The 71093-nt window shown below is 37.7% G+C and overlaps 7 protein-coding genes and 1 pseudogene across 7 annotated transcripts in view; 4 read left to right on the plus strand and 4 right to left on the minus strand.

Annotated features, from left to right (window-relative positions):
- The first annotated feature begins 6655 nt into the window (after positions 1 to 6655).
- Positions 6656 to 8753, plus strand: LOC126597079 (uncharacterized GPI-anchored protein At3g06035-like). The gene is made up of 2 exons (XM_050263840.1): positions 6656 to 7001; positions 7909 to 8753. The coding sequence occupies exons 1-2, from the start codon at positions 6917 to 6919 to the stop codon at positions 8436 to 8438; spliced, it is 615 nt and encodes a 204-aa protein (XP_050119797.1). The 5' UTR covers positions 6656 to 6916; the 3' UTR covers positions 8439 to 8753.
- A 439-nt stretch (positions 8754 to 9192) lies between these two features.
- LOC126595277 (peroxisomal adenine nucleotide carrier 1-like) lies at positions 9193 to 11799 on the minus strand (annotated as a pseudogene).
- Positions 11800 to 12386: 587 nt separating this feature from the next.
- LOC126597078 (mitogen-activated protein kinase kinase kinase NPK1-like) lies at positions 12387 to 17325 on the plus strand. Its single transcript, XM_050263839.1, has 17 exons — positions 12387 to 12945; positions 13029 to 13070; positions 13346 to 13411; positions 13497 to 13607; positions 13690 to 13770; positions 13863 to 13940; positions 14028 to 14110; positions 14601 to 14682; positions 14811 to 14911; positions 15066 to 15105; positions 15356 to 15415; positions 15532 to 15578; positions 15647 to 15878; positions 15962 to 16198; positions 16326 to 16639; positions 16723 to 16790; positions 16895 to 17325. Exons 1-17 carry the CDS (start codon positions 12598 to 12600, stop codon positions 16993 to 16995), a joined length of 2091 nt encoding a protein of 696 aa, XP_050119796.1. The 5' UTR covers positions 12387 to 12597; the 3' UTR covers positions 16996 to 17325.
- Positions 17326 to 27951: 10626 nt separating this feature from the next.
- Positions 27952 to 29455, minus strand: LOC126595157 (protein FANTASTIC FOUR 1-like). Its single transcript, XM_050261538.1, has one exon. It carries the CDS (start codon positions 29149 to 29151, stop codon positions 28084 to 28086), a length of 1068 nt encoding a protein of 355 aa, XP_050117495.1. The 5' UTR covers positions 29152 to 29455; the 3' UTR covers positions 27952 to 28083.
- Positions 29456 to 37773: 8318 nt separating this feature from the next.
- On the minus strand, positions 37774 to 42630 carry LOC126597773 (protein phosphatase 2C 70-like). Its single transcript, XM_050264602.1, has 13 exons — positions 42418 to 42630; positions 41243 to 41432; positions 40961 to 41134; positions 40680 to 40855; positions 40426 to 40584; positions 39404 to 39547; positions 39250 to 39311; positions 39031 to 39166; positions 38756 to 38850; positions 38532 to 38647; positions 38325 to 38454; positions 38149 to 38203; positions 37774 to 38036 (listed from the first exon to the last, which is right to left on the minus strand). The coding sequence occupies exons 1-13, from the start codon at positions 42547 to 42549 to the stop codon at positions 37881 to 37883; spliced, it is 1725 nt and encodes a 574-aa protein (XP_050120559.1). The 5' UTR covers positions 42550 to 42630; the 3' UTR covers positions 37774 to 37880.
- Positions 42631 to 46100: 3470 nt separating this feature from the next.
- On the plus strand, positions 46101 to 58637 carry LOC126597775 (uncharacterized). Its single transcript, XM_050264604.1, has 11 exons — positions 46101 to 46405; positions 46505 to 46552; positions 46947 to 47111; positions 47192 to 47258; positions 47529 to 47593; positions 47706 to 47784; positions 47911 to 48029; positions 48162 to 48241; positions 57523 to 57592; positions 57889 to 57966; positions 58066 to 58637. Exons 1-11 carry the CDS (start codon positions 46199 to 46201, stop codon positions 58129 to 58131), a joined length of 1044 nt encoding a protein of 347 aa, XP_050120561.1. The 5' UTR covers positions 46101 to 46198; the 3' UTR covers positions 58132 to 58637.
- A 992-nt stretch (positions 58638 to 59629) lies between these two features.
- Positions 59630 to 69557, plus strand: LOC126597772 (probable ATP-dependent DNA helicase CHR12). Its single transcript, XM_050264601.1, is given in 13 exon segments — positions 59630 to 60034; positions 60356 to 60515; positions 61170 to 61234; positions 61448 to 61477; positions 61479 to 61652; positions 62277 to 62426; positions 63043 to 63399; positions 63957 to 64216; positions 64374 to 64589; positions 66708 to 66915; positions 67003 to 67156; positions 67381 to 67983; positions 68411 to 69557. Coding segments are annotated over 13 exon segments (3276 nt in total). The 5' UTR covers positions 59630 to 59848; the 3' UTR covers positions 69124 to 69557.
- A 591-nt stretch (positions 69558 to 70148) lies between these two features.
- LOC126597774 (RAN GTPase-activating protein 2-like) overlaps positions 70149 to 71093 on the minus strand; it is a 3599-nt gene continuing 2654 nt past the window's right edge. Inside the window, exon 2 of the mRNA XM_050264603.1 lies at positions 70149 to 71093. This exon is cut by the window's right edge and continues 1110 nt beyond it. Coding sequence (XP_050120560.1) covers positions 70561 to 71093 — 533 coding nt within the window. The 3' untranslated portion in view covers positions 70149 to 70560.

A 71093-nucleotide genomic window follows, 5' to 3' on the forward strand; every position in this document is an offset into this window, starting at 1 on the left:
CAACTGGAATTACTCCAAAATTCGTCCATTTGATCCTATTTTTCTTCAGAGGAACTCGAGAGTCCTATATTGAAAATACAATTCAAAGTATCAAAATTCTTCCAATATATTAACCAAAATATACTAAGATTAGGGTAAAATATATAATATAAAATCTACTCATCAGTATGCAAGTCGCAAAATAGAATTTTATTGGCCAAATTTTGTTCGTGATTTTTGTGGTGATACTCTACTTTTGAATAGACCCATGCGGTGAAAAAGCTATTAATTGTAATCATGTGGTGAAATTCGTTATCAATCATAGTCCAAATTGGATTTTTCCTCATTCTTCTGTCATTTGTAGGGGCAAAATTGTTCTTTTCGTTTTTATGGATTCCATCAATCAATCATAAAGCGCCATATGGACATGATTTTTTTTATTTTTAAAACTTTTAGAGCTACAATAAAAGAATAAATAAACAATAAAATTATAAGATTCATATTATCAGACTTTCTCATTTCAAGAGAGTCAGGAGTCCAAATTCATGATTTAAAAAATCACAAAGTACCTCGCCGCGTTTAGGTTAGAATATAAGTTATTATGCAAACATTGAATATAGTTTCATTTTAAGAACAATGGTGGACATGATGGCTAGGGTGGGAAGGTAGTGGGTGGTCTCTATGGCTATGGCTGACAAGGGTAGGGATTGGGGAGGGATTTCCTTCTTTTTTTTTTCCTTCTATGTTTGTTGATTATAAAAATGTGGAATTACCAAAAGAATGGAATGACCTTTTTACCCCTGCATGCAGATGAGATTTTGATAGAAATTTCAATTTGGATTACGATTAATAACAAACTTCACCACAGGGTTAAGATTAACATTTTTTTCACCACAAGGGTCGATAGCAGCTCTAAAATCCTTTTTGTAAGGATTTTAAAGATCAGCTTATCAGTCATATTGTGATTAAAATTTATTTTAAATTTTTTATTTAAAATTGAACACAAACATTACTTAATAAAAGTTGATCGCATAGATGATGAATGGCGAAGATAGAGAATCCTCGTTCGAACATCACAACCCTTAACCAGTATGAAAGCCGTTTGTTTGACCAGATTAGAGGGGACTCAACTAGACTAGACTAATTGCTAGTGTAGCCTCATGTTTGGTTTGCACAAGGATTAGGTTTAATGGGATTAGGGGGACTCGCTCGGATTAATGGCTTCGCTAGGAGTTCTTAGCGAAGAACCCCAAATTTGACCTGACTCGTAAGACCTTTACGAGAGAGAACCTCGCTCATCCTGCGAGAGAAAATCGTTGCACATCGCTCCCTGCTTGCCCTGCTCCCTCATCCTTGTCCTCCTCACCCTTATCTCTGCGTCCTGTTTGCCCTCATCTACATCATGCTCGCCCTCATCTGCTCCTCTTGCCTGGTAAACTTCGAATCTTCGATTTGTTTTGTAGATCGTGATATTACTGAGCTTTATTTGATTTAGTTGTTTTGGGTTTGAGAAATTTTCAATAATAGACCTATGTACTTGAACAAATTAGGATTTTGCTTTTTAATAGACCTCTGCACTTAAACAAATTAGGATTTTGCTTTTTAGGGTCAAATTGCAGATTGAGATTGGACAGTTTGGAATTAGTTGATGTCTAATTTTTTATGTTTGAGATTCTTCCATTTGGTTTTGTTTTCTCACTTGGGTTGTAGATCGTGATTCGTACTAGATAAGATGTAGAAGTTATGCCTTTACCTTTGTTGTAGTTCTACTCTTTTCGGGTAATTTATCCAAAAACTAGGAATCCATTCATTCTGCTTTTGAGTTTTCTTCTTTGGGAGTAACTAATTCTTTTGATCCTAATTTTTGAAATTATTAGATTGGAACCAAAGGCTTAAATCTTGATGCCTTTTTTTTTCTGGGTTTTAATTCCCTTGGAACCCATTCCAGTTACATTTATTTGTGTGGGAGCAAAGTGGGTTTGTAACTGTTTGAAGTAAGTTGCTTAATTAGCATGTGGCCAGTGGAGGATCCAAAATTTCAAGATTGGGGGGTCTCAAGATAAAAGTTCAAAAAAAATATATTAGACTAGTTTGGTTCCATATCACTATTTTTTATTGAATTTGGTTCATTGAATAATCAAAATTAATCAACCACATCAAGTGGCCCAGTAGTAAGGGCACGGATTTCAGCTCTCAAAATACAAAAAACAGGGAGGTCCCAGGTTCGAGGCTCCAAGTTGTGAGTCTACTTGACTATGGTCAGGAGAAAGCTGAAATGCCTCTGTAAGTCTTCCAGACCCCTAGAAGGGGTGGATAACCGTGACTTGCCACTAGTTGTCCTGCTTTAAAAGAAATAATAATAATAATCAAGATTAATCTCAAAGGTAATAAAACCAACAAATTCTCCTCAGCAACATAACGCATCAATTAATGACTCTACAAAGATGAAATTTATATATTACAATTGGGAGTTGAGACTAGAGTCTAGGATTGAAAAACTTAAATGAATTGGGAAGAAATAAAATTAGGTAGCTAGAGGTGGTGGAACGGCAAATGGTGCTGGGGGATGGGGTAACTTGAGTTTAAAGTTGGGAGGTTGCGGCGATTTGGGGTTGGGAATTCTTAAATATAATTTGGGGATACTAGAAATGACCGGGGTTCTCGGGCTCTGTATAAAGAAACAAAGATATTTTAGTTTTTAAATCTTTTATAATTACCTGGCCAAAAAACGTTGTCGTTTCGGCTAGGTCTTTTAAAACAAAAATTAGAAACCTCTTCTTCTTTGTTATAAGCAATGCTACATGCACATCCATGGAGGCAAAAAGGCTCTCCACTGCACCTGCCCAAATTGTTGGAGGGTCTCGAATGTCGATCACAAGTGTTTCTTCGGGCTTCCAGAGGGTCCCGGGACCTCCCGAGTCCCTATATGGATCCGCCCATGCATGTGGCTGCTTAATTATCATGTAGCTCCATGCATCAAATAATTTGTATTTTTGTATGTATACTAAGTTTGTGGCGTGCAATTTAACTTTCTTTGCTACCTGGAGGAGGGAGGAGCTTATAGGAGGTTAAATGGGTTCCTGTTATGGGGTTATGCAGTTATAGCTTCCTTTGTGCCTTCACATCACATGTTATGGTTGTATGCCGTAAGGAGTTTAATTGTTGAAGTATGTTTTTATCTTAATCAGGATAATGCTATTTTACAAATATGAGCATCTTGAGATGAGATTAGGTTGCACTTATCTATACTGGACCAAACATGTCAATAGCATTGATAAAAAGTACAAAGCCAATTAATCATCTGGTGGAAAGGAGATTCTTTGCATGCATTTGAGCACAATAACGATGATCTTTGCATGCTATTTGCATCCGGTGGAAAGGAGATTCTTTGCATGCTAGTTGTTTTGGTATGCAATCACGTTAAAATGCATGAAGAATCTTATAATGATGATGATCTTTGCAATGTAGGATTGAGCATAATCATGCGCATACACATAAGCACGCACAGATCACACACAATTGCTTTGTAATGACGATGATCTCTAGTTCTAAAAATTGAGAGCAAGTAACTTGTATCTTTGTGATCTAGTTGCTTTGTATCATGAATTCTTTTGATCTAGTTCATTTGGTATCATAATCACTTCATTTCCATCACCCTTAATAATAGTAATATTACATATATCATGTCCTCAAATTTTTTCCTTTTTTTTTTAGTTTGGATAGATATGGATCAAAGGAAGCTATTATTGATCTTATTGTTAGAGATGTCTCATTTAGAGACAATTTGCATTTGTACGATTCTTGTGTTGCTATGCTAAGGGTCAAACAGAGACATGTTGAACGATGCACTTTGACTAACAGTTCACTTGTTAGATGACAGATTAGTTTGTGTTATCTGAATGGTATAATAGGGAATACTGATATTGAATGTGTCAACGAATTGAGAATGGATAGAAGGACTTTTGGCATATTATTTGACTTACTTCGTCAAGATAGGAGGGTAAAAGATGATGGTTTGGTGTCTCTGGAGGAGCAGGTGTGTGACTTTACAAATACTAGCATATCATACTAAGAATCGTAGTATTGGTGCTAGATTTTATAGGTCGGGAGAGACTATAAGTAGGTATTTCAATAGTGTATTGCAAGGAATTTTGCGATTACAAGGTATCCTACTAAAAGTCCCACATCATGTGCCTATTGATTCTACAGATCATAGGTGGCGGTGTTTTAAGGTATGTTGATAATTTTTTCAATTTTCTCTAAGCTTTAACTAGATATTCCCTTTGTATAAATTAACAAAAGCTTTTTTTTTCTTTTAGAATTGCTTGGGAGCATTAGATGGAATGCGCATTGATGTGCATGTACCTGAAATTGACAAACCTAGATACCGAACAAGAAAGGGTTGAGTCACAACTAATGTGTTAGGTGTGTGTTCAGGGGATATGCAATTCATATATGTGTTTCCGGGGTGAGAGGGCTCCACATCAGACTCTAGAGTGTTACATGATGCAATTACTAGGCCAAATAATTTAAAGGTACCAGCATGTAAGACTATTAGTTTGTCTCAAATTTGTAAGTTAGGTCTAATTTTGTTTGTGAACTACAAATACTAATAGGTCTTATTATTATTATTATTATTATTATTATTATTATTATTACCTTGTAGATGGTGGTTATACAAATGGTGAAGGATTCCTTGCACCCTATAGAAGAATACCTTATCATTTATCTGAATGGGAGGGACGAACACCGTCCATTAAGGAGGAATATTTTAACATGAAGCATTCTAAGGCAAGAAATGTAATTGAACGCTGTTTTGACTTGCTAAAAGGAAGGTGGGCGATACTAAGGAGTTCATCTTTCTATCCAATAAGGACACAAAGTCGAATAATTACCGCTTGTTGCCTACTACACAATCTTATTAGGCAAGAGATGTCTTTAGATCCAATGGAGAATTTGCCAATAATAGAAGATGGACAAAATACGAAAGAATGTGAATATGTTGGTGGTGTTGGAACATCTGACCAATAGACTATAACACGGAATGCCATGGCTCAGGAAATGAATAATGAGTGGAGAGCAATTAGGAACCAACAACTGAACTAGTTATATGCGTTAATGATAACATTTTGTTTCAGTTTTCCTATTTTAGTTTTCCTTTTTATCATGCATATGTTGGACATTAGCAAAATGATTGGATTGCTCATCATTGATTGTAATTCAATTTATTGATTGGATAGTATGCAAATTGATTGGATATTATGCAAATTGATTCTTTGTATTGTACTTTAGTACATTCAAATATTTTTTGTTTAGGTATGGATAACGACAATAATTTGAATGCTGCTCAAGTGCCAAAAGGAAGGAGGTGCAAATGGGAAGCATTTGAGAAAGAAGCATTACTATCTGTTCTTGAGGATTTTGTTGCTCGAAGGCAACGGTGTGACATAGGTGCTTTCAAATAAGGTACTTTGATTGAAGTAGCGAAAGCTATCAATGTGTTATGTCCCAATTCAAATATAAAGGCAATGTGTCAATGTGGTGCCTTTTGACATGAGATGTATTTTGTTAATCATACAATATTAATTACGATTTTGTAAATTATAGGGATCTAATAAGAAGCAGGATTTTGTAAATTAAGCCAACTAGTAATTTTGTGTATGCCAAGCAACAACAGTTTCTCAAGCACTCATCCTCACATTGTTTCCAACTCGAATTCGTATCCACCAGTGCCCCTGATGTGTAAGGAGTTCTCACGTTGGCAACTTTGATGAAACCTTCGCCATTTCCGCATGCCTCGTGCTTCCTCACACAACCACTCGATGCATTTTTTATGTTCCACTCAACTTCCACCAAGGGTTGAAACCCTGGGAAGCATTTGCACTCAAACTCACTCAAGCCGTAAGTTCCTAAGGGGTCACATATGCTGAATGCTCCACACCAGCCATAAAACTCGCATTTGCTCAAGGGTTCAGACCAAACTAGGTTCCACCCCTGATTTTGTTGATACTGTGTAAATTCTTTGATTAATGCAAAACTATCCATCACTATTATTCTTGAGATGATCGAAGGGTTGACAACGTCCCACATCAATGTGATCTTATTCTTGTCATTTGTAGTGTAGATTTTAAGACCACCTTGCACTATGGCTGTGCCATTCCACCACCCTCTATTCACATTCTAGTTTCCCCCTATTCACAATTCGCAAATGTGAACTAGAATTTTCATTAGTTTCCAAAAAAAAAAATAGAATTTTCATTATCCTACTTCTTAGTTCCAAAAAAAATAGAATTTCCAAAAAAAAAATTCAAATCCAACGGCTAGCTGACGTCAGCATGATGTCAGCTACCAACGGCTAGCTGACATCATGTTGACGTCACCTAGCCGTTAGATTTGAATTTAAATTGTAGTTTTTAAATAATAAATTATGTTTGGCCCTATGGCCCTTTGGCCCTCGGTTGGAGACGGTTTTTTGTGACAGGGCTAAAACGAGCCCTCTGGCCCTCTGGCCCTCTGGCCCTCGGTTGGAGACGGAGGCAAATATGGTCCTGTACTGTTCATTAAAATATTAATATCTTGAAGAATCTTGAAGGGCCAGAAGGCTAAAACGAGCTCTCTGACCAGCCATCGATTGGAGATGGCCTTAAACACAGCGGGTTCGGACGGCGAAGGCTCACCAAAACGTTAAAAATTATCCGTAGTTGCAATGGTATACTTTTGACTCCATAAACACAGTAGGTTCAGACCGCGAAGGCTCACCAAAAAGTCGTCGTCACGTTCAGTTAGGACATCTCTACGGCAGCAGAGTTTGCTTCTAGTTTCAGCTTCTACTTAAAGCAACAGAGAGAAAAGCACGCTCCCACAAACCAAACATTCTCTGCACCACCACCGTCATTAATCTGATCTCGCAAGAAATCCACCGGAAGCTCCGCCGACAATGGCGTCTCCGCTGCGTCTCCTCCTCCTCCCACTATTTCTTTCCTGCATTGTTTTGTTGAGCCACCAGGTCAAATGCGATGGAGGTAAAGTTTTGTCCCTTTGCTCAACAGCTTTAGTTAACTTCCAAATCTTGAGGCTTTGTGACAATGGTGGAGTTTATGAAATCTGTTTCTGTTTTTATACATTCATGATTTTATTTCCATTTTGGTTTTGTTTCTAATTTATCAATATTGTGTTCAAACCCCCATTTCAGATGAGATCTGATTAGGGGATATTAAACTGGGTTTAATTAATTTGGATCAAGAAAAAACAACATAGAATGTGTATTAGCTTACTGGATCTTGTGGATTTAGTTTTTTGCAAATAGTGTTGTTGGAAAACTACAAATTAACTCTATGCATCTCCCTGGAGGAATCAATGATCTGAATTTTACTAGGAAGAGATCCTAAAGACTTGTACCATTGTATGAGACTCTTTTCTGGAGTTTCATTCCCCTTCGGGAACATCCGACAAAATTGGAAGGATACAAAATAGGTTCACGTTCAAAAAATAGGCATAGTTTGGGAATTCGATAGAATTGGAACGATGCAAAATAGGCGTAGTTCGCGGGACTTGTAGTTCTAAAGTTGTGTAGGATCCAAGGTTGTCAATATTGGTCAGAGAGTTGCATTGTCAGTAAAAATTGTTGTGCTATATTGTTTCTAGCTTTAGTTCCATTAACTGTGGAAAGATAGGAACATATTCTTGGGGCTAAATTCTATACAAGACTGCTTGTCGAAAAGATAAAGCGGAATAGACCAACCACAAAACACTACATTGCTTGCCTAACTAAAGAATATTCAGGCCAAGACTCGAAGCAAAACTCTGGTGTGAAAGCCGAAAGTTAACTTGATATGCTGCCGCATGATGGTCTAGTGGAAGACTGGGAGTAATATCTCCCTGTGGACTTGTAGATCTTGCTAATGAAACTTCCTTTTCTCTTTTCTGCAGTAGATGAGGAGGATAGTCTACTTCAAGGCATCAACGGCTATAGGGCTTCTACCTTGAACTTAATGGCCCTTACAAAGAATGCCAACGCAGAGTGCCTTGCCAAGGAGATAGCTGAGCAATTCAAAAATCAACCCTGTACAAACACAACAGGCTCCAACACAGTACCAGGCACTGAACCTGATTTTCCTGACTATCCAAAACTTTTAGCCAAATGCCACTTGAATGTCTCTAACACAAGAGATGGGGTCATAATGCCTGCTTGTGTTCCCAGCCTCGTTCCTAGTCTGGTCCTTACCAACTTCACACAGTCTCAGTACTCTGGTAATCTTAACGACACCAAGTTTACCGGAATTGGAATTGGCTCTGAAGAGAACTGGATTGTTGCTGTCCTGACCACGAGCACACCAGAAGGAAGCTTTGTGACTGCACAAAGTTCACCAGATGCACAAGATTCCGCAAGTTCAGCTTCCAAGGTCAGTCTGGTTCCCTACTTGCTATTTCTGCTAATGGGTTTTATCTTTCATTTGTAAACCAAGAGGATCTCCATACAGTTCATATTTTCTTGGCTATTGCTGCATTTACGGAGAAACCTCAATCGAAGGTTGCTATAAGATAAGTTTTCTGCTTTTTCGACATAGGAGATGCATGAATTTCCAATGATAGCTGCTTTGTTGGTGGAAAGATTATATTTCATTCTTGCATAACTTGATGTGTCCTGTAACTGATAGTATCACCGTTGTTATTGAGCTTTCAATTTTTTGTAGATTTGTGATAATACATGAACCGTGCTCATTTTCTCCGTTGTAATCAGTATTTAAATAAAATTTGCACTCAGTTATATTATACATCAAGTCACAACAATGCGGTATGATTCGACCAACAAGAATTTAGTGGGTTAAGGCCGACCATAATTTTGTGCTAACCAAAACAGGACCAATCAGACAGATTATATTATCATCAATTATTTCTGATCGATATAAGATTTCAACTATGACAACCTTGGATTAGAGTTTCTTATCTCAATCCCATCCGTCAGATTGTTATCTTTTGATCCTTTCGCTGTAAAAGTGAGGTCTCTATCTCTTTCGCTTTCACCCTCTTTTCTGAATACATCATTCAAACCCTCAAATTACTCTTCCCAATTATCAAACTACAATGGCACAACAAGGATATGATAGCTAATCCTCCGATGAGGAACCAGGAGAACCAAGCTACGGTGATGATACTGGCTGTGTACGAGGAATGACAAAGGATTCAGAGGAAAAAAAGCCACAAGGCAAAGCATGGTGGTGCATAATCAACCGAAAATGCATTCCAAGACGTATCTGGCCCAAGCGGACTGAAGTCCAAAGGTGATGAGATAATGTGTATATGTGATTGAACAGGATAACTAAAAAGGCCAAAATACATCAAAGTAAAAAATCTCCTCTCTAATCCATATTTTCCTTGCTGATATGAAACTAAACGTTTCCAGCTTCGACCAATATTGTTGCATCCGATGTGAAGAACTCCAAATGTGAACAAATCCAATGATACACTTTTGATACGAGGACTCGCTTCATGTATTCAATTCTCATTGTCATCACTAATTCAAGCGCTCTTTAATCTGCTCTTGTTGACAAACAAATACCTCCTCACAGCAAGCAATATGACCCATGTTGTCTTTGTGATCTTTTCCTTTATCATCAAAAGCAATGCCGAGCTTAGCACAGTTTTCAGTATCTGAGCCTGTAATCCCTTGAAGAAACCCAACAGCCCCTCTCGTTTCCAAATGGCATAAAATGCACCTGAAACGGTCCTTTGGGACTTTTGAGATTCGCTTTGAGCTCCATTGCTGCCTTCTTCCTCTTCTTCTGCAGCTTGAATCATGACCTTGCACCTGTCGCATTAAATAAAGGCCATATATGAAGGGAGGTACGATATGCATCAATTCTAAAAACCTGTGTTGCCCTTTTCTGTGAAAAACTAAAAATAAGGTATATGCGTGCTGCATAGGGGATCGATAGAACTGAATATCCACCTGATGGCTGGGTATGTCAAGCAAGATGCAATACACTTTGAGACAGCACCCAATACAAAAGCAGAAAAGGCAGAAAGAGCTTCTGGAGATGACTTTGTACCTGTTCTTTTGCTCAGCTGTCCTCTCAAAAGCCTTTTTTTGTACCTGTACAAAAAGCAGCTCAAGATTCAAATTAAGTTGTCGTTTTAGCATCTACAATTATAATAGCCTGTATATGGTATATCGTAACCTGAGCGTACACTTGAGTACCTGGATAGATGGGTTAGATGTCAAAAGAAGAGATATGCCAAGACCGTCAAATGCCTCAATCCAAGTCCCCTCTGAAAGCGTCTTCCAGAGTCCTTTGGATTTCCCAAACTCACTTGTCTGCATCTTTGAGGATGCTGTATCCAAGGGCTGCAAGTAAACACCAGAAACTTGAACATCTTATAGCAAGGACTAAAATCAGTAACTAAAAAGATAAAAATACGAGGCCTTTGCTTTGTGACAGAATACGATTTGGAACTGTTATTTGATTCTTAATGGATTAGGACTAACAGGCATTTCTTTGGTAAGGGAAAATATTGTTTTTGTAACTCACCTGTGTCACTATGACTGTACAAGCCCCGGCAGCGGCTGCAACTATCAAGTTTGCTCTTGTTCCCATGTTTTTATTTCCACTTTTCTCCAAGTATAACCTCTTAAAAAAACTGTATCCATAGAAGTAGATGAACTGTGAAATAAAGGACTGAAAGTTCTTAGTCCCAAGGCCCTGGTATAAAGAAAGCACCTGACGGGTAGAAATTGCTTCCCATAACACATCAGAAATGTTCCTGCAAATGCCAGAGAAATTTAACTTTTGGAACTAAAGAAGTTTCAGATGTTAGTTGCTTTATGAATCCTTAGAAAAGGCAGTCGTAAGTTAGCTGTAAAACAAGAGATCAGATAACGTTCAACCTATGAATAATACTTCCTAGGGTGAATAAAATTTCCTTCTTTCCTATACTTCTCAGGTGAAACAAGTTCAAAGTGAAAAGGAAGACAGAGATACATACCGAATTCCGTTAACTAACAGAAGAGCCAGAAAAGAACAACTTCAGTGATAGAGCTGGTTCAAAACAACAAGCTAAATCACTGCTCGCTAGCGTTTGTTACTCTACGGTTAGTTCATGGAATTTACCTCATTGCTTTTATGGAAAAGACTAAGGGCTCGTTTGGATGTGCTTTTAAAATGATTGAAAGCGCTTTTAGAGAAAATGTTTTTACGTTCTAAAAGCAGTTTAAGTGCTTTTGTATAAGAAGCACCGGTTATGTGCTTCTTTTAGGAAGCATTTTAAGTGTTTTTCCAGGATTTACTAACATTTTTACTAAGGATTGTTTCCAAAAATATTTTCACCAAAAGCGTTTTCAATCATTTTAAAAGCACATCCAAACGAGTTCTAAAAAATCACATTTTGGAGGCATATCATATAAAAAAACATTGTTTAAGCATAATACACAGCTGCAGGGTCTACGAACAATCTTTTCGGATATCAGACACACAGAGAGTAATCCAATACAACTCTAGTTCGACTTTCATCTTAAGTTAGAATGAGTAACAATTTCTTTGGCACAAATGTAGAACTTAAACTTAATCTGTATTCCTATTCTAGCCAAAAGTTCAAATTTTGAACATGCCAGCCTATGAGATAAACTGCAACTACATTTCCAACAACATTCAATATGGGTAACAATAAAGCCCAAATCATACAAACAATTACATATCTTAGGACCCAATGGAACAATTCTAGTAAACAAGTAAGCCAAAAGCCAAAAGCCAAAAGCCAAAAGCTTTGAGCATGCTAGCATACAGCATAAACTGCAATTACATTCCCAATAAAAAATTGCAACATAGGTAACAATAAAGCTCAAATCATACAAACAATTAGACCCAACTCAATAAAAACAAAAACACATAAAAGAAGAGTTTCTGAAATAGCAACCTCATTTACAGACTCATTTACATATCTATTATTGCAGCTTAACTTCAATTGATAGGTTATGAATTTTTGTTTTTCGATGACTAATTTTTTAAATATTACACACTGACCTCAAAAGTTGTTGAGGCTACATCTAACATCTTGGATAAATATGGGGGGCAAATATTTAAAAGAAAAAAAAATTAAAGTATTGGTTCATTAATTTTGACTCAATTAGATTTTTTTGTCTATAAATAAAAAATTTGAAAGTAATAATTAATGAACTTGTCAAAATGTGGAGCAATAATTATTTTGGATAATTCTGTTATAACTTTCATCCTATATATTTCTTTCAAAATCGTTTGTCTTAAATGAAAGTTTTAACAAAATTATCCAAAATGATTATCGCTTACTCATACATTTTACTGCAAAAAAAAAAAAAAAAAAAAAAAAACCACACATATTATATATATATATATATATAATTCAAGACCGGAAGCTCCTCCTAAGTTGAGTTCAAAGGTGACCGTTAGGTTATCTATGTTTTAATTTTTTGAATTATACAGAAACAGATCCCCCCAACACCTTTTCCCTCCATTCAAAATTTTTAACTCTCCTCTCTCCTTCTCCCTCGCTCACAGAGCAACCCCTCCGCGGCCCCACCACCAAATTTCAAGAAACGAATGAACCTCACAAAACCCTAGCCTTGCTGTCCGTACAGCTTCACCGCCGATGGCGATGAGCCCCAACGACCGACCTAAAAAGAAAACCTTAACACCGATGCAAGGCCTCGTCGGCTTGATCCGCGAGTCCCTGCCGCTTCTGCCCCCGCGCCGGGACGACGGAGGAGGTGGAGGAGGAGGGTTTGGGGGCCTGGTGGGGAAGGTCCGCTCCAGCCTCCGTAATTCGCGAATCGGACTGCTATCCAAGTCTCCTGTTCGTGCTCTTCCTCCGGTTGCTTCGAGAGATGACGCACCGCCGATTCGGTGGCGCAAAGGCGAGTTGATTGGTTCCGGTGCCTTTGGCCGGGTCTACATGGGAATGAACCTCGATTCCGGAGAGCTTTTCGCTGTGAAACAGGTCTGCCTGCTTCTTAATTTCGAGATTGAATTTGGTTTCTTGGTAATGGATTTGGGAGTTTGACATTTTTGTGTTTGTTACAGGTGTTGATTGCGGCAAATAGTGCTTCGAAGGAGAAGACACAGGCATGATTCTGATTTTGCATACATTTCATATTTTTTTTATCGAAGTTTTAATTTTTCTTGGGGATTGCTTAGTTTGCATTCCTGAGCACAAAAAGTTGCGATTCATTGAATTAACTAAGCATTTCCGCGATAAATTTTTATTCTTGGTTTGACTGCATATTAATACCTTCATTCTAATGTTAAAGTATTTTAGAGATGCGTTTTCACCGGTGAACACTATTTTTCAGTTTGAGACTAAGTGGCTGCAGTTTCCTTTTCTAATTTAATTAAATCAGGCTCACATTCGAGAGTTGGAGGAGGAAGTCAAGCTTCTTAAGAATCTTTCACATCCAAACATTGTTGTGAGTACGATTGTCTTTGTTCTTTCATGGAAGTGATGGTGAAGGTGATCACTTACTTTCTTACTGTTTCAATGTTGTTCTTTAGAGGTACTTGGGGACCGCTAGAGAGGAGGATTCATTGAATATTCTATTGGAGTTTGTGCCTGGTGGATCCATATCGTCCCTCTTGGGGAAATTTGGATCCTTTCCTGAGTCTGTAAGTATTTGTTATTTCCAAGTGATTGACCTTGGGTGTTTGGGGACATAAATTTTACATCTTGAAAGTGTTGAATGTGCAGGTTATAAGAATGTACACAAAGCAGCTGTTACTGGGTCTTGAATACCTTCACAAGAATGAAATTATGCATAGGGACATCAAGGTATCTCCCCATTTCAATTGTTTAATGTTCACATAAGAGTATGAATTGACCTCTCTCTCTCTCTCATTTAATAACGGGCATGCTTTATACAGGGTGCAAACATCCTCGTGGATAATAAAGGGTGTATTAAACTTGCTGACTTTGGTGCATCAAAGAAAGTTGTTGAACTGGTAATGACAGTTTTAATATGTACAAAGGATAACTGACTTTATTATCTTTTTCATACACATCAATAGTGAGTTCATTTGTTGATACAGGCTACTATAAATGGTGCCAAGTCAATGAAGGGTACTCCATACTGGATGGCGCCTGAAGTTATTCTCCAGACTGGCCATAGCTTGTAAGAACTACTACCCACTTTTAGAGAGTTGACTATTTTTGATAATTTCATTGCTATTATAACGGTTGTGTAATCGTTTGTCAACCTTTTAATGCTCTCTGCATTGCCCTATAATTTTAGTCAAAGGTTTTTCCAGTACCAGTCAAGGGGCAAGGGTGGGTCACAATTCACGTCTTTCTGAGACTTTTTTTAGCAGTCTTGTGTGTTCCTTCCAGGACTTGCTCCTTAAGTATACTCTCTTAGAAGTTCTCCTAGTTGAGCAGTTATATTAACTAGATGAGTTTCACTAGTGTTGATTTTTTGTATTCAGTCCATTTACACAAAAAATAATACAACCTGTTGTGAACATTTCATCCTAATCTCCAATTAGAAGCATGTTCTCATGTATTGCATGAGTTGTCCCCTTTTTGTTAGTGAGGGACAACAGTTGGATTCAGCTACTCCCTATTTCCGATGCTTGGACCTCATTGGTTTGAATATGTTTTTTTAGCTCTGCTGACATATGGAGTGTTGGATGTACTGTGATTGAGATGGCTACAGGAAAGCCTCCATGGAGCCAACAATATCAAGAGGTAACACTTCAAGCTGCTTTTGCCAACTAATAGTTTGATTATTGTGTCTAACGTGACTAGAATTTTTCTAATTTAGTGTGGTTTCACCCAAGAGGTAGCAGACTGAGATTACGAGTTTCCCTTTTCAGGTTGCTGCTCTTTTCCATATTGGAACAACAAAATCTCATCCACCCATCCCTGAGCATCTCTCTGCTGAGGCAAAGGATTTTCTGTTAAAATGCCTAGAGAAGTACAATTATGAATTCTACTTTTCCCTAATTTTTTTTCATATTTATGGGCTAAACATACTTAAGTCTGTAGATAGAACATGCAGATATTAATTTTTTACAAATGTCATCTATTTATACTTTCCTTTACTCTTACACTCCATAATTTGGTGGCAGGGAACCTTATCTAAGGTCTTCTGCGTCAGAGTTGGTGCAGGTAAATTTTAATGGCATATAACGTGGCACATTATTTCATAGTGTAATTAGGCATGGGGCATTAGCCGCATTACATACATGCGGATGTGTCATAGCTTTCAATAATAGAGATTTTACTTCATAGTTTATTTCAAGAATTGGACAGTAAAATTAAGAAATCTTGTTCTTCATAAAGTACATTCGCATGTGAATGTCTGTTTTTTTTTTCCTTCTTTTTAACTAATGAGATAATATCTATTGGTCATGTGCAGCATCCATTTGTCACGGGGGATTACCAGGAACCTCGTCCAGTAGTTCGTTCTTCATTCATGGTTGGTATAATTGATTTAGTTTTACTGGCTCAACTATTCTCTCTGTTTGATCATTGTTCTACAATCTTCATTACTTAATAACAACCATACAATTAGTTAATAACTAGTTTTATCAGGAAGCTGGAAACGAGAAGGCAGCACCTGGGACAGATCTTAAGAACTTGTAAGTCTTATCATTAAATCGTTTTGGAATTATTTCTGGTTGCCTTTCTAACTTTATCACCACTACAGTGTGAACCCTTCGATCAGAAGGTCTACCTGTGCCGGCTTGAAGGATATTTGTGATATGGGCACTGTAAGGTGCTCAACTGTATATCGAGGGAATTTTTCAGGAGGGAGCTCCTGCTGGGGAGCTACTAATAACCATGATGACGACATGTGTCAGATTGATGATACGAATGACATTGTCCTTGGTTCATTTGCAAAATTCAGATCTGTGGTTGGACCTGACGAATTAAACAAGGTAATGAACTTTTTTCTTGTCCTTCTAGATCATTCAGATTAATAAACTTTAATTTTGATGAGTGATTTGCTTGTTTGAAATAGAGTTTCAATCCCATGTGTGAACCAACTGACGACTGGCCATGCAAGTTTGATGAAAGTCTGGAACCGGAGAGAAATGGAATTAACTTCTCCCCTTGTCAAACAATACATGAGGCTTCGGGCAGCATTGGAGCATCTCAAAAGGTGGAGACAGAGTTCACATTTCCTTCCGGGCCATCAGCAGTTGAGGATGATGAGGAAGTTACAGAGTCAAAAATAAGAGCCTTCCTAGACGAAAAGGTACTATGTGTCTGCCAAGTTCTTTCCTGTGCGAATTAGTGGTCAAATCATTCAACGATGCTATGTTTTCTCAGAATGCATGTGGCAGGATTCTAATGTTTTAAACTTGCACCTTGAACCTAATCAGGCCTTAGATCTGAAGAAGCTGCAAACACCTCTATATGAAGAGTTTCGTAGCTCATTGAATGCAGCTGGTATTGGAAATGCAGACCGTGAACATGTTTCAAAGCATCTGAACTTACCTCCTAAAAGTAAGTCACCGAGTCACGCACCTAGTAGAAGATTCTCTACTGCATTTGATGCTGCAGGCCCTGGGAAACATACAAGAGATGTATCAAATGCCAGTGGTGTACATGACCGAGTTTTGCAGGAAATTCAGCCACCTCAGCTTAGTGAATGGAAAGAGCTCCCCCATGATCAGAAAGAATCATTTAGTCTAAGGTTTGTCTTTGATGTTTGATGCCATTCGGTTAGCTAATGTCCACTCTTCTGCTGTAACTCAATGGAGATGGGTTTAATTTCAGTGCAAGCTTTTCTGATATGCAAAGAAAGTGGAAACAGGAGCTTGATGAAGAGCTCGAGAGGAAGCGAGGCAAGTTTTATTTTGTATTTTTCAAGAAGTTTTATTTTGGGGATGGCATTTATGCATGAAATTTTGGTCTATGATCTTATCTTACTGGAGCCGGCTGGATGCAGAGATGATGTGGCAGGCTGGTGTAGGAACGAAAATGCCATCCCCAACCAAAATTCTAAGTCGACAAAGAGAGCGGCTACGGATGGGTTTTCCTGGAAAATGAAGTGTATGTATGTACCTCACTTGTATCTATTTTACCATGATATAGAAATAAGTTATGCTTTTCGACGGGGAGCGCTCAGTATGCACTTGGCGGGGGTGTTGTCCAGTATTACAATGGTCACCGTGCCCATAGCAGGCCGTGCAGCCTCTTGCCTGCTGCATTATGTCTCAAGCAGCTCAGCCAGAAAATGTCACGTAACCAGTGATATGTATTGATTTAATTTCTTGTGGCCTTTGTATCTTACGGCGGGATATGAGACATGAAGTATTGAGTTTGTGTGAATTGTATAATTTGAAATATATTGTATGCTGCAGATGCAGCATTCTTGTCGCTCTCTCTCTCTCTCTCTCTCTCTCTCTCTCTCTCTCTCTCTCTCTCTGTGGGATGATTTTGTTAGAACATTTTACGAAATTCAAATTTCTTGGATCAAATCGGCGAAGCTGAAGCCACAGCATTTCAAATTTCATATGTCTTGATTGTGAAAGGGGAAGAAAGAAGGAATGAATGTAGGTTCTCAGCTTGTATAGATAACAAACTGAGCCCAAACCTCAACTTGGGTCATTTTATAAAACAAATCATTGGCCCAAGTTGACTGGCTTTGGTTTATGATCCAACTGTGAATATAACAAATAAAGGAATGCAGACGGAGAAAATGAAATTGGAAATCATTTCGCTTAAGACAACGCTTAAGTCCTTTCTTTTAATATGGATTAGTCATGTTGTTACACATGTCCTTTTGTTCCAAGTCCACTAGACCCGACAAATTAACCCATTTGATTCTTAAGGGATACATTTAGTTTGGTACCACCCACCATAATAATTTTTGATATACTCACGAACTCATTAAACCTATTGTGTACCCATTAAGACTTAAGTACTCATTTGGATGGGTGGGACCAAATACAGAGGGTTGTCTATGTGTGTTAGTGTATGGCCCCAAGAGAAACTTTCACAATCTATTACTTGATTGGTTATAAATTCATCATGCAGAGGGTTGTCTATGCGTATGAGTATGCAATCACTCACAAATATAGGCGGACACCGGACCGTCTTTCCACTCGTCAAAGTATGAACCTAATTCCTCTAAAATAAAACTTAAAATGTAAGGATCTGCAAATGCAAAACAAAGGACCCAGATGGTTAGGAAATAAAAGAAAACAACATATCAAAAATGAGAGACAAACCTGTAACGTGAGATGCCCAAAAAATCAGAATGTAGGAAAAGAAGAATTTGTAATGGCGGACTATAATGGAAAGGGATCCTCTCCGGATCCCTTCCTCCTAATCCACCAAGTCCAGGAATCGGGTTGTTGAAATTTGATCAAACGGATACAAACAAGGGGCTCACTTTAAAAGTTATAATCATTTTAGTTGTTGGATCAAATTTCAACGGCATGAATCCCCGGACTTAATGGATTAGGAGGAAGAGATCCGAAGATGATCCCTTTTCGACTATAATAGCTTAAGTGTCCGAATTGCAATTTCCCCATGCTCCCTACCGACGCATATAAGAGCTTTATTTGTGTCTCGAGGAGCTTTCTTGATTCTTTTTCTTAGAGAAAGAATAAATATGTTTATAAGCTTTCGAAAATGAAAAACATGTTGCCACTCAAAAGTAGTACACGAGAACGATCCTTTACCTATATTTGTTCAAATATCTTCAAATGATGAAAAGTGTTCTAAGTGGAAAACTTTTACCTTGTTTTAAAAATGTTAACTTCAATTTTAGATGAAAATCGTTGCATCCATATTTATTGGATAATGTTATTCACACACTCATTTTCATTTTTCACACACCGTTATTAACTTTTTGTCATTGATCTCCAATTCATTTGATCTGACGACTAAACATTGAGAGAAATGTGTGAGAAGTAAAAAATGAATGGGTAGAAAGCAGCACTACTGTTATTGAAAATGTCAAAGAAGCATGGGTTGGTGCGAAATTATAAATGTGGGTAATATAGAAACATAAAAAATTAATCCCCTGCATTGTCCCCCATTGCTTCCCCAGTTATGCATGAAATTGACCATTGGACCCCTCCCCCACCATGATTTTCCCTCCCAAAAAATCATAAAAAAAATCTTTGAAAGTTCCCTTTGTTCCCAAGACGAGTTATTTAGTCTGTGATCGAGCAATTGGAGCAATTTAGTAGGTGAGTCAAAAAACGAAAGCTTTTGAAAGTCTCCATTTTCTTTGACCTTTTGAATATTACGTGGCAGAAAGTTTATGGATCACGGAAAGAGAGTATGGCGGAAAAGCAAAATTCTTGAATAAGTGGCGGAATTTTTGAATGATTACGAAGGCATGAAAAAGATTGTTGTCTCGTATGAGGTGGGCATTCTTTCTTCTTTCTTTTGTTGGTAAATAAAATGATGACTTCTTGGTTGTGAAAGGCCAAGATTATTGGAGATCTCAACAAGATGATTACATAGATCATGTGAAAATAACCTCATATATTCCTGCCGGCAAAGAAAACAAAATTTTGTCTAATACAAAGATATATTTACGTCAAAAAGTGAAAGATTTGAGCTTAAAAACACGCGTCAGTCATAATAATTCGACGTTGAGCTCGTTATTCATGAGAATCGAAATTAAAAACTACTATTTACTAATGAAGAAGAACACCAACAAATCGTAGTTTTAAGTGACTAGAACCGAATGAAAAGAGTTTGTTACTTGTTACATTCAATCAACTTTTATATTGAAATAATGGTGTTAATTGCTTTTTTTATTGTAAAAAACCCATTGGAAAATAAACTTGTCATGTCCCCAAGTACCCCCAAATTACGATGAATGAACTTGGACCATTTAGTTTTTATTAACAAGAACAATGGTGGACCAACCAGCCTCTATTTTATATTTTATGAGAATATTGTATGATTCTCAGGAATATACTGCAAGTCTAAAGATTATAGGTGAGGTGGGTGGGTGGCCCCTTCAACCTCCAAACGATATCTCCCTCACTTTTTATCATGGGAATAGTTTTAGGGAACTTTAACGAAAAGCATTCGGTACTGTTTATTTTAACGAAAAATCACATTTTACACTAAAAAGTCAATCCTGGTACTATTCACTTTACCCTTTATTTTATCCTTATCATTAAAACTCAAAATTTTCAAGCCATTTTCATTAGTTTTCCTATAGTTTTAAGGACAAGGGAAAGAGACAATGGGGCATGCACCAAGCTTTGTCCAAGGGTATGAAGTGGTTCAAATTGTTATTTGTGGAACTTAGCAACTCACATACCCAAGTAAGAGATTTGGCATTATGTTTTGTAAACAATAAGAATTGTGAAAATTTGATGATCTTCAAGTTTCTGTAATTAATGAGGTGGAGAATGTATGTATATATGTGTGTGTGAGTTTGTTGTTTGTTTGACAAAAAAATAAAGCTTGTTGTTTGTTTGTGATTGTCTACTTGGGAGAAGAGTAACCTGTTATGTTACGTGATAAGATACAAAGGTATATATGCTCTATCATAACTTGTGGGTAAATTTATATCGTGTAACGTGTGAGAATGTCATACTTCGTTTGCATTTATAATGTATATAAACTACAAATATATGTCATAGTCTCTCTCTCCTTTTCTGTTTTTATTTTTTTGCCAATAATGTGCTCCTTCTGTGTGGCAATTGCAGTTGTGAGTTCATGCTTATCCGTATATGCGTGGAAAGTTAAGAGTATGAGAGGAAAAGATGTCGTCAAGTCTATAATTCAAGTCAATTATCAAATCTTGCAATGGATTTAGAAGATGTTTATATCCCTAGTTTGTGAATGTAAGTAGACTATTGGTCTCTCACACTTTTTTGTATTCGTTTTTTATTAGTAAATCAGTCTGCATACTTTTAACTTATATGCATTTGCATTAGAATGGTTTATTATGATGAGGGGGGACACACGGTTTTATCATAAGCAGATTAAGACTATATATTGTGGTCAATTTTCGCGTGGTCTCCTCCTTTTGGGATGCTTTATTTGCCTTGGCATACATTTGGGGTCCAATGTAGCTAGGGTGGATATGGTGGTGGGGGTGTGAAGGATGATGGGAAGCTTTTTCGAACCAGTGGTGGTTCCTTTTGTTGGTGACACCATGGCTGGTGGCTTTGGACCAATGAATAGTGAGACTTTCCTTTACATATAAATATTTTACCCATATTAGAATATTGCTCATATAGATCATATGTTGATGGTGTGAAACACGATGAAATTGAAAGAGAACTGACGTGTCATGGATTAAAATTGAACATTTTTAGAAGAAAATGAGAAATTAAGGAAAATGGGATGTTGGAATGGTATACTATCCTTAACACAGTGCACTATTGAATATATAATATTTAGTTATAAAATTTTTCTTCTATAAGAACAAAAAATCTTATAAATAGAGTTTTGGGTTTTCAATATTGATGCTTATCCAACAAAGATGAATAGATCCACTGGCAAATACACAGAATTCCATCTCAACCTTGATGCATAAATGTTATTTGTTACTATTCAGAAGAGAAAGGGCAAACTCTTGTCTGGATGGCACAACGTGACAACTTAAGAGAAAGAAATTAAACGATATCATTAGAATTCGCAAGAGAATATGAGAAAACTTTAAAATTGTTTATTGAGCAATAAGAAAGATAGAAACCCTAACACCACAAAAAGATATATAGTCTATCACAACCCTAAACTTGCTAGGAATCCTAATAGAAAGGAAAGTACAAAAAATAGCAAGCTACCAAAAACATGTCCTCAAAACTTAGAATGATGCTTTGGGCTAGTAAACATTAGAATTTGGCTAAAAATGCATATATGTCAACCAAGCATTGAGTATTGATGGCGATTTTTTGTCTTTTCAAAATAACGGACCACAAACCAAAATCTGTAATGTAAAACTTCATTATTGGATTTGCACATTTCAATCTAATTCTCGATTCACTCTGGCATCTAATCTACAGAAAATGGGGCCAATGATTTACTCCTAGAGCTTTAGATCTCATCATATGGATAACAAAAGGACAGTCTTGATATAAAGTTAAAAAGATTGCGCAAATTAATTTGAAAAGCAGATGCATGAGTGAACTTTCTCCATAGAAAAATGGCAATATTTGAATTGCGAAGAGTGCTTATGCATGAAACCAACCCACCTAAGTAATGTATGAAAAAGTTTTAAAAGTTGTTACGATCGAAGGTGTACTATCACAATTGGCTTTTCGAAGCTCGATCTGCTCTCTACCAAAAGAAGATAGTGGAACTTGTATAATATCGTGGCTTTGCATGAATGATACAAACAACTTTCGAGTCCTTAACTACCAAGAAATTAAGTAAAGCTCCCTTTCTTAAAGAGTACTCAACAAATTAAGAACCAATCAAAATGCACCTTCGGCGTTGCACCAAATGTCCACACATTAAATTTTACACGTGGAGCAGTATTATTGGTCATCTGTTGATCAGATCAAATCAAACTTTCAAAATAATTAAGGGAACTTTAACGAAAAGCACCAGGTACTGTTCACTTTAACGAAAAACCACATTTTTACACTAAAAAGTCAATCATGGTACTATTTACTTTACCCTTTATTTTGTCCTTATCATTAAAACTCAAAGTTTTCAAGTCATTTTCATTAGTTTTCCTAATAATTAATCCACTACTGTACCATACAAGGAGGGCTACTCCTAATCCCAAACGACGTTCAAAAGGAAAATTATCCAACAAGGAAAATTTCATATAACATGAACTTAGCTCACTATTAAACAAGAGAAAATTACTCTAAACAAATAGTGCACATTGGTAACTACTAATCGTTACATTAGGTAATGATCATCTTTTTTACCTAGATAAATTTTGATATTAGGTAATACAATAAGTGATATTAGGTAATACAATAAGTTTATTTTTATCATCTCATAGTACTATTTAAGAAAACGATCACTTTGTCAACCATTTTTACCAACTTCTAGTTCTAACTATACTCCTGCTTCCATGAGCGTAAAGTGATATATACTAGCAGATTTACCGACAAAAGAAATGTAAGCATCTATGTCTTTTAAAAACAAAAAGAAAATTGCCCCAAGTTTAAGAGAGAAAAACTTTCTGGAGCGGAGCACGTTTATCATCTTTTAAGTAATAAATCAATCATCAACTTTCATGTCCTTTAGTTTCCAAAATTTTGTTTACAAATTTAGTCTGCCTAGCTAGCATTACCCTTGCAAAAAAAAAAAAAAAAACAGTGGAAAGGTTTTTATCTAGAAAAGGTGACTCATAATTTAATTAGATGCCATTTTCCGTCCATACCAATTGACATTTAGGGATTGAGACTTATGGAAACCTAATGATGCATAAGTTTGAATTCTTAACTATAAATGGGGAGGGAGTTCAACCAAAAAAAGAACTATAGAACTATTAGAACCCCTAACAACGTACATCTACGTGGACCAAAAACGTAATGTGGCCAACTTCCAAATTCCACTGTCCCTTTTAGTGGGGACTAGGTTTCCTTTTCACAACGACCCCAGTTCATGTGGATATGAAAGATTTTGCGCTACAATTCTGTTTATCGCACGTGGTTGACATTTGGAAGCATTATATATACACTGTTTTCAGAGTATTTCGTCGACACCATAAGCAAACACTTCACTGATTACTTTTTTTATTTTATTGCTTTTTAAACTATTTCTGTGCTCAATTAGCTCATTTCTCAACTTATGAAAGTGTAAATTAATTATCAGTGTTCATATGCTTAAGAATACACCAATCAAAGTGAAAGTTTGAAAATTCAAGAGATATATAATACATGCAGACAATCGATGAGCAGTAAACATACTCATTATCCTATCGAAAATTCCCAATGAATGGATGCCCTAACTCCACGATGAGGCACTGCCTTCCTCTGGTCTGCATATACATGGAGAATGTACTGTCATTGTTGCATGTGATACTTTTAGAGTAACAAAAGGATAAAAGATACTGTCGGCATTACTCTAATTCAAACAGATCGATCATTAATCTTGTTGAAAGGTATAAATGATAAATATTAAGGATTCATGCATGCACATTACCCTAAAACAGCTGTAACCCTAGCTCTTGTTAATAGGTACTGTCGGCACTCTTGCTGAAAGACTTAACTGATTAGGACCATAGCAAATAGTAGAGAAAGCTATATTTGTGATGGACCTAAACCGAGGGGTGCTTGAGCTAGCTCCGGTAGTGCTTTGTTTTTTTTTTCTTTTCCAAGACGGTAAAAACTTTGATTAAACTTGAATCGAAATGTTTATATCAGATGCCAGAGTGTTGAACAACCATTCCAGTTCAAACTCATTCCAACTATGAAGGCCATCTTCCTTAAACACAAAAGATGCCACTAGATGTGTTGTCCTCTTACTTTTATGTTTGTTTGTCTGAATTATCTCCAGATCATTGGATTGGTTAGTAAAAGATGTATTCATGTGTCAACCCTTGAAATTTTTCTTGTTTGGTTAATGAAATTGCTATCGCTTGTTGTAACAGAATATAGAAAGCACTCGTCAATGAATACTAACTATTATGACATGGGTGGGTGATGTGCTTATATTTTAGGTTTAATTACACTATGCACCACATATTAAGAGAACCATCCTTACCAACTAAGAAGATTAAGTTACTTTCATGGCATTTCTAAGTTTAAAAGTTGAATAATAGAATTAACTTTTAAGGACAATATCACTTAAAATGCACTCTCTTTTTTTCATCTCCCACAACCCTATATTTCTCTTTATGCTATTAACTATCTGTAACTGTCATCACATAGTTTTCTAGTATTAATAAACAAAATAAACAAAACACGTGTTATAACATGTGTGGACAATAACACTATTATAAGAAAACATAACAGTAGCCACAAATATTAGTTGAACAAATTGAGGTGGGTAAAATGAGAGATTTTTTGGTCTATTAGAAACTTCTATTATAATTATAATGTGTTTTTTTTTAATTAATATACTATAAAAGTAGAACATAAAAACTATGTTTCCAACCCACTATATTATAATACGTAAAATTGTACACCACATGACAAGTGTTCCGAGTAGATAAAGTTCCCCATCTTATTTTTCTTGTAGTGCAACTTGAACTATCAAACACTGAAGTTTCCAAAAGGATGTGGTGACAGATACGATTAGTCCTTCTGTGTGCGCATGGCTATAGGGTAGTTGATGATAAGTTGATAACATGTTTTAATGGTGGTGAGAGCACACCGTACGTAAATAAAGATCAAGCAAGATGAAGCAATGTAAGGTGGATACGCATGTGGGGATAGCTAGCATGAGACCCCCCATAAATAGGGGCTCTCCGTAAGGTACCTATACCAGCCCTAGTCTGCAGTGCCCACTTGCAACTATCAGGCTGGCAGTTATACGAAGGAACCTTTTACCCTTTTGTGCTTTTAGCTGCTATACATCACGTTTCTGATGCCCTTGTGGGAAGATTTTGTTTCTGAGTCACAGATATGTTTGGTCCCAAAAGCTTGAACGGTACATAAGATCGTGCAGAATCCATCTTATTTTAGAGATAATAATATGTGTTCCACACATATGCAGTAGGCGGAGTCAAAATTTTAAATAATTGTTCATGATATCGACCAAAAAGTTTCATTCGACTATTTCGTTGAACCTCTAGTAGGCATCTACCAATTCCTACAAACGTATGCCCAAAATTTATGCCAACATATATCCACAACTACTATTATTTGTAGAGGCTTGTCGAGGATGGTTGCAGAATACTATGGAGTAATGTTGAAGACTGTCAAGGTTTGTCAACTAAGGTATTTCATCGAGCACATGGTGGCCCACAATAGAGTCTCGCACAAGGAGAGAAAAAGAAGACAAAGATGTTAGAAGAAAATAGAAGAAGCAGGAGGAGGAGATTATAATTTAGTTTGCCTTAACTGTTTATAAGGATCAAATATAATACACAAACAAATATACATGGAGTTTTTTAAGTTGTTGGGGGCCAAAGGCAACCAATGACCTCATATTAGCTCTGCCACTGCACATATGTTCGGTATGCTAAATGATACATACTTCTATTGCACTATATATGTAGTTGTGACATCTTAAGAATAACTCCCCTATCTTGGATTCAATAGGCCATGTGACGAGAGAGATAAAAAACATTGAAACTGCATGTGATAGTAACGTAGTTTATTTGTCATGAAATAAGTCTTGTGGATTGGAGAGTTTGTCATAATAATATATTAACATCATTAATTAGTTACCATAGATTGGCATGGATTTGACTCATTTCCAATTGTTGAAATGACAACATTTTATTTTACAAACGTCACAATCAGAATCGTTCATTATTTTTATCATAATCATTTAAAGAACCTCTCTAGAGTAATTTTGTCAATTTAAATACCTTTTAGTCATCCATATGTGCCCCACAAATTGACGGTTATGGTAACAAGTGACCCCTTGTGATAAATTGTCAATTTGTTTGATTCATATGAATGACTAAACGGTCTTCAAATCAAATAATTTTTTGGATATGATCTTTAGGTGATTATAAAGAGAAGGTTTTTATCACAAATAGTCCCTTAAATTGACCCACACCATCAAAATAGTCCCTGAAATTGAAAATCGATCAATGCAGTCCCTGAAAATAGGTGTTGCAAATCAATATGATCCTTTCATCACAATTCTATCAAATATTATGTTATGTGTTGATGTGGATTAAATGATTTAATAACAAATTAAAAAATTGTCAAAATACCTTTTTCTATAGTGAGATTATCTCAAGTCAGAGCTCGTCATTCTCCGTGTCACCAAGATCACCGAGGGAGAGCCCAACAAGCTCTTCACGATTAAGGTTGTGAGGTTGTCGATCGCCTAAATGTTGACAATGATGTCACAGAAGTCGCCATCAATCCAAGCCGTCACCAAAGATGGTATCAATCCTGATCCAATTTGGTGAAGGGTATCGAAGGGTGTAAAGATGAGTGTCTTGAGAATTTTTTTTTTTCAAAGAAAAGACGGTGAAGGCTACCATAGATGGAGCTAGAGAAGTGTGGGTCAGGATCGGAGGTGATTACGAAACTGGGTTTCTGGGTTGACATCTTTTTTAATTAATTATTAAATTATTAAACCTATTTATAATTTAATTAGACTTGTGAGACCAATTTATGTGCCATTTCAGCACATAACAATTTTTTTTTTTTACAGAACTGTGACCGAATGACCACATTGATTTGAGACATCTATTTCTAAGACTGGTAAATCTATTTTCAATTTCAGGAACCATCTTGATAATATGGATCACTTTCAGGGACTATTGTGATATAAACCCTTAAATCTTGTGGGACCCATGTATGTGTTGCATTAGCATATAACAGAACCTTTGACAAAATTGTGATGGAAGGACCACATTGGTTTGTAACATCTATTTTCAGGACTACATTGATCGATTTTTAATTTCATGGACCATCTTGATGATGTTAGTCAATTTTCAGAAATTATTTGTGATGAAAACCCTAAAGAGAATAATTCTTCATAGTATAATGTGTGTACGGAAATAGAATGATACAACATCATGCATTTGTCAAGAATAAATAACTCCTTACATATAAGAAAAATAGTGTCTTAATTAGAGTTTCCAATGGGTCCACCCAGATCTCACCTGATTATTGCCAAAATGCCTTCTGCAGGAGATACGCAGTGAGCCATAATTATTTTGCATGCATGTATGGATGAGTTAAGTCATTCCATTTAGTTGCCTTGGTGGAGAGCAACTATAAACTTTCGTTTTTCGTTTTAATGAAATCGTAAGTTAATTACTGCAATAATATAAGAACCACCTCCCATTTGTGAGTGTTTTAGCTCTTTATTCAATTGAAAATACCCATGTCATTGAAATTCGTTTGAAGAAAGTCTGATCATTTATGTACTCTGTCAGAGAGAGAGAGAGAGAGAGAGAGTACCGACTACCACAAAGATACATTATGGACATTAAAAAGGAAATTTATAGAATAGAACGAGAGAAAAGACAAACACAAAATTGTGAAAATTTGATTACACGGCTGAGAGATCCAATATTATACTTAATAAACTTTTAATTATTAATAATCCAACTTAAGTAGCCACCCAAAAGGGCTCCCAATACTTTAACAATCCTTTCTTCTCACACTCACCGCCACCTTCTTTGCACCTGCTTGGCCTTTCAAACTTTTCTATTCCATCTTTACCCCTAACATTCAAACTATTCCCATCCACCTCCTCACCCGCTATCAAACACACATTTGAACTATTCCCTTCTTCTTCTTCTTCTTCTTCTTCTTCTTCCTCTTCCTCCTCCTTATCGCCTTCTAATTGTTCTACCAATTCTTCTTCTGTATTTTCTCCCACCACTTCTTGATCTTGCTCTTCTGTTTCCTCCTCAATTATGTCATTTTCACACCCTTCATTGTATTCTTGAATGGCTGCTGCTTCTTCCTCTGAGTCAAAACTGGGAGTAAAGGTTTTTGAAAGGCACAATCGAAGGCGGCCATTGCTTCTTTCAGCTTGGAAGCATGAATGACTTAAAGGGGCCTTGACAGCTTTGATGATCAGCCTCCCATCTTCCCTGTGAGGCATAAAGTGTAGAGAATCCTCGCCGCTTATTGTTGTCAATGGAGGTGGGAAATTGTGAACATTATTCGCCTTCTTTGCACCCGAAAATTTATGCTTATTTTGATGCTCCCTTGGCGCTGCATTCGATTCTGATTCATACATTGGTGAGAAAATGCTGAAGCTTTCTGTGATAATGGCGCCGGTCTCGCAGCCCAAGTCTTCAGTGCACAACTCCAAGCTCTTCTCATTTAGCTTAGTAGCTGATGAGTTCCTATAAACCCTAGGAGGGGTGTAAGTATTTTCTTTGTCCACCTCAGCAGTAGGGTTTTCTAGTGAGGGTTTGGAGATAGCTTGGAGGAAACTCCAGCCACCCATGTCAGATTTTTTGGAGGTGGCCTTATTGCTGTTGATTTCCTCATAATTATTGCATTTCTCTTCAGAGAAACAAGCTTTGATTCCTAATTCTTGGGGGGTAATTGGAGAGAAGTGATGAGCTACCGGTGCAGAAAGCTTTAGCCTTAGGGTTCTTGGCTCCACAAGGTGAGGAGAATCCAGGCATGACTGCAGACCTTGGCACACGATTGTCGCCATATACGCTGGAAATTTCCAGGAAATTAAAAATGGTAATCAAATTTTGAGGTGGAAAACGAAATGAAAAAGTGGGTGTAGGGAAAATAAGGATTCAGATAGAGGGGTTTTGTTGTTTTGTGGTGTCTGAGAAACAGGGTAAAAGCAGAGGACTCTGTTTTGCTGGTGTTAGGAAATTAGAACAAGGGGAGGTTTTTGTGTTGTTTGGAGAGTGAGGGGGGGGGGGGGGGGGAGAGGGAGGAGAGAAGAGAGGAAGTAGGGGATTGAGCATGGGTGAAAAGAGAGGGTGTGGAGTGTGGGTATTTGTAGTCCTCCAAGGTGGAAGGTGTAGATCTTTAGAAGCAGAGGTGGCCCAGGCGGGCAGGAGGCCTTTTTTACACCACTTGAATTATACAATTCTTAGTATGCTACACACTCCAACTAGACAAGAAAAGGAGTTTAAAAAAAAAATCTTCACAAGTAAGCTCTTCAAAGAGCTTTAAATAATTAAATATCGTGTTAATATAAGGAATTCGAAATTTTAAGCAAAAGAACTTCTTTTTCTTCTCTGTTTCCCAAATCTCATGTGGACATAAAATGCCCTTATCTGGGCATGCATGAATGTAGTTAAAGAGAGAGACACATGGAATTTATCATTTCTTTTAGAGTAAATTGTACAAATGGTCCCTCAACTTTAATAAAATTGGAGCAATGGTCCCTCAACTAAAAATTCATTACCTTTGGTCCCTCAACTTATCAAAACGTGCAACTATGGTCCCTCAACTAAAAATTCATTACCATTGGTCCTTGAACTTTAATTCAAGTGGAGAAATGGTCCTTTAACTTTAACCCAATTGTAGCAATGGTCCTTCCAATATAACTCGTTTTGACAAATTTTTTGACATAGTTGACGAAAAGAACCATAATTATACACTTTGATGAGTTAAGGGACCCTAATTATATAAATGGTCATTCCAACATAGCTTATTTTGACAAAATTGATGAAAAGGACTATAGCTACACATTTTGATAAGTTCAGGGACCAATGGTAATGGATTTTTAGTTGAGGGACCATTGCTCCAATTTGATTAAAGTTGAGGGACCATTTGTACAATTTACTCTTTCTTTTAAATTACCAGCTTTCCTATTCCTTTCCAAATGAAAGCCGACAAGGGGCAAGGAAGAAAAGGATTCCGCCAAATATTTCTTGACAGTGATATTGCTTTTTCTGTTTCTGAAATATAAGATTTATCAATTAAATAGTTCAACACTGTGTAGCTAGAGACCAGTTTTTTTATGTATGATCCATATGCCACACGAGTCCGTCAATCCATTATATAATATATAATATATAAATAAAGAGGAAAAAGAAATACATCAGCACACACCCTTTGAAATTCCTGAGTGGAATTACTAGATTTTGCGCATATTTATTTATATATTTTGCTGACCACAGATTGTATACACACAGTCGACTAATTAGCCTCCATCCATATAGTAAACATAGGAATCTAGGGGAATATATTATCACCTTATGTTTTATTTGAATGTGTAGTCCAAATTGAATGACATAAAATACCAAACTTCTTGGATGCTCTTGTTGTGGAGAGTGATCACTTGAAGACATCTCTAGGATGCCATCATGATGTTCTAAAGCAATAATACAATGTCGTGCATGATAGTTAAACTACATGTCACTGTAATATTGACTTAAAATGTCATTGTAATATTTTAAAGGGGTGTAGATATGTAAGTCATTCCCCTTATTGTGAGATGGTAGTCTAGTACATTTATTCTTCTTGATAGATGATCTAACTAACCGCAGAACAGTACAATTATCAACGCCTACAAGTAAAGCTCGATTATTGGTTTTGTTAATTTTGAACAATCGCAAGTGGCCCTTTACCACAGTGGTAAAAGGTGTTGCCCTTGCTTGATGGTGTGGGTTCAGACCTCGTTGATAATTAATCTAACATATAATTTAACAAAATCTATCATTTGATAAAATAAAAAAATAAAAAAAATTCTAAATCAGTCTAACGAAAAAAACATTACCTAGATTGAAATCTACGTATTATTCTATGTACACCAGACCAAGATGGGAAGATTCATGCTGCATGCATCGAAGGGGGATAGAGAGGGGACACTATCCATGCAGCATGCATCAATAATTATGTTCGGCGAAATAAAACTTAGTTAGCTTCAGCAGGGAGACAGAATCCCATGGGTATATTTTCCTATGGATCTTTGAAACAAGAGAGGGTTGATGGAGTGCTGAGTCCCACCCCAATGAATGATCCAGCAAAAACTAGCCTATCTTGTTCAAATATAGTCATAATAATGCCTCATGCCTGCCTGCTCGGAATATTTCTCAACACAAGTACTCGAAATCACGGAAATTATTCTTCAATTTTGATTACAACCTTGAAACTTGAAAGAATCTCTCAATCGTGTAACGCATTTAATTTGTTTGGATGATACTATTCACACACATATTTTTACTTTTCATACATTGTTCTCTCAATTTTCTCAGACGTTGAATGAAGAATATCAATATATAAAAATTAATAAAAATATTTGAGAGATAAAAATTGGTACATGAATAGTACTATCTTTTTTCTTTTTTTTTTCTCTTCAATTTTGTGCGTTGGAAAGGCGATCGGTGTGGTTCCCTCCAGCTTGGTGGGTTGTACGATTGGTTTGTGGTAACAATTATTAATTATGTTCCTGCCATCACTTTGCACCAATCCCAAAAGGCCATGCAAACTTTTATTATGACTGTTAATTCTCTGTAGAGCCACGGCACTAATTGTACGGACACTTAGGTAGACATGTTAAAAGCTAAGTGATCCTCCACTAGGTTACCCTTTTGTATGTCGGCCGGCTATGTGCCTTGCTAATTCAAACCTAATTAAGGCTATATCTTTGATTAAGAAAGTTCTAAATTTTAAGGTATTGAGTCTAAATTGGTATAATGGACCAAAAATGTAGTTAGAGGAGATTGGCTATGCCGAGCATTATAAAGACATATGAGAGAGAATTATAAATGATACATTCTAAGTAGAAATTTGTAAATATCTCTTACATGTCTATATATGTTTATAGAAGGTGTTCCTAATTCACTCTATCTACATTCTACATTCCATTTTGTACTAAATTGGACTCAATTTTTTGAGACTTGGGAAATTCCTCACTCAAACATAATCTCAATGTATCTCTCTCTCAAAAGAAAAACTCGTGTGGAGACTTATGTGCCAAGTGGAAAAATGAGGAGAGACGGAACTATTTACAGGCCACAAGCTAGCATCCCTCCTAAGCATGAAAGTCTAGCTTTGCCACTAATTAAGCAGGAGTGATTGGTACTACCTAATAAAAACATAATGCGCATGTTTTAAGTTTTATTTTTTATTCAAACTTCTTAACAAAATATATTTTAGCGGAACATTGCATGCATGTGACTCATCTTTCCATGTGACAGGAAAGTCCTCACGTTGGTTCTTTTCTCTTTCTTTCTCTAAAATCATATCATTCATATTTATCAAACACTATACCAAAATGAAATACCAACACGACTGCAAGAGCGATCAGTGCTGCCTATAGTTAAAACATAACATACATATGTTTCAAATTTTTTTGTTATAGTTCAAATTCCATAGCATATATATTCAAACTAAACACTGCAGATATTTTGACAAAAAAGAAATATTGCATCCACTTGACATGATGAAATTTCTTTATATCAAAGTTCCCCGAGAAAGTTCTTTGATCTCTCTTTAGCTAAAAGATTATTTAAGGCTTGCTTATTGATAAAAATGGAAATTAAAGCAGCTCAAGCTAAATGCTAAAAGCATATGCCCACCCCAAATACTAAAGCATGTGGGAAGACAACAAGTGACCTACCCTAAATGCTAAAGCATACGCTCAGAATAGTCTAGGACCACTATCCTACAAATGTTGCTTTTAGGAGTACTGGTTGCTCCTACTGGAGGGCGTTTTGTGGTGGTGAGTGATGTGGGTTTCCCAGTATAGAAATTTTAGAGCAGAAAGCTGAGCAATTGGAGGAAAAAGTAAAAAGGAAACCAGCAGGAGCATCCGGCAATCAAATTCTTTTTATGTGTACCTGCTGACAATATTGTATCATTTGCACGTTGCCTTGTGTTTTTATAATTTATGCTGACCAATGAAAATATGTATAATATTAGCAGAATTAATTCGTATTGACGTAAAAAGTGTACTGTTTTTAAACAATATTTTGTTTCATACTAATATATCACCGACCTCTTTTGGTCGATCGAGTGCATGCTGTTAAAACATGCATTCTCATAATTTTATTTTACATTTAAGTTAATAATAATAGAGGTTTAAGAGGCTGAAAAGGCCAAGAATTTGCATGAGAGTGCATGCTGAGTTGCTGCGGTGACTTTCTTCTGGCTTATCAGTTGACAGATAGATGGAGAACTCCGCCAAACTAAAGTAAAACTTATAAACCTTATTTACTAATGGGAGGATTAATTAAATCACCAGAGATGCAATGATGCAATCTGTTCATTGTCTTGTTTCTTTGCGAAGAAAATGTTCTATAACGTCATTAGTTTTGCTTTTGTCTTTAATAATTTCCATTTTCTATATGAAGTTAATTTGAATCATCTTTCTTTTTTCACATTATCCAATTAATTTTTGCTCATTTAATTTATGTTAATTTCCAATTTGCGCTGGTGACAGCGCAGTGTAGAATTACTTCATTGCCTTCAAATATAAATAAAAATACAAAAGATGAGAAGAAAAAACTAACTTATATCTTCTTCTCTATTGTCCATGATGTAATGAAAGCAATCTCTTCTCGTATTTTATAAGAAAATCAGCATATGAATCTATGATTATGATACAGACTAAAAGTGACCATATATGTTGCAGATTCTCACTCTATCAACTAAAAGAATTGTCGATAGCAACATGCATTTACTGTTCAAGTAGAATTTAGAAAGAATAATTGAACTCATGGATGCTTTCATTATCTTTGAGATATTTTGGAACGAAACTCGGAGCCATTTGTGCAGGATTTTCGTCTAAAGGGCAATTTAAGGTCAAATACCATGTACTATGGTCCTCGAATGCTGTTAATCCAAGAAGGAAAATTTGACCATCTATTATCATCTGTCTGTTCAATTTTATCTTAATTCTTGTTTTGTTAAACAATAGGACTAACAGCTCATAAAAAGAGAAAATTACAAATTAATATCGCAAGGTCAAGAGACATCATCAATATTAACCATTAAAAATTATTTATAACAAGAAGTTGCTCAAAATAAACGGAGATCATCATGTAAAAGATAGGCTCAAATTGACTAATTCATTAGCAACAAAATTTATTGTCAAATACTACAATTGCAATTGTGGTGCAACATTTCACGAGAATCTTATGGCACTTCATAGATTTCTAGCTTGGGGGCGTAGGCATAGTAATTCGATCTCAAAGTAAACACTCCCAAAGCAAAAACCTGAAAATTAATTAATAACCTTTTGGCACCCCTAATTGATCATACTTTTTTATTGCTCTCTATTAGTACAAAAATCTTCTACATCAGCAAACTAATTGAATAACAAAGGGAGCATCAAGCCTGCATCAGAATCTGTATTTTTCCTCCTAATCATTTTGGTTGAGAGAAAAACAGAGAGAGGGAGAGAGAGATAAAACTGCATCAGATTCCATCACAGATTTTGTATTGGAGAGAATCTTTAACAAAGCAAACGTCATGTCCCCTTGGCTTTAAATGAAAGCCTAAAGTTAAGCCTTTAATTATTTTCAAATAAACATCATTTGTTTTTTAATTAAGACTTTACTGAGAAAGACAAGAGGATCCAGTTCATGGCTTACACAAGCAACTAAATAAATAAAGCACTCACACCTACCTTTTAGAATTTTGACCCATGTTATGATGTTAGTGCCTCAACTTTCCCTTCCATTTTGAATTATTAATTTAAATTAATCTCCTTTCTTCAACTTAATTGTAATTACATAACAGCCGGACTAAGCAATGAAAGCCTACGTAATCCATGCAAACATGTCATGCAAGTAATGGCCATTAGTTTATTTTATTGCTAATCTAATTACAAAGTTAACAGTAAACCACGATTGAGCCCTATGAAAAAAACTTTTAGAAGCACGCAGTACACATAAGTAAGCACCGCAGTCGAAGGTTTGTCTTTATTGATGGTGACTAAATAAGCTTTTAACTTTTAATCTCAACTCGTATGCCATTCTCTCATTGTGAGAGCTTGTAGGATTTAACTTTTAACTTTGTTTTGTGTTCACAGAGCTTATTTGGTTTAGGTTTAACCGTGCTACTAACTTTACGGGCCAATTTGAATGCCTACAAATCGTGATTCCAAGTTATAACGATAAAAATATCATTGCTTTACTATCACAAGCAAAAAACTTGATGCAGATTATAAGTTGATGTTTCCAGATTCGAACTCCAGTGAGAATTGTGATATGCATACGCACAATCTGATCGCCCCATTATTTTTATGACTTGAATCGCATCGAAATTCATTATTGTCCATGAATAATTTAGAATTTACAAAAGTTTGATGTGAGGTTAGGATAAAAATTTGGAGAATTCAATTTAAATTTACGTACTCTTTTAAATCGATTATGAATATCAAAGAAAAAAAAGAAGTCGATTGCATGCGTGATTTGTGACTTCCTCTTCCACTACCATATTTTAGTAGTAATCATTGAACTAAATCATTATCCGTATATAATACGTATTTCTAGATGAGCAAAGTTGAGCTGGAGTTTCTGCATTTGGCCTTGAAAATAGCAGAACAAAAGTAAGGTTAGTAATCACATGACTAGCTGACAGTGATAATGAGGAATAACAGTCCACTATGTTTGAAAATTTCCCTCATCGAGTTATCCAAAAATTATAAACTTGGAGGATTAGTTAAGCATATGTTATTCGATCATGATCGATCATGATTAAAAATAGTGGTAACATATTAAATCATTGTGAAGATTGCACGTAGCTAGCATTAAGAAAGTCAAACATATAATACACACACATACACACACATGTAAATGGTAGCTGCATCATATTCTTTTGTTTTGGTCGATTTTATGGTTAAACTTAATAAAGATATAGAAGGATCGTTGTCCCATTAAACCTGTGATTAATTAAATTTTATAAAGAACAAATATGAGTCAGTTAACATGAATGCGACACACCATAATACTATATGCAGCAGAATTAATTATTAATAATATTTCACTTTCCAATTTTTCTTTTCTTTTTCATGTTTGCTGGTGCATATATTTCACTTTCAGTTCAGGAACAACGAAGCCAATGATAAGAAAGCAAATAAATCCCTGCCATGAGAACCCTATTTTTTTTATGGGTAGAACTACAGTGAGCGGTCTAAACTCCGAACCCTATTTCTTTCTTTCTTCAGAAAAAGATAAAATGAATCTAGCCAAATATAGGCTCTTGCATAAAGAATCAAAATAATATGATGTGCTACTTCTTGTCTATAGATCCTTGAGAATCCCTTGAAGAGACTTGGTCTCGCCATGTACAGAAAAGGGTGAAAATGTTATTAAAACAATTCAAAAATGTTATCATGCATTTTAAATTTATAAAATATAAGAAAAAATTTGTATAAGAAGTGTGTGATATTTTTGAATAGTCAATAAGAGAACAGTTTAAAAAAAATTTATCCGTCCATAGAAAACTGTATCAAGTGATGGAAAATAATTTTCGTAACAAAAAACAAAAATAAAACATTAACTTTAAGGAAACAGATCGATACTGGAAAATTACAAAATTAGTAAAACCAATACAAGTATGATATTTATCATGCCAATTGTTGTTAGATCATCATCCTCTATTTTTGCTTGTTGATAAACATGTTTTAGTAATGGTTTGCTACTGGGATGATTTTATAAAAAATAGGTATAAAAAAAAAACTGAGCTAAAAAAGGTGTGGTAAACACTTAAAAACAGCTTATTTTCACAGTTTTTTGTGAAAAAAAAGCTGAAAACATGAAGCTGCAAAAATGAGTTTATTCTCACAGCACAGCAGAAGCAATTTTTTTTCAAAGCACAACAATACCAAACCAGCCCTTACTTGAAGAATATGTAGGCCTTGCATTAGACTCGTTTGATAAGCAAAACTGGATTGGAATGGATGGGTCTCCATTTTCTGGGCAAATTGAAAGTAGAAGTGAATGATTTTTTATTTAGAGGTGATTAGAAGAGGATTAAACATCAAGAAAACTGATCCCATCGAATCCTTCATTTTGGAAAGGATTGGAATGGGTAAGCTCCATTTATGAGTAATCCATCTTCTACCCTGTAGTTGATAATTCTGTCATCACTCTCCTCAACATGCATTGAGTTTAGAGAGTTATCAATTCCAGTCCAATCCTACGTATCATACTAGCCCTTAATGCGACATTTAGTACTGATTAAATGTCCCGGTGTATCCCATTCCTATATACCAAGATTTTTTACATCAAATCCTCGTCCTAGGATCCAATGATCGAGATATAGTGGCTAAAATCTCAGCATATAGGAGTCAAAGGAGCATACTTGCTTTCAAACCTGAGAGAGAGAGAGAGAGAGAGAGAGAGAGAGAGAGAGAGAGTTTACTGAAGTAAAACTGTATCTTTTAGATTTTGGGATCGAAAGATCAACAATGGTGAAACATCCTATTTCTGTGTTGAAACTATAACTTATATATCTAAATTCATATCAAGATTCAGCTTCACACGAGATCCTAGAAGTATCAAAATCTAAGAAAATTATAGAGGTATTATCCTTTGTTCGCACTGTTCTAGCCTCACTCAACAAAATATTAGCAATCTTCTCTGCCAGATTCTCCCTGTCCATCGAGTATCTCTCTTTCGTCTGTACAACACCAAGTCAAAAGAGCCAGAAAGAATAACGTTAAGCCAGTAATTATAAAATATCGATCCTTCTCACAGAAAATTAAGTAAAGGAAAAGAAATAAAGATACTACCTGAAGAACTAGCTGAATCGCCTTTTTCGCACTAATTACATCCCATAAGCCATCACTGCAAACCCAAATTCCAGAGTTAATCTTCCATTAAGCATAAGCATTGTATTATTCTCTTGTGCAGTATTGAAGTTCAGAATGTAAAATTTTGACAACGTCAAATCAAAAGGCACAATAACCTGGCCATTATCGCAAAGGCGTTGCTCGCTTGATTGATATGAACTACTTGGCTAATGTATGGTTCATAACTGAAGCGGGAATCCTGCTGTTTAAGAAATTTGTCTCCAAGCATCCGAGCAAGGTTCAAACCTGAATAGTTGGAGCAAGCGTGAGGGATTACCAACATCTAATCATGTAATTCACAAACAAATGGAAGTGATCATTACCACATAGGCGTGTTTCCCCCTCTTTCAACGGGGCTCCTGTTTCCTGGATTCGGAGTCTTTCACCATAACTACTAATTCTATGGTCCTCGGTCATCTTAATCAGCTTCCCATCAACACTTCCACAATTAAATCATACTCCGTTTAAAACAGGGAAAGGCAGTTTAAAACAGGGAAAGGCAGGTTTACTTTTATCCTAATGGAAAGACGAATTGATGAAAACATACTTCATAACACAAGCTGAATCTCCAAGATTTGCACATTGCACAAAGAAATTGTCACCACCGTCAGTCCAAACCAGAAGCAGAGTGGCAGTACAGCCCTGCAAAAGATGGTCCATTATATTATGCAAACCACAAACTTTAACTGCTAGTAACAGAAGCATCTGAAATGCATATGAGAAAGGAATCAATTTTAGATGTGTGCGAATCAAATGCTTCAGTTTCTAATAACACAAAAAGTGCAACTAATGGACCAAGGTAAATTGAGTGAAAAGAAAAACCTCGTAATGGTGATTCATGCATGTTTCTGTCTGAAAAAATGCATCCCTGAGAACATCTGAAGCATCACATAGTGACAAGACCCTCTCCCTTTTTAGCGAATCCGATAAAATGTTAGCAACGATCTGAGGAAGAAGCCTGTAAAATAAAAGGACTATTAGGTAACTACAAAAGCATCCATTAGAAACATAGGACACTTAAATTTTAAAAGAAATACTAACTTGCTAGCAGATCCAGCAGCCTCTGCTCCACCATGTCCATCACAGATACCAAAAAGTCCAAACTGAAAGGCAAGAACTTAGGTGATATTAGCTCTTTCAGAAACTTGCAAAAGTATTTCAATGGAAGGAAGCACAACGACATAAGCTCTGAAACCTGATCAACCCCGGGAAGAGGCCATTGATAGTAGCACACATCTTCCATTGGAAGCTTCTTCCCTCCACGACGCAGAGCCATGGGATCTGAAGCCACGCCAACTCCAAAGGGGATCTGACTCTCAGTTTCAGATGCAATATGAACCTGCCACAAAGGGTAGGAAATTAGCAAATGTTATGTCACCTATACAATACAAATTGTGAACACTAGATATCCTCATTATAAAGCCAACTAAGTGAATTAGGATAAAATATATAGAATAAACAACTACCATGATCAATCAAAGCCTTACCACAACATAACATAATGTATAGTATCAAGACTTTAGATCGGTTTTCTATTAGAAACCTGTTTGTTATGTTCAATAAAAGAGGTGCTTGTACAGACAAAAGGAACTGCAGACCAACAAAATAAAAGGTACTTGGTCCTTTTTTTTTTTGTCAAAAAATTAAAGGTACTTGGTCATAACTACTACTATGCTACCCCAAATTATTTTGGAACCATATATGTTTATTCTTTTCACCTTTTCTCTGTGCTTAGTCAACCATGGAAAAGGGTACTATATACATAGAATCATTAAAGGGGGCATCTAAGAAGCATAGAATTTAAGTGTCTTTATCATAGAACATTATGGTATAATGGTAGGTTTGTCCTATTATATTTACACAGGCAGGTTAGAACAAGCAGTCTTGGGTCTTGCAACTATTTTGTATGCCATATGAATCCAAGTACTTGTATTCATTGAAACGTATATTGTCTAATAAAAATTCTTCTCGGTAGCAGAAGCGACAGACGGCCAAAGTAAAATCAGATTAATGTGAGAAATTCAGAGTCCTAAAAGTGTATCTATGTCGCCCAGCCAGAATGTCAGCATTTCTCTATTTTGTGTATGTTATGCATAAATATAATTGAACTAGCATGAAAATTATTACTATTAAGCAAAAACAGTAATGTTATATTACAACTGAATGCATATGTACATTTTTTTTTCTTCACTCGGATATAAAGGCACACTGACTTACAAACACTTTTGAGGTCGTTCCGAGGGTTATTACGTCTCCACTTGCAAGCTCCACGGGGTTACCCCAATGTCTACTTCCAGAATCAGGATTATTGATTGGCTGAGAGTTCAGAAGTGTTCCATTCAGGCTACCCATGTCGACCAGCTCCCATTTCATTTTCTGCAGCCAATGATCAGGATTAACATTATTATTATATAACAAATACACAGATGCAATGCCAATAAATTCAAAGAGGCAGTAGTTGTTATGCTTACATTTGAATTCCAGTTTATCAATGCATGCTTTCCTGACACCTCCGAGTCCTTCAATAATAAATCACTTGGAGGAACCCTTCCCAGGGTCATAGGAAGCCTGGAGGAACTTGTTGACTGTACTGAACAACGAAGTCCATGGGAAGGACCGGATATGACCTCCAGGTTGAGGCAGGTTCCTGCACTTCTAAAAGAAGAATATGATCACGTGTTTTACACACTCAACTGTATAAAACCATTAGAAGAAAAAACACTTCAAACATGTGAAAGGGATAAGAAATTACTTTGATTCAAGGTATCCTTGGGTAGAAACTCTTGAAATCTCTCTTGTTCTAAACTCTGTCTACTGTTCCTCTGCTCTTCCAGTAACTGCTGGATTGCCAATGGACGCTTCAGGGTCTGACCAACCAAAATATCCTCTGGAGCATCAGAAATCACATCTAGGACGAAACTATCACCTGAAAGTGAAGCATAAATGTCTGATTTTGTTAAGGATTGAAATTGCACTTAAGTGCAACTAGTAAAAGAATTATTTAAAAGTTATTCCACTTGATGAACTTAATTACTTTGAGTCAAAATGGGAGGTGCAGTGGGAAGCCTCGGCTTATGCACAAGTCCTTGTGGTCGGGGTGAGCGAAAATTCCCTTCACTTGGAAAGCATGCTCCCTCTAGATCATAACCTCTTGGAAGCTCATTGCCCTGGTTCCGGACCAAATCAGCATCATCCGAAACAAGGGGTCTCTCAAGCTCACCAACCTAAACGAAGAATCACAAGGTGTGAAACAGCTTAATAATTACTGGGTAAACCAAATGATAAATCATATATCCAAAGGGAAGCACTTGGTATTCAGGTAATCATTGAGAATATTAATAGAGATGCGAGACAACAATCATCTAGTGAGATGGCTTGACTTTTCAAATGGCCACATAACACCTAGCCTTTTCACACTCTGTCAGAGTGTGTAGTTTTGTTACTTTGTAGACTCTTGTATAAAGCTCGTGCGCTCGGGCACCACACCTTGGCACTGTTTCAATTACTCTTTTATCAATATAGGCTTCTGATTTCATTACTTTCTCGGAGATAACAAACGCAACGCAGAAAACTAAACAATAGAAAACATATAATGATAGAACCTTCAACAATTGAAATCAGCCCCCGCTCGAATGTGAAATGAAGAAACAGCTTAACAGAGTCACATACATACATCAGCATAAACACAAAACAACAAGTAAGCTGTAACATTAACCCACAAAAGCTCGAACTCCCAGCTTCAAAGTCTTCAACTTTACCCCGAAACACAATATCAAAACCGAAAAAACTCGAGGGAACCAATTGAAACACGAAACGAAATTAATTATACGCATCAAATCATTGATCACACTCGAATCACCACAAATGCTACTTGCACATTCCGAGCTAAACTGATCAAAGTGGAACAAAGCTACAAGTCTTAGGCTGTAAGCTAACTAGCAATCCGAAACACACCAGAAATTCCCATTAAAACGGAAAAAAAAAAAACCCGAAATCCAGTGATCAAACAAGGTCAAACCCGATGCGTCAAAACATTCAAATTTTCCTTCCGTCTTTCCTACGTTTTCTCGGCAACCAAACAGAACATTGCACTATAGGCGCTCTCTCGAACGGAGAGGAGGATCGAAATCGAACCTCTGAGAATTTCGCAATTGAAAAAAAAAAATTTGGGGGAAATAGTGGAAAGAAAAGAGGGGAGGACGAGAATACCTTGATAGTGCGAGAACGAGAGGAGGAGGAAAAGAAGCGCCATGGTTTGCAGGCGAGGAAGATGAGGAGGAGGATCAGAAGAAGCATAAGGAGAAGAAGACCGACAATGCTCACTAGCATCGTCATCGTCATCGATCTCTCTCCTCTCCACCAGATAGAGATTGTCTTCGAGTTTGCGAGAAGCTCGCTTTGAAATGGTCGCACATTTTTTCCTTCTTTTTTTTTTTTTTTTACTTTTCCATTTTCTTTTTATTATTTACTTGTTCATATAAAAAAGGTATTCGGTTTTTCAAAGGACGCTTTACCGTATAAGTGAAAAATATTTCTATTTCTCTAAATTTTTTTAAGTTTTTTTTGTTAAAAATTAGATTTGTTTTCATTAGACAAAATGATCATGAGTTAAACAATCATTAAGCTTAAATTAAACGATTGTCGATGATTATTAAACAAATATTATAGTTCCACACGATTACCCTCCTGCTTCAAATGTCGGGAGGCATTGCTTTGAATTGAAAAAACTATTGTTAGAATATAATTAATGATATAAAAAGCTAACAAAATAAAAAATCAAAAGCTATGTGCAGAAAACTGATCCAATCCAAAAACAAATTAAAAAATAAATAAATAATAATCTTTTTTTGTAGTACAACGATATGTTTTACACTAAAGAAATTTAGAGTTTGGCTATACCACACAATGGGTAATCTAATTTAATGTCAAATTCACTATCAACGAGATTCGAATATAAAATCTCTTATTTACTAATAAAAAAGAATACTAGCAGATCGTAATATTGAGTGGTAAATAAATAATAGTTAAAATAAAGAATGCATGTGCTGCTGTGCATAGTATCTAATTTTGTTACACGGAAAGGAATGTGAGTGGGAAGGGCCGGTGGGGGATAAGTGGCAGAGGTGTCAGTTTACCAAACCTCCTTATTCCACACCCACCATTGCCTGCTTTCGACCAATTTGGGTTCAACTAAAAGTATTTTCATCCTAAATCACAAGACAATTGATTGTTGATAGAGTTGCTACGTGGTCGGGTATGTAGGTCAAGTTAATAAAACGTTATAACACTGACACGATTAGAGTCAAATTAACCAAAAAATAAAAGTCTGTGGGAGCTTGTGTGTGTTTTTAAATCAAATATATATAGTAATAAACATTAAATTAAATTTTACGTCTCGCAATGTTTACGTAAAACTTAATGTATAACAATGATATTTACGTAAATATTGCGAGAAAAACATTTGCATATAAAGAAATGCTAAGAAGACTCTTAAAGTGTGACTCTTTATAGATTTTCTGTTACTTCATAATTAACGTTAATTCTCATGCCAACTTTATGAAATATTGTGTAAAAAATATAAAGTGACAAAGAATCCATGAATAGTCAAACTTCTGAGAGAGCCCTCTGTAACATTTATCATGTGCCTCAAATGCCAAATTTATATATGCAATATGCATGCACTCTTAGCTTTCATTAAGAAATCAAAACAAAAAAAACAAAAAAAAATCAACATCTATTAACTATGAGAAGTAAGGATAATACTTCAGTACTCACTTGGTGACTACTCAACTTTTGATTTGGCCAGTGATATTGTACCACATATTTTATTATTTAAAAAAATAATGGACACATTTTTTATTTTTCTAAAGCTTTGAAAAACAAGAAATACGTGACTTCTTTTGATTGGATTTAAAAGTGAGTAATACTCATCAGCGAGTACCTAAGTATTATGTGAGAAATAATATTGTATTCTTAAATAGTTCTAATTTGTTTATTACCGAATTGGGAGGATTTGTGGAGAAAGATGCAGCTGCCTTAGACATTCTTGAATGTATTAAGAAACACAACGTTTCTTCTTCCAAACTGGATTAGGCAAGAACAAGTAATTTTAAGATGAATGCTTGGTGGTGAGGTGTGGACAGAAATGCAAAAATGATTTTAATTTATATAAAATAAAATAAAATGGTTATAATTTATAAACGGAAAATTGAATATAGATGGAAAATGTACCTAAGGTGTAATATGGCCTTTATATAGAAAGGGTATATTGCCAATATTATTTACATGCTAATATTTTAGATTTAATTTTAAATGATAGAGATATTTTGCATCCATTGATATTTGGTAAAATATTAATGTTTAAAAAAAATTAATTAGTTAATTAGTTTATATAAATATCTATTATAATTAGAGTACTTAACTTAAATCTAATATCAACGAGTACACGAGCAAAAGTCTAATTATATACGGTTATGTGACACTTTTAACGCTTACGGTTTTCGATGTGGGATTCAACATTTCTTCTTTAAGTTTACAAGAAAAAACATATCCATGAATAAAAGTATAAACGCTCATTCCACTAATGTGCAATTTCAAAGTTAAATGTGTGTTTGTTGTTACACTAGGGGTCGTGACATCACATATATTTTGTTCACTATTCTTGTTTTTACCATGCCTTTTTTTTGTCATTTTATGAAGGCACATAAGTTTATATAAAAGTTTAACACACACTTCTTTCCAAAAAAAAAAAAAAAAAGGTTTAAAACACACTAAAACACTGTTTTTTTTTTTTTACTAAAAGCACTTTCATAACTATCATTTATCAAACACTTACATACTTCATTTCGCAGTTTAAAGCACCGCAACAGTTTTTTTGTTTTGTTTTGTAAGCATAGCAATCCCAAACTAACACTTAGACTTTAGCTTTGTTTTTGGGTTAACAACGGGGCTAAATGGCTAACAAAGATAAATTATAATAAAACATCACGAGGCCTAGATGTTCAACAGCATTTGTCACTAGAAGGTGTCGACAAGAGATAAGAGCTTGTTAAAAAATAAATCGGACTAAGAGAACATGATAAACTCAAGTTAGTCCATTCATCAACCACAAAATTACAGTTTAATTCATGCATATCAACTCATGACAAGCCTACACCAATTCACCAAGAAGATGGTTGTCACTCACACCTCGCAAGATCAGGTAGACAACGAGAGCTTAATCAGATTCCACCAAAAGTCAAAAGAATCCCTTTGTTCCAAACTAGTTGCAGACCCTAGAAGATGCCCCAAATTTTACAAGGAGAACCTCACCACGGCTTAAGGTTAGAGCTGTTTTCAAAAGTAAAGGTAGAGCTGCTTAGGGTTCTTGTGCTGTAAAAAAAACATTGTTTTCAAAAGTAGGGGTAGAGTTGTTTTTATTATTATTATTTTTTCTGTTTTAGACCCATAATTTTGACAAAAAAAAAAAAACACTTTTCTCAATTTACCAAACACAATTTGAGCCTCAACTTTTATAAAAAAAAATTGCTTTAAAAATATTTTCTGCAATGCTAAACCAACCCTTGCATTTGCCGAGAACCAAAGAAATTCTTAATCACACCACCTACTCCAAAAGCACTTAAATTCGTTTGGAAGTGCACTTCAATGACTGAAAGCGTTTCTGAGAAAAATATTTTGGCTTTCAAAAGCAATTCCTGAAACAAACACCAATTATGTGCTTCTTATAGGAAGTTATTTAAGTGTTTTTTTTTATAATTCACTTGCATTTTTAATAAGAATTGATTCAAAAAATATTTTTACCAGAACCTTTTAGCAATTTTAAAAGCACTTCCAACCAAACATTCTCTAAAAAGGCTTGCAGTAGTCCAAACGAGGTTTATGGATTTGCTATTTACCCAAACTCTTTTTACAAAATTATTTTTTCTGGACCAAAAACCCTAAACTCTCAAAAACCCTCGTAAAGGCTTGGTAAGTACCACGTCGAACAGAAATGGGGAAGAAGAAGAAGAGAGCCGAATCAGAAGCAGAAGCACAACCAGAAGAGAACAAAGTCGACATTGTGAATGGCAACTCTCATCAGAAAGATAAGAAGAAGAAGAAGCACAAATTCGACGGACCCGCCGTGATACCTTCCGTGAGCATAGCCGTCCCCGGTTCAATCATCGACAACACTCAATCCCTCGAACTCGCCACCCGAGTATATTTTCTCTCCATCCAAACAGATAATTGCTCTCGTTTCACTTCCTCTTCATTTTTTCTAATTAATTAATTATGTTTATTACCAAATATTTCTCAGTTGGCCAGTCAGATTGCTCGTGCCGCGACGATTTTCCGAATCGACGAGGTTTCTATCTTTAATACTTGTTTATTTGAACTATGATTATCAAAATTAGAGGTTTCTGTTTGGATTGCTTCGGTAAGGGATAAAAGCGCTTCTTGACTGCCAAAAGTGCTTCTGTATACGTGTGGTGGAGAAATTTGGAAGTGCTTGTGGCTCAGAGGACGCTTTCTGGAGAAGTACCTGTGAAATGCTTCTTCAGGAGCACTTCCGAGGTGGAAATTCACTTGGATTTAAAAAAAAAATTTCAACTTGTTTATAAATGAAAGCACTTTTAACAAAAGCGCTCGTGAGCATTAGCGGTTTCTATAGAAGCAATCCCCAACGGGCCCCTAGTTATATCAGTTGATGTGTAAATGAGCATATTTGTTTACTCTGTAGTTGATTATTGTATAAACAGGTGGTGATATTTGACAGTAAGAGTGAGTCTGGCTCATTGCCACAAGCTGATTCGGATGAGAATGAAAGCGGTGCTGCTTTTCTTGTACGAATCTTGAGGTACCTTGAGACACCTCAGTATTTGAGAAAAGCTCTGTTTCCAAAACACAACAGCCTAAGATTTGTGGTGAGTTCCTTGATCATACATCATATGATGTTGTTGTTGTTGATTTTCAGCTTATACCTCGACTTACATTGCTTTGACAGGGCATGTTACCCCCGCTTGATGCTCCGCACCATCTGCGCAAACATGAATGGGGTCCATTTCGGGAAGGTAAGGTGCAATGGGTGGATTTTAAGACTTCTTGTGATATTGAAATAATGACTTTTCTGAAAGACAAAAATTTGTCTGACTATATTTGCGTATACCCATGACGACAATTTTCTAGATATTAAACAAGAACCAACATGATAAAAATGGTTCAGTCTTCCGACTATACATGGGATGATGGGATTGTACTATGTAGTTTTGTTTGATTGTGCTTTCTGTTCAGAGTCTTTAGACATATGGCCATAACTTTGAGAGTGTGCGATAAATGTATAGGTGTCACACTGAAAGAAAGACCTCCCAACCTTGTGGGAAGACTAGTTGATGTGGGCTTGAGTAAGGTACTCCCTCCAATTCTAGTTTACAGTAACAAGGGTTATTGCTTGATAGTTTCTTCCTCGCCTTCACCTCTCAAGACTTGGCCATTAGTTGATTTAGTGATGAAATATGCAGAATGTCATTGTTGATCAAGTACTTGATCCTGGAACAAGAGTTACTGTGGCTATGGGAGCCAGTTGGAACTTGGATGCTGGTAATGAATCTGTCCTGAATTTGTTTTTTGGCCTTTTCTGTTTTCTTTCTCGACCATTAATGGAGGCTTTACTATTGACTATGAATCTTACGTGGGTATTGGCTTCTTTCTATTGCATTGATCTAGATATATCACGCCAGGTTGTCTCATCCTCCAAACCTAGGGAAGAAGCAGGAACATATTGGGGGTACAAAGTGCGCTATGCTTCTAATATTACTTCAGTCATGAATGAATGCCCATACAAGGTACTCATGCATTGACCCTATGATCCTCTCTCTCTCTCTCTCTCTATCCCAGACCCCTTCCCGTAAATACATGATTTCATGTTAATCATTCAGATATGGTGTTTCTTTATCAACTTTGTTATTCAATCACAGGGTGGCTATGACCATTCAATTGGTACCTCAGAGCATGGTCAGATTATTAATTCCTCTGAGCTCACTGTACCTACTTTCAGGTACATTTCTTTGAACGTACTAACCATTAATAACATTGTGTTCATTAGATGCTGTGCATTTTGCATTCTCTGGGTAACTGGTAGCTACTGAAGGCAGCTGTGTTTCTGTATGTTGTAATTTGATAGATGCCTATTGTAGTTTGTATTCATTGACTAGATTGCTTAGTTATCGGGTAGGCTCTTGATGTACCCGGGATGGAATTTCAACTTCTTTCAATCTATTAACCTCGTTCTAGATGCACATTCTTTTTAGGGATATGTAGAATATAACACGATGCCCTTCCGCCCCCTTCCTCCTTCCATTTCTTTTCTGTAGATGCTTAAATTGTTACCTTATGTGGGTTCTTTAGTTTTCTGGTTAAGTAAGGTTGCCTGGCGCCCTTCTCAGAGATTGGCCTGAGGACAACCATTTCATCTCTATTACAATATTTTATCCGTAAAGTTGCATTAAACAGAAAATGAAAATTAAAGGAGGAGGGGGAGGGCGTCAGGTAGTCGACAGCCGGCACTCCATGATCACGTCGAATCCTTATGAAAATGAATCCAGAACAAAATCGCGCTAAAGCTAGGGCGTCACCCGTAAGTGGCGCGCTGTGTGGCCCGAGCACAGTGATAAGTGAGCAAGGGTCGCTGTATCTCCATCGGCACCCGGATGCAGTGTTAAATGAGCAAGGGGGCCATAGAAACTTCTTTTCGAACGACTCCACTCAAAGTTGTTTGGGAGCATATGCTCCTATCAACTTTACCCGGGACACACAAAAGAAGTACTTTGATCCTATTAGACGGGGGAGGGTGAAGAAGCTAGGACAGAAGGGTAGAGTTCAAGAGAGCAAAATGCGTTTAGGAACGTGGAATATAGGAACCTTAACGGGAAAATCTATGGAAGTAGTGGAAGTTATGGTGAGGAGAAGGATAAATATTATGTGCCTACAAGAAACTAAGTGGGTTGGTAGTAAGGCAAAGGATCTAGAAAACTCAGGGTTTAAACTTTGGTATTCGGGCACAAATAGAACGAGAAACGGTGTTGGCATCATCGTGGACAAGACCTTGGTACAAGATGTTGTAGATGTCAAGAGGGTAGGAGATAGAATCATGGCAATCAAGATTGTAATAGGACAAGAACTTATCAATGTGATTAGTGCGTACGCACCTCAAGTAGGGTTGGATACGAGTTCGAAGGAGAAATTTTGGGAAGATCTTGGAGACTTGGTGCAAGGAATTGCTCAGACGGAGAAGTTATTTATAGGAGGAGATTTAAATGGACACGTGGGCAGGGAGACAGGCAACTATGGAGGTTTTCATGGTGGCCATGGTTTTGGGGAGAGAAACGAGGATGGGGAAGCTATCTTGGATTTTGCAATGGCATATGATCTCTTCTTAGCCAACACCTTCTTTAAGAAGAGAGAAGAACATGTGATCACCTACAAGAGTGGGTCGTCAAAAACACAAATAGATTTTCTTCTAATGAGGAAAGGGGATCGTATAACTTGTAAGGATTGCAAAGTTATACCAGGAGAGAGCGTGGCTAATCAACATCGCTTGTTGGTGATGGATGTACATATCAAAAGAGTAAGACAAAAGAACAAGACTTGGAAGTGCCCAAGAACTAGATGGTGGAATCTAAAAGAAGAAAAACAAGCCATTTTCAAAGAGAAGGTAATCACCCAATGTGTGTGGGATAGAGAGGGGGAAGCTAGCCAAATGTGGGATTCCATGGCTAGTTGTATCCGAAAAGTAGCAAAAGAGGTATTAGGAGAGTCCAAGGGCTTTGCCCCACACCAAAAGGAATCTTGGTGGTGGAATGAGGAGGTACAAACAAAGGTGAAGGCTAAGAAGGAATGTTGTAAAGCCTTATACAAGGAGAGGACCGATGAAAATGGTGAAAGGTATAGAAAAGCGAAGCAAGAGGCGAAGAAAGCTGTCAGAGAAGCTAAGTTAGCGGCTTACGACGATATGTATAAACGACTAGATACCAAAGAAGGAGAGTTGGATATCTATAAACTAGCTAGAGCAAGGGAAAAGAAGACAAGGGACCTAAACCAAGTGAGGTGCATCAAGGATGAGGATGGAAAGGTTCTTGCTACAGAGAACGCGGTTAAAGACAGATGGAGAGGTTATTTTCATAATCTTTTCAATGAAGGACATGAAAGGAGTGCTTCTTTAGGGGAGTTGAGTAACTCAGAAGAGTGTAGAAACTACTCCTTTTATCGTCGAATCCGGAAGGAAGAAGTGGTTGTAGCTTTGAAGAAGATGAAGCATAGAAAAGCAATAGGCCCAGACGATATACCAATCGAAGTGTGGAAAGTTTTGGGAGAGACAGGTATAACATGGCTCACTGACCTTTTCAATAGGATTTTGAAAACGAAGAAGATGCCAAATGAGTGGCGAACGAGCACTTTGGTGCCTATCTACAAGAATAAGGGCGACGTACAAAATTGCATGAACTATAGGGGTATTAAGCTAATGAGTCATACAATGAAGCTCTGGGAGAGAGTCATTGAGCATAGATTGAGGCAAGAGACACGGGTTTCGGACAACCAATTCGGGTTCATGCCAGGGCGCTCAACCATGGAGGCAATCTATCTCTTACGAAGATTGATGGAAAGATATAGAGATGGGAAAAAGGATTTACACATGGTCTTTATAGATTTGGAAAAAGCGTATGATAGGGTCCCAAGAGACATTCTTTGGAGGATTTTAGAGAAGAAAGGAGTACGAGTAGCATATATCCAAGCTATAAAGGATATGTATGAAGGAGCAAAGACTGCCGTAAGAACTCATGAAGGACAAACCGAAAGCTTTCCCATAACTGTAGGATTACATCAAGGCTCATCCTTAAGTCCTTACCTTTTTGCGTTGGTAATGGATGAGTTAACAGGACATATTCAAGATGATATTCCTTGGTGTATGCTTTTCGCAGACGATATAGTGTTGATAGATGAAACTCAGGAAGGGGTAAATGCAAAGCTTAACCTTTGGAGAGAAGTGTTGGAATCTAAAGGTCTTCGCCTAAGCCGATCAAAGACAGAATATATGGAGTGCAAGTTCAGTGCAAATGGAGGCCAAAACGAGTTAGGGGTGAGGATCGGAGATCAAGAAATACCAAAGAGCGACCGTTTTCGTTACCTAGGATCTATCTTGCAAAAGAACGGAGAATTAGATGGAGATCTCAACCATAGAATACAAGCTGGATGGATGAAGTGGAAGAGTGCATCCGGCGTGTTGTGTGACCGCCGTATGCCACTGAAGCTCAAGGGAAAATTTTATAGGACGGCAATAAGGCCGGCGATGCTGTATGGCACAGAATGTTGGGCGGTGAAACATCAACACGTACACAAAATGGGTGTAGCGGAGATGAGGATGCTTCGTTGGATGTGTGGGCACACGAGAAAGGATAAGATTAGGAATGAGGATATCCGGGGTAAAGTAGGAGTAGCCGAAATTGAAGGAAAGATGAGAGAAAATCGGTTACGGTGGTTTGGACATGTGCAAAGAAGGCCTACTGACGCTCCGATTAGAAGATGCGACTATGGGACAGAGGTTCAGGGCCGAAGGGGTAGAGGAAGACCTAGGAAAACTTTGGAAGAGACTCTAAGAAAAGACTTAGAGTACTTGGATCTAACGAAGGACATGACACAGGATCGAGCACAATGGCGTTCTAAGATTCATATAGCCGATCCCACTCAGTGACTTGGATTTTCCAAGTCTCCAACCAAGAAGTTTTCCTCACTCGGGAAATTAAGGGAACACTACCCCAACCTACATGCTCCACTCAGAAAGCTTCAACATACAAGCTTGAACAAAAGAAAATTCAAAGAACTTAGAGAAGAAGGCTTTGGTGTATTTAACACAATACGTTGAAATGAAGGAAAGCTTATTTATTGATATCCCCGATAAGCTACAAATATGTACATATACATGAGTCAAAATAAACACACAAGAGGGAGCCTTCACAAAGGTTGCTTAGGAGAAGTCTCAGCAGTCGGTAGAGCCCCAGAAAGAGAAGGCACCGGAGGGGGATCATTTGGAGCCTCAGTACTGGACAGAACCCTAGAAGGAGGAGGCATCAGAGGTTGATCATTTGGAGCTTCATTACGCGGTACAGCCCCAGAAGACGAAGGCAATAAATGCCTTTGGAACAAACCCACAAATCTTTGATGATCAAGTAAAACCTGACCATCAGTTTCCTTCATCTGGTCAAGCTTCCTCTTCATGTTTGTAGCATAGTCATGTGCGAGCCGGTGCAACTGTTTATTCTCATGCTTGAGCCCTCTAATCTCCTGTTTGAGACTCATCACTTCAGCCGCCAATGATTCAACTTGGCGGGTTCGAGCAAATAGGCGTTGGGCCATATTAGACACAGAACCTGCACACTGAACACTGAGAGCCAGCGAATCCTTAACAGCTAACTCATCAGACCGTTTGGAAAGTAGTCTGTTATCTTTGGGAGTGAGAAGGTTCCTGGCCACCACCGCAGCGGTCATATCATTCTTCATCACGGAATCCCCAACGGTAAGAGGACCAGTTGGGGAGACGAAGGATGGGCGCCATATGTTGTCTGGAGAAGGCGGGGCTGCCTCTTCAACAAGGTTCAAGTCAAAACGACGGTCGGAGGGGCCAGACATTTTCAAAGGTGTTGAAGAGAGAAGAGGTCGGACAAATCAAGATCTTAGAAGTGCAAGAATGAAGCTTCTACTGGTGGAGATTCAAGTGTGCTTTGGAACTTAATGCCAGCCTCTATAAAAATCTGCACTCGACGGAGCTTCAGAAATCAAAGAGGCGCCTGCTCAGAAATCGAAAAGGCGTTTGCTTTCTCAAAAGTTGGGCTGCTTAGAGATCACGAGGGTTGATCTCAGAAATCGAAGAGCCGTTTGCTTTCTCAAAAGTTGGGCTGCTCAAAGACCACGAAGGCCGATCTCAGAAATCGAAGAGGCGCTCGCTTTCTCAAAAGCTGGGCTCCCTAGAGACCACGAGGGCCGATCTCAGAAATCGAAGAGGCACCTACTTTTCCAGCCTTGTCAGCACCTGTCACACGCACACTCAGCTTTGCGGAAATTATGGGCATTCTGTCAAAGACTTCTGGGGAAGTAGAAAACACATGAATCTTACTGTTCAATCACCCACTTCCCACACGCAACAATAGCTCATGGGTACCACAGATAACTTTGCCAAAGTTCTCTGCCAAAGTTGAGCACGTGAAGCTTGCAGCTCCCACTACATCGCTCTGACCAAGAAGGGTAAAAGAATAGTAAAGAAACAGCACTAACAAAGTTTAGACCCATAAATTTTGAAGGTCTAGCTACCATATTATTACCCACAAGGGTAAAGGAACAGTACCACTGCTGGATAATTGGAAAGTCCATGTATGTCAACCTCTGTGCTTCGTGGCAAGGTAGACTAGCAAACATGCCCAACCTTTACTCACATTCGAGAAAACACTCCCAATAAGATTGCTTGCTCCAAAATCGAAGAGGCACCGTCCTCCGAATCTAAAGAGCCAGACTCCCAACATGACTACTTTCTTAAAAATCGAAGAGAGGGTAAAGGAACAGTACCATTGCTGGATAATTGGAAAGTCCCTGTGTGTCAACCTCTGTGCTTCGTGGCAAGGTAGACTAGCAAACATGCCCAACCTTTACTCACATTCGAGAAAACACTCCCAACAAGATTGCTTGCTCCAAAATCGAAGAGGCACCGCCCTCCGAATCTCGAGAGCCACTCTCCCAACATGATTACTTTCTCAAAAATCGAAGAGACACTGCTCCCCGAATCTCGAGAGCCAGACCCCCAGCATGATTGCTTTCTCAAAAATCGGTGAGGCACCGTTCTCCGAATCAATCGAAGAGGCGCTCGCTTTCTCAAAAGCATGGCTGCTCAGAGACCACGAGGGCCGATCTCAGAAATCGAAGAGGCACCTACTTTTCTAGCCTTGTCAGCACCTGTCACACGCACACTCAGCTTTGCAGAAATTATGGGCATTCTGTCGAAGACTTCTGGTGAAGTAGAAAGCACATGAATCTTACTGTTCAATCACCCACTTCCCACACGCAACAATAACTCATGGGTACCACAGATCACTTTGCCAAAGTTCTCTGCCAAAGTTGAGCACGTGAAGCTTGCAGCTCCCACTACATCGCTCTGACCAAGAAAGGTAAAAGAATAGCAAAGAAACAGCACTAACAAAGTTTAGACACATAAATTTTGAAGGTCTAGCTACCATATTATTACCCACAAGGGTAAAGGAACAGTACCACTGCTGGATAATTGGAAAGTCCCTGTGTGTCAACCTCTGTGCTTCGTGGCAAGGTAGACTAGCAAACATGCCCAACCTTTACTCACATTCGAGAAAACAGTCCCAACAAGATTGCTTGCTCCAAAATCGAAGAGGCACCTTCCTCCGAATCTCGAGAGCCAGACTCCCAACATGACTACTTTCTCAAAATCGAAGAGAGGGTAAAGGAACAGTACCATTGCTGGATAATTGGAAAGTCCCTGTGTGTCAACCTTTGTGCTTCGTGGCAAGGTAGACTAGCAAACATGTCCAACCTTTACTCACATTCGAGACAACACTCCCAACAAGATTGCTTGCTCCAAAATCGAAGAGGCACCGCCTTCCGAATCTCGAGAGCCAGACTCCCAACATGATTACTTCCTCAAAAATCGAAGAGACACTGCTCTCCGAATCTCGAGAGTCAGACCCCCAGCATGATTGCTTTCTCAAAAATCGAAGAGGCATCGTTCTCCGAATCTCGAGAGCCAGATACCACAGACCACTTTTTCAAAGTGCTCTGACAGAGTTAAAACATGTGAAACTGGCAGCTCCCACTACCGTGCTATGACCAAGCAGGGTAAAGGAATAGCATTACTACTTGTTGTTAGGGAGACTCCTATATATGTCGACCTCCATCCCCAACGGACAGGCAGACCTGCAAAAATGCTCAACCCTTCATCATATCTGAGAGGGCACTCCCAACAAAGCCTTTCGAAATATTCAGCTTTCTTTCCCCCCGATAATACCTCTGCAAACAAGCTATACTAGAGCAAGAATATCTCATATCATCAGGGTTAAAAGCAAGAGTATCCCATATCATGCTTTTTCCCTGTTTTTTCTTTTGGCCTTGTTTTTACCTGCAAGACAAGGAGAAAGAGAGCAATCAGTCAGCACTTGGAATCAAGCTTCCAGCCAGGAACTGACTGCCTGGAACCCCTTACCTGATTACTTACCTGGCATTGCTCTCGAGTACTCATCTTCATCATCTTATGTTTCCAGGGAAGATTCCGCATCTGCTTGAGGAACAGATAGGGCAAGTGCGAAGGATACAAGGAAGCATGTGGAGACAAGCGTAACAGCACACGTGCCGATACATCCATTACTCTGTCAAAAGCAAAAGTATCCCATATCAGCAGGGTGGAACGTACTCTAGATTTGATGGACTTGTTTTGACCCTCAAATTCTTCAGTCGGCCTTATACTCTGGAGGAAACCAGAAAACCCTCCAGCTCAGTTCAAGAATAAGCCTGTGGAAAGTTACTTCTTCAAAAGCAAAAGTATCTCATATCATCTCTTCTCATCTTTCTTCTCTTTATCCTTCATGCTGCTGGAAGATGGGGAGAAGGTGAACAATCAGTCGGAGCTCTGATTGCTTACCTTGTCTGTCACCTCTTTCAGCAAACCCCCTAGCTCGGCGACTTGGGGGACTCCTACTACATGGTTTGTATCGCGCTTGACCAAGCCTGAAACTACAAGTAAGCTTCAAGTGAAATTGATACATTACCTTGTGCATCTCCACCAGTTAAAGATACCACCCCTGGATGGAGGAAGAGTACTTCCAGAGAAGATGCCACATCTACCTATGAGACAGATAAGGCAAGTCAAGACGACACCACACTCCGATACTTAGAAGTTTCGTGATTACGAGATCATTCTCCCACAATATTTCCTAATGTCATTTGTACTAAATCATTCACTCGAACTCACTAAAGGAGAGCTTGAACCTATGTACTTGTGTAAACCCTTCACAATTAATGAGAACTCTTCTATTCCGTGGACGTAGCCAATCTGGGTGAACCACGTACATCTTGTGTTTGCTTTCCTATCTCTATCCATTTATATACTTATCCACACTAATGACCGGAGCAATCTAGCGAAGATCACAAAAAGCGACCGTTTTCGTTACCTAGGATCTATCTTGCAAGAGAACGGAGAATTAGATGGAGATCTCAACCATAGAATACGAGCTGGATGGAAAGAGTGCATCCGGCGTGTTGTGTGACCGTCGTAGGCCACTGAAGCTCAAGGGAAAATTTTATAGGACGGCAATAAGGCCAGCGATGTTGTATGGCAGAGAATGTTGGGTGGTGAAACATCAACACGTACACAAAATGGGTGTAGCGGAGATGAGGATGCTTCGTGGGATGTGTGGGCACACGAGAAAGGATAAGATTGGGAATGAGGATATCCGAGGTAAAGTAGGAGTAGCCGAAATTGTAGGAAAGATGAGAGAAAATCGGCTCTGGTGATTTGGACATGTGCAAAGAAGGCCGACTGACGCTCCGGTTCGAAGATGTGACTACGGGACAGAGGTTCAGGGCCGAAGGGGTAGAGGAAGACCTAGGACAACTTTGGAAGAGACTCTAAGAAAAGACTTAGAGTACTTGGATCTAACGGAGGGCATGACACAAAACCGAGCGCAATGGCGTTCTAGGATTCATATAGCCGACCCCACTTAGTGGGAAAAGGCTTTGTTGTTGTTGTTGTTGTTGTACATAAGACAAGTACTGACAAGCTTCCAGTCATATTTTTTTTATTTGAATAGTTGACTGTATTCAGTTGGACATGACACAAAACCGAGCGCAATGGCGTTCTAGGATTCATATAGCCGACCCCACTTAGTGGGAAAAGGCTTTGTTGTTGTTGTTGTTGTTGTAGTTGACTGTATTCAGTTGTGTTTAAAACATCATGGGTATTTTGACTTTCTTTAGGGTAATGCTATTCACACACCCCTTTTTACCTCACACACGCTTGTTAATTTTTGTCCATTGATGTTCTTCAATTCATTCGATCCGATGGCCGGAAACTGGGAAGGGCGTGTGAAAGGTAAAAAAGGGTGTGTGTGGATAGCACCACCCTTTTTGTATCTTCAGTTTTTTGAGAATTATATCAGATTTCCTATGATTTTTAGTTTTAGACACTTAATATCTTTCTAGTATTACTACTTCCAACTATATTATGAAAATGTGAAATTAGATACTTGTTAATTGACTGAATGAATATTTTGGCAGGCATCTATTGATTGCTTTTGGTGGACTTGCTGGGTTGGAAGAGAGCGTTGAAGAGGATGCTAACCTAAAGGTATTGTTCCTAGGGCTTTGGCGTGATATTGTGAATTGATCAGGGCTTTGGTTTTCACAACTTATAGTAGGTATTGAGTTGTAAAAACAAACTACTCCGTATATCTTAGCAATCTAAAAAAATGTGTTACGTTTAGACTTTTTACCCAGAAAACATCCCCTTACGAACTTCTGAACATCTTTATGATCTTGAAAACGCTTGCTTGAGGCGAAACATCTAGTAGCTTGTTTAACTGAAAGTAAAAATATAGAAACGAAACAGTAATTGAATTCTGTTTTTGTTGGATCTTTTTGAAGGAAAAAAGTGTGAGAGAGGTATTTGATTTGTATTTGAACACATGCCCGCATCAGGGGAGTCGAACAATTCGAACTGAGGTACTTATGGCGTACTCTTTGCTCTTCTATGCATGGATGAAAACTTCTTAGTGAAAAAAACTGTGTTATTATTTGCTTAATTTGCTTCTTCATGAGCAGGAAGCCATTCTCATATCTCTTCAGTATTTCCAAGAACCAATCAGCCGAGCATTGAAGAGAATTTAGCATTAAAGCTCACTAATTGGAGGACATTAGGAACTTCCACAGTTGCCAAGATCACAGGGAATCTGAAATCAAGTCATGATTCTTCCGATTCGTAACTTTGCTTCTAACATCATTAAAGGCGGGAATAGCAATTATGCAGCAGAAGATTATCCTCGTCCCTTTTGTTCATTTGTTTCTGCCCAACTGGTCCACAAGCTGCTCAACATTAAGCTGCGTGATTAAGCGGACAATTTGTGATCTAAATTAAGCTGCAAGGTTGGAATGAAAGTCTGCCAAAAAACTTAATTGATGTTGTAATCCGGGTGAATATTGAAGAGTTTTTGTATTGGCGCCTTGAGTAGGTGGATCCAGCGCAGCTGGTAAATTTCGGAGCACGAGCTCATTGTTTTCTTCTTGTAAACATGTAAGGTAGACAATTTTTTTCTGGGGCTGAAAACATATATGAAAAAACTGTATTGAAAACTTTAGAAAGCCAATTACCAAATATGGATGGGTTTTTTGGTTAACGATACGGTTCTCTGAATTAGTCTAATCTATAGAATATTGGGATTCGAACTTGAATGCAAATGAGGCTGTGTATCCAAAACTAATTCACATCTACCAAATAGTGGTGACTCGGCTTATTAGTTTGGATATGAAAATGGAAAATATTAAAAAAAATTATCGAATAAAAACCAGAACGACTAATCTATCATACTGAACAAAACCGATCGATTTGGCTGGTTACAATTTGGAAAAATAATTGTTATGGGGAAAGTAGTTTTGGTTAACCGTATAGGTGCATAAAGAACTACAACAGATCCGTACACACACTATGCAACACAGAGAAAATTGAATAGGTTGATTTTGCCATTCCACGTGTCTATTACTTGATAAAACCGTTGAATTCCTGTTTGTGATTTAAACGCGTCATCCTTAATTGAAATGTTAAGCGATCTACGTGACTCTCTAATTGTCAAAATTAAATCTCCAAGTCCTTTAAGTGAAAAAACAATCCTATGAAAAAAAAAAATTAGTTGGATGCAAATATATTAACCCAATACAATCCTATGAAATAAAATGACCACCAACAAAAGAGAGTAGCAAAGGTACCGTTTGGTACATGGTACGGGACGGAACGAAGTGGGACGAGGCGTTCCGTTCTACGTTTGGTGTTGCTAAAACGGGTGGAACGTGTTGTTCTACGGGACGAGTTTTGGGTGAATTTTCATTCTGCCTCATCCCCTGGAACGAGTCATTCCACCTCCGTGAAACATAAAATTATAATATCTCCATCTCCTTCTTCTTCCTCCTTGTTTCCATCATCTAAGACATCTTTCCTCCCTATCCGTCTCATTCCGTTCCGTCCTAACCCCTTCTGCGTATCAAACAGAAGGTATAACATTGGACGGTTCCTATTTCTCATCCGCACAGGGGTAATTTCGTCATTCACGAAAAATAGAGCCGTGTTAGGCAACGCCACAAATATAATAATTCGGTCCTGATTTTTCCAATAAAATCCAAAGAGAAAAAAAGAGGGCGAGAAAACCCACCCGAACGCCGAAACGAAGACAATCACCCAAGTGATCCGATATACAGAGAGAGAGAGAGAGAGAGAGAGCGTGATATTTGTAAAGCAACATCACAGATTAAGCCCAAAAAAAATTCAATTCAAAAAGTGACCGTTTGAAATCAGATCGTTTTGGGAGAGCTTCTGTGCGTTCTTTCTCTCCCGCCAATGTCTCCAATGGCCGAGCTGGACAGCAGCAGCTCCAGCCTCGACCACGTCCACAAGACCAAGTCCCTGATCTGCGCCCTCAACTTCCTCTTTCGCAACCTCCCTCTCCCTCCCGACTTATTCAACGCCGTTTCCAACATCTACGCCGCCGCCCCGGATGCCCCTCTCGACGGTGACGAGGGTTTGGTAAGGTTTCTTCCCACTCCCTTTTGTTTTTTCCAAGTTTTGGGTTTTGGGTCGGTTTTAGTTCTTGGGTTCTTGTCAATTTGGCGTCCTGTGTTGTTCTTTGTGTGAATTGGCGGTTTGGTTTTGTTTCGATTTTGGGATTTTGGTGAAGGTTGTGGAGTATGAGATTTGGTAGGAAAAGTTTCGACCTTCATGTGTTAATTCAATTGAATTTCTTCACTTGAGGTGTAAGGGGTTTGTTGCAGCTTTTTTTGTTTGTCTTTTATAGTTTTGCTTTGTTGATTCCAAATTTATTGACTTTGAGATACGTAATGCTTGCAGGATGGCCCTGATAGTTCTGCTGCAGGAGAAGATTTATTAGCAGACCTTGGAGATGCACTTTTGGAACAACGTCAAAATTTCACGTCGGGTGCTGCATTAATAGAATCGAAAGAAAAACGTTATGAAAGCCACATTCAGCATCGGTTAACCGAACTTGAAGGTGATTAACTTTTACAATTTCATGAGAACTAATCACCTAGTGTTTCACATGCTTTTGCTCATTTGCCATTCCTGCTAAACTTGATGAATAACATTTATTAGCGTCCAAGAACACTTTTGTATGTTTGGTAGAGCGGCGATATAATGTTGTCAATAGGCTCCCAGTTATTGTATGTGAAATTTTCTGCACATTCAACTATGTTCAAACAACGTGAAGGAAAGAGAGAAAAAAAGAGAAGGAAAAGCTAATTTTTTAATATTTTTTAATGATTAGTCTGGTTGTCGTCTGTCCTCTCACCCTCATTTTAGAGTAGGTGCAAAAGTTACGGATTTGATTATAATGTGACCTCTAGTCCTCACCTCCTTTTGCTGAAGAGGAACAAGGTCAGGTTTGACTAGGTCTTTGCTCTGCATTTTTTTCTTGCAAAAGAACCATAGTGGTCATGTCTTAACCTGTGTTGCTCTTAATTTGAAGACCACATTGTTTTTGCACCTTTGGGCCATGTTTTAATCTGTAATTACTTAATTCAATGGTCAGCCAGAAATTATTATTTCAACCCTATGAATAGTGTTCTCAACTGCTTTTGGAGTCTCATTAGTGTTTTTATGTTGTACAATTATTGTCTAGCCTTACTTACCACTGATTTTGAATCAGAATTACCTTCAAGTAGAGGAGAGGACCTGCAGACAAAGTGCTTGCTCGAACTCTATGGGCTAAAGGTAAACTTGATATACTGATATTGTTTTGAAAATTCCCTTTCAGAAAGACACTTTTCCGTTTTTGCCTGTGAGTCAAACTTTTATGTACTCGTTAGCATTTGCCATTTTCTAAAAATATACAACAAAAAGAGTTATTATTGTGATTGTTATGGAGAGTTTTATGTTTTATATGTTCTGGTACCAATGGATGACATGCATGTCCTTGTTGGCAAGGACTTCTTTCTAGCAGCTTGCAGAATTGCAAAAGAAGGTCCGCTCTGAAGTGAGTTCAGAATACTCACTCCGTATGCATTGTGAGCATCCTGACAAAACATTGTTTGACTGGGGCATGATGCGATTGCGCACTCCACTGTATGGTGTTGGAGATGCTTTTGCCATGGAGGCCGATGATCAGTTCAGGAAGAAACGAGATGCTGAGGTTATATACTAATACATGCATTACTTATTTGAAATGGTTACACTTAGAAGGGGGATAATGAAAATCTGGGGTTTTAGTGTAACTTGTATTGACAGAACGGGGTGCCACAGTGGAATTCTTTGATTGATTGTATTTGGCTAGTAATTTTGACACTCCTCTTTTAGCCTTAGGCACTCCTCCTGCGAGTGCAGAAGAATTTTAAATTAATCAGTTAGGAGTGCATATGGCTAAAAGCGAAGTCCCAAAATTGCTATCCTTGTATTTTAGGCTACCTTCTTTTGGTGTTGATAACGAGTAAATGTGGTGTTTCATTTTAAGGAAAACTAACGAAAAGTCCTAAAAACTTTAGTTTTTAACGAAAAGGACAAAATAAAAGTGTAAGTGAATAGTACCAGGAGTGACTTTTCAAGGTAAAAATGTCCTTAACGTTAAAAATGAACCGGGAGTGTTTCATTAAGATTCCCTATTTTATAGAGAAGAAAGGCTATAAAATCTGAGGCATATCATAATTTTTATATGTTCTTAAAAGAGACTAATAATCAGTGGGATGATCTAAGTGAATACGTGTTAAATGCCTCAGTGCATCCTGAAAGCTGCTGATACAGTAACATATCTTTGATGCAGCGCCTCTCAAGGTTAGAAGAGGAGGAGAAGAACAACATTGAGACTAGGAAAAGAAAATTCTTTACAGAAATACTTAATGCTGTTCGTGAATACCAATTGCAAATTCAGGCTTCTATGAAACGTCGGAAACAGAGGAATGATCATGTCCTGGTATGCTTTTTGTCTTTTCATAACTATTACTTTTTTTTCTCTTCACCTGTAATGTCTCTGTTTAAATGTATGGGATAAACTCATCAAAGATGTTCATACTTAATTTGGAAAAGACCAAGGATCAGTCCATATTGCTCACACAATCTTGTTCTCCTACTCAATGATGACGAGGCACAATATCCATGCTCACCATAACCCCATTAGATTGAGATTGGGCGACTGATAATTGAATCCTAATAAAGTACTTTTCTTTTTTGAATGTATGTTAGCTGTTGGATTTTGATCCAATAGTTCGCAGGCATAAATTTTCATGCTCCCTAAGGAGTAGGTGACAATGACTGTACACACACACACACCCACACCCATATTATATGTATACATATGTATCAGAGATGCTTTAAAGGAGGATCCCATAAGCAAAAGGGGTCACGTGTGAGCCCAACTTCATCAAAACAGCTATCTTTTAAAAATCATCTTTACTTCTTGAAGACAGAATTTATTGTTATATTAAGCGCCTGAACTAACAAAAGAAATGTTGGAATGAAATAAGGTGTATACTATTCTTACTACATCTTAATGGTGAAAGAGTCGGTTTATCATTATCTTATTTTGACAGAGTTGGCATGGAAAGCAAAGACAACGAGCCACAAGGGCTGAGAAATTGAGGTTCCAGGCCTTAAAGGCTGATGATCAGGAAGCATACATGAGAATGGTAAAGGAGAGCAAGAATGAAAGGCTAACAATACTTCTTGAAGAAACAAATAAACTCCTTGTTAATTTGGGAGCTGCTGTTCAGCGGCAGAAAGATTTTAAACATTCAGAGGGTACTGAAGAAATGAAAGACTCTGAAGGTGAATTGACAGAGTTGGAAGAAGATGTGGACCTCATTGATTCTGATTGTAATGATGACAGTAGTGACTTGCTTAAAGGTCAGCGGCAGTATAACTCAGCCATCCATTCTATTGAGGAACAGGTAAAAGATAAAGTGTTATTCTATGCCATCATAGTTTTATTTTTTCACTCCATTTATATTCTGTTGTACAATTTGACATTTATGATTTATTTGTTTTAACTACTTCCTTGTATAGTATTGGTATCAGACCTTGACAGCTAAAATTTGGGCTTCCTAGGTCTTAGCATTAAATTAAGCCACAAATCACTCATGTGGAAGTTCTTTTTGTGAAATTTAGGAATTTAAGAAAGCTGGTGTTAATCAAATGAGCACAATGCCTTGTGTTACTTATTCTACAAGACTGGCATTTGCGTTCTTTGTCTTAAGGGGATTGAACCTTCTTTGGGAATTTCCTTGGCCTTCAAACATGCTTTTATTATTATTTTCTTGGCTATTATACATATAGGTATACAGGTGGGTGGATTACGCGTATGAATTAATTCCAGTATAAGGGGGTGGTTCATTTGCCTCATATTCTGTGTGAGCTGTTTGAAAGCTTTTTAAAAGCTTATTTGTGACAGTGTTGGAATTGCTGAGTGCTCTGGAGCAGAGGATTTACTAATAATTAAATTCAACAGGTGACTGAGCAACCCTCCATGCTTGAAGGTGGAGAACTGAGGTCTTACCAGGTTGAGGGCCTACAATGGATGGTTTCCTTGTTCAATAACAATCTAAATGGTATTTTGGCTGACGAGATGGGATTGGGTAAAACCATACAAACTATATCATTGATTGCATATCTCATTGAAAACAAGGGTGTCACTGGACCCCACTTGATAGTGGCTCCGAAGGCTGTATTACCAAATTGGGTTAATGAATTCGCAACGTGGGCTCCTAGGTATGTGTACAGGGTCTTTAAACATCTCTCTCTCTCCCTCTCTCCCTCTCTCCCTCTCTCTTCCCCCATGTATATATGTAATATGTACCTACTACATACGTAATAGCATGAAAGAAGAATTATGACAGATCATTTTATGTATTTTCTTCTTGACCAGTATTGCTGCTATTCTTTATGATGGACGTCAAGACGAAAGAAAGGCAATGAGGGAAGAATTATCAGGGGAAGGAAAATTTAATGTGTTGATCACACATTATGACCTTATCATGAGGGATAAACAATTTTTGAAAAAAATTAACTGGTACTACTTGATTGTTGATGAAGGACATAGGTTGAAGAATCATGAGTGTGCTCTTGCACAAACACTTGCAGGGTATGTGCTACATGCCAATAGAGGCCTATTTTCTTTTGATGTTTTATTACAAGTCTATGTTTCTTCTTTCCATTTTTAGCGAATTCAATAGGGCTTATTATTAACCTTGTTATCACCCCTCTTTAAGTGTGAGATAACACTTGCTTTAATGCTTCATTTTATGTTTTTGCTTTCCAAGTTGTGGTCATCTTGTTCACTCCTTGTGTAGTTGAATAGTTTTATAAGTAGGATTTATTAATTTTTGTTTTTGGATGGGCAGAAAGCTGCAGTATAGCTGTTTATTTCCTGCTATGACCAGAAAAAGCTGTTTATTTCCTACCTTTGGGTGAACGAACTTTAAAGATGAATTGGAAACCCAAAAAATTTTCTTAACTCTGTAATAATACATTTGTGGTTAAGGTCCAAGGTTGGTTGTAAAATTAGATTTAGATCATTCAATGTACTTATTAGATTTATATCATTCAATGTACTTCCGAAGAAACAAAGAAAGGAATGAGTTTATCTTGCAGATCACGTAAGAATCTTAAATGTATCTGATGGCAGCCAGCCAGAGCAGTCCTTAACCTCTCTAAATTGGTGATTGCCCTCTGTTGTGTCACCATATGATTTTAATGAGCAAGTCTAATAATTTTGATGGAAAGATATAGAGATAGAAAAAAGGATTTACACATGGTCTTTATAGATTTGGAAAAACATATGATAGGGTCCCAAGAGACATTCTTTGGAGGATTTTGGAGAAGAAAGGAGTACGGGTAACATATATCCAAGCTATAAAGGACATGTGTGATGGAGCAAAGATTGCCGTAAGAACTCATGAAGGACAAACCGAAAGCTTCCCCATAACTGTAGGGTTACATCAAGGCTCATCCTTAAGTCCTTACCTTTTTGCATTGGTAAGAGATGAGTTAACGGGACATATTCAAGATGATATTCCTTGGTATATGCTTTTCGCAGCCAATATAGTGTTGATAGATGAAACTCAGGAAGGGGTAAATGCAAAGCTTAAACTTTGGAGAGAAGTGTTGGAATCTAAAGGTCTTCGCCTAAGCCGAGCAAAGACAGAATATATGGAGTGCAAGTTAAGTGGAAATGGAGGCCCAAATGAGTTAGGGGTGAGGATCGGAGGTCAGGAAGTACCAAAGAGCGACCACTTTTCACTACCTAGGATCTATCTTGCAAAAGAACGGAGAATTAGATGGAGACCTCAACCATAGAATACAAGCTGGATGGATGAAGTGGAAGAGTGCATCCGGCGTGTTGTGTGACCGTCGTATGCCACTGAAGCTCAAGGGAAAATTTTATAGGATGACAATAAGGTCGGTGATGTTGTATGGCATGGAATGTTGGGCGGTGAAGCATCAACACGTACATAAAATGGGTGTAGCGGAGATGAGGATGCTTCGTTGGATGTGTGGGAACACGAGAAAGGATAAGATTAGGAATGAGGATATCCGAGGTAAAGTAGGAGTAGCCGAAATTGAAGGAAAGATGGAGAAAATCGGTTACGGTGGTTTGGACATGTGCAAAGAAGGCCTACTGACACTCCGGTTAGAAGATGCGACTACGGGACAAAGGTCTAGGGCCGAAGGGGTAGAGGAAGACCTAGGAAAACTTTGGAAGAGACTCTAAGAAAAGACTAAGAGTACTTGGATCTAACGGAGGACATGACACAGAACCAAGCGCAATGGCGTTCTAGGATTCATATAGCTGACCCCACTTAGTGGGAAAAGGCTTTGTTGTTGTGGTTGTTGTTGTTTGTCTTTCCTAGTTTTTTGTCCTCGCTTCCTAGGCTCCTTACACCGATGAAATGTGAAGATTGAGACTGTTTACTTTGCAAAGGACTTTTCTCTGTTCAGAGGTAAAAGAAAGTTGGTCCAATATTTGAAGTTTTGAACTAAGTCTTGATACACTGATTAGTTATAAAAGTCCCATGGAGTTTCAAAATTGTGTTTCTGTGTTTCAAGTTTGCATATAGTTTCAATAGTGTTTGAGTTTTTATGGTCGATTATCCTTGGGTTTTTGAAAGGTGTTTTGGGTCAGCATTTGCTGGTTTCTTTATTTCCTAGTTTTTAATTTTTATAATACGAAGGCTTTATTAATTTTTTTACTTGGACACAGTTATGATATGCGACGAAGACTTCTGTTGACTGGTACCCCAATACAGAATAGCTTGCAGGAGTTGTGGTCCCTGCTTAATTTCCTTCTCCCACACATTTTTAATTCAGTTCAAAATTTTGAGGAATGGTTTAATGCACCTTTTGCGGATCGGGGCAGTATTACCCTTACTGATGAAGAACAGCTATTGATCATTCGCCGTCTACATCAAGTGGGTCTTGCTCGCAGTTTCTGTTTATTTTGGTTTTGTGGACTTTTTTTTTTTTAAAAAAAAGATAAAAATTTCTTTATGATGTAGGTTATACGGCCCTTCATACTGAGGAGGAAAAAAGATGAGGTGGAGAAGTTCCTTCCTGGAAAATCTCAAGTCATACTGAAAAGTGACATGTCAGCATGGCAGAAAGTATATTATCAACAAGTTACAGATGTGGGCAGAGTTGGGCTTGATAATGGTTTGTTCCTTTCCTCCATGCTAGATCGGCATATCCAATATCAACCCTATCCCCCTTATTTTTCCCGGAAATCTTCTATATTACATTACTGTTCATGCATTTCACCATTCTTCTTACCTGAAATTAAGTGGAAACATTGTGACAGTTAACGTCCTTAAAAAGCAGTCTAAAATTGCAATGATTATTTATTCTGTCATAATTTATTGATGAGAACTTGTTTTTAGGTTCTGGAAAATCAAAGAGCTTGCAGAACCTGACAATGCAGCTCAGGAAGTGTTGTAACCACCCATACCTTTTTGTGGGAGATTATAACATGTGGCGCAGGGAGGAGATCATCAGAGCATCAGGAAAATTTGAACTACTTGATCGTCTACTCCCAAAACTCCACAAAGCGGGGCACAGAATCCTGCTTTTTTCACAAATGACTCGTCTCATGGACATTCTTGAAATTTATATGCAACTTCACGACTTTAAGTATCTTCGACTGGATGGTTCAACAAAAACTGAGGAAAGGGGGACTCTGCTAAAGAAATTCAATGCTCCAGACTCTCCATTCTTCATGTTTCTCTTGAGCACTCGTGCCGGAGGCCTTGGTTTGAACTTACAAACTGCTGATACGGTAATAATTTTCGACAGTGATTGGAATCCACAAATGGACCAACAGGCGGAGGACCGGGCCCATCGTATAGGTCAAAAGAAAGAAGTTAGGGTATTTGTGTTGGTTAGTGTTGGATCAATCGAAGAAGTAATTTTAGAGCGTGCTAAAGAGAAGATGGGCATAGATGCCAAGGTCATCCAGGCCGGACTATTTAATACAACTTCCACAGGTTGGTTGCACTTCAGTTTCATTTCATGCCATTTTTTTTTGTTATGATGTCATTACTTCTAGTAAGAATTAGGTTTTATTCACTGCTTCATTACTTTGCCTGCACATGCTCTCTACACATGCATTACGTTCATACAAATCTGGTTTCTTAATACGCATGCATGTCGTTCCCAAGTCAATGATAGGAGCAAATTAGAAGTGTTGCATTGAGTCACAACTATTATCGATCTTGAGCTTGCTATTGACCCTGCATAAACCACAGGATCAAAACTTTTATCCCCCACTCACAGTAAAGTAACACCACGTCTGCATCAGAGATTGAATGGAAGAGATGTCTTGCATCTTGCATGGTTAAGATGAACACATTTTCTTTATTTTTCTCTCCACCACAGCTGTATTCTGACAAAAGATATATGTTGTGTTTGCAGCTCAGGACAGAAGAGAGCTGTTGGAGGAAATCATGCGCAAGGGTACAAGATCACTTGGGACAGATGTACCAAGCGAGCGAGAGATCAACCGCCTTGCTGCCAGATCAGAAGAAGAGTTCTGGCTGTTTGAGAAAATGGATGAGGAGAGAAGGCGAAAGGAGAACTACAGATCTCGCCTTATGGAAGACCATGAGGTTCCCGAGTGGGCATATTCAACACCTGATAAGCAAACTGCTACCAAAGGCTTTCATAGTGGCAGCGTCACTGGAAAGCGCAGGAGAAAGGCGGTACAGTCTTATTCTGATGGCCTTAGTGATTTACAGTGGATGAAAGCTGTCGAAAATGGAGCAGACATATCGAAGCTTTCAGGAAGAGGAACAAAGAGAAATCATGTTCAATCAGATAGTGTTGAATTAGTTAGTGGTAATGCAGGAACAGAGGAAAAAGTTACGAAATTGATTCAAAATGTTCCGTTGGTGAAAGAGGGAGCAAGTGAAGATACCTATGCGTTGACCCCAGCCTCGAAGAGACAGAAGTCTGAAGAGCTGGAAGTAGAGAAACATGAAAGTCATGCAGCTGGAGGAAGTGGTTTGAGTGGGCCTATCTTGACGTTCAAGATACATCGAAAAAAGAGATCAAGCTATACTAACCCAAGTTCCTCCTCCGATGGTAGAGGGCAAAATTCCAATGTAAGAGGTAATGGATGGGCTTAATCGAATTAGCTCAGCGAACCCCTCATGACTTCTTCCCTGAGCATGAGTGTGGCTGCTGATCTTGTACATGGTCTTCAGCATTGATCAGCTTTCTGCTGATCTTTTACATCTCAGAGCAGCAAATGCTTAACGACCTTGTAGTCATGGTGATGCTGACCTAACCTCCGTACATTCTGCTGGTTGTGCGAAGTGCGGCAGTTAGCAGCAACATGAACTTTATCGATAGCACCTTCCGATCTCATTGTCGGGCTCAGTAGGCATTGTGATAGGATAATGAATCTAAGATGTCTGCACCACTTGTATCAAAGAAGAATAACGGTAGGGAAATGTATAAATTAATAATCTTTTGGTTTGCAATTAATTAGAGTGTTTATAACAATAAGATTGCATCTGTTTCTTGGAAGTTATTTAACAAGAAAGTTCTTGCTCGTAAAGTTCGTAAACTTTTTTCTTTTTTTATGGATTTCTTGAAATTGTTTGCAATTTCCTTGACACTGGAAACTTTTAATCAAGACAGGAGGAAATAAAGAAAAACTCCCGGCTGTAAGAGAAAAAAATATAAATTCAGCCAGACGTGACTGCTTCTGAAAGTGTTAAAAGCGTATTTACAACAGAAAATGCTTCTGATGGCTTTAAGCTGATACGGTTAAAAATGCTTATAGGTCGGAAACGTTTTTTCGGAGGACCTATCAGATGCTTAACCTTTTCTTAACAAAATCAATTTGAGCAAAGCGCTTTAGAGAAAAAGTGCTTCCAATGGTAGTCCCAAACGAGCGAACAATTCTATTAAACAGTAATGGCTTGCGTCTAGAGCTTTTGCCAATCTACAACGACCAGCAGACACAATGAGGGCAAGAACAACCTAAGTAAAGCATCAAGGCTGTGTTCCATGAGTAAAAGCCTCTCAGAGAACAAAGCCTTTTCACTCATGGAACAAAGCCAAATCAGAATCATCAAATCATGTCCTTTAACAGTCAGTAATATCACACATTTCGTTCTAACGTCTCTCTAGGTAACATCCGATGAAGCTGGAACGACATATTCTATTAAAACACCAGCAGCAATGCTTTTGCTGCATTTCATAAAATAATATCCAGAATAACCCTCATGGTCATACATATGGCAAACATCCGAAATCTACTAAGGCCACATCGATCACAACAACAGGGGTGAAGCTTACTACACTCCTAAGGTTCAAAACAAAGAAAGATAAACTGACTAACATGACAATAAAAGAAACAATTAAACCCAATTCTACGAACACCCGTCATCACACAGCTTTACGAAACGGCTGGTGCCAACTGATGCATAATAAGATTCAATAGTCTTCCTAAAAGTTGCAAATACCCTCACCAGTAATTGATGTTAAAGAGGGTATTAACTCTGTGGAACCTAATCAGGAAAGAGAAAAACACCTAGACATACGAGAGAGGACCTCTATTCCTCTTGGCCAACTTCAAGGTTTTTGAGTTTGGATTCCAATTCATCCTCATTGCCTTTGCCCTCTCCAGATTCTTTGTCATCATCTTCATCTTCGTCATCGTCATCTTCTCCTTCAGGGTCATTCTCGTCCAAAGATCCAAGCACGTTGGGAGATTTCTTGAATGCATCCTTCAGCTCGTCAATGCCCTCATCAGAAATGAAATTTGCATTGATGTTGAGCAACTTAAAACCGGGCTTCTGAACCACAGCCTGTGCCAACGCACGAGCCCCTGCTCTTCTGATTTGGTTGGTGTTGAAATCAACTTCCTGCAACTCGGCATGGCCTTGCAACACCTTGCTGATCTGAATAGTGCCTTCATCCTTAAGGCTATTCTCACCCAAATTCAGCTTGGCCAGATGTGGTTTAGCTGCTATACAAGCTGCTATAGCAGGAGCAGCTTTAGCAGTTATGTCATTTCCAGCAATGTCAAAGACTTCAAGTGCAGGGGCTGATTCTTTGAGAACATTGGCAATTGCAAATGTGCCCT

This window comes from Malus sylvestris, chromosome 13 (assembly GCF_916048215.2).
Source record: "Malus sylvestris chromosome 13, drMalSylv7.2, whole genome shotgun sequence".
Taxonomy (NCBI): Eukaryota; Viridiplantae; Streptophyta; class Magnoliopsida; order Rosales; family Rosaceae; genus Malus; species Malus sylvestris.

Bases quoted from the DNA above. Each gene is read 5' to 3' on its own strand.
- LOC126597079 (XM_050263840.1), top strand. From the start codon at position 6,917: ATGGCGTCTCCGCTGCGTCTCCTCCTCCTCCCACTATTTCTTTCCTGC. The intron at 7,002-7,908 runs GTAAAGTTTTGT...TCTTTTCTGCAG, and splicing joins CCAGGTCAAATGCGATGGAG to TAGATGAGGAGGATAGTCTA.
- LOC126597078 (XM_050263839.1), top strand. From the start codon at position 12,598: ATGGCGATGAGCCCCAACGACCGACCTAAAAAGAAAACCTTAACACCG. The intron at 12,946-13,028 runs GTCTGCCTGCTT...TGTTTGTTACAG, and splicing joins AGCTTTTCGCTGTGAAACAG to GTGTTGATTGCGGCAAATAG. The intron at 14,912-15,065 runs GTACAATTATGA...ATTTGGTGGCAG, and splicing joins CTGTTAAAATGCCTAGAGAA to GGAACCTTATCTAAGGTCTT.
- LOC126595157 (XM_050261538.1), bottom strand. From the start codon at position 29,151: ATGGCGACAATCGTGTGCCAAGGTCTGCAGTCATGCCTGGATTCTCCT.
- LOC126597773 (XM_050264602.1), bottom strand. From the start codon at position 42,549: ATGACGATGACGATGCTAGTGAGCATTGTCGGTCTTCTTCTCCTTATG. The intron at 41,135-41,242 runs GTAATTAAGTTC...CTTCACTTTCAG, and splicing joins ACCTCCCATTTTGACTCAAA to GTGATAGTTTCGTCCTAGAT. The intron at 38,204-38,324 runs GTTATTGTGCCT...TTGGGTTTGCAG, and splicing joins GCCTTTGCGATAATGGCCAG to TGATGGCTTATGGGATGTAA.
- LOC126597775 (XM_050264604.1), top strand. From the start codon at position 46,199: ATGGGGAAGAAGAAGAAGAGAGCCGAATCAGAAGCAGAAGCACAACCA. The intron at 47,112-47,191 runs GTGAGTTCCTTG...TTGCTTTGACAG, and splicing joins ACAACAGCCTAAGATTTGTG to GGCATGTTACCCCCGCTTGA. The intron at 57,967-58,065 runs GTACTTATGGCG...CTTCATGAGCAG, and splicing joins GTCGAACAATTCGAACTGAG to GAAGCCATTCTCATATCTCT.